Source organism: Meleagris gallopavo, chromosome 4, assembly GCF_000146605.3.
Source record: "Meleagris gallopavo isolate NT-WF06-2002-E0010 breed Aviagen turkey brand Nicholas breeding stock chromosome 4, Turkey_5.1, whole genome shotgun sequence".
NCBI classification, from domain to species: domain Eukaryota; kingdom Metazoa; phylum Chordata; class Aves; order Galliformes; family Phasianidae; genus Meleagris; species Meleagris gallopavo.
The window spans coordinates 18,486,456-18,558,386 of NC_015014.2; the positions used below are offsets into that span (position 1 = coordinate 18,486,456).

At 42.9% G+C, this 71,931-nt stretch overlaps 1 protein-coding gene across 1 annotated transcript; it reads left to right on the top strand.

Moving 5' to 3' along the window:
- The first annotated feature begins 433 nt into the window (after positions 1-433).
- LOC104910601 (adhesion G protein-coupled receptor L3-like) lies at positions 434-26,645 on the top strand. The gene is made up of 4 exons (XM_010709688.3): positions 434-555; positions 3,091-3,187; positions 18,568-18,696; positions 24,237-26,645. The coding sequence occupies exons 2-4, from the start codon at positions 3,106-3,108 to the stop codon at positions 25,034-25,036; spliced, it is 1,011 nt and encodes a 336-aa protein (XP_010707990.1). The 5' UTR covers positions 434-555; positions 3,091-3,105; the 3' UTR covers positions 25,037-26,645.
- The last annotated feature ends 45,286 nt before the right edge of the window (positions 26,646-71,931 follow it).

The window sequence follows — 71,931 nt, forward strand, 5'->3', positions numbered from 1 at the left end:
AAAAATCAATAGCTCTTATATGTTTCTTTTGGAATCTTTCTTTTTAGTCCCCTGCCAGAAGCAATAACTTTTAGTACCTTGATGAGCCAATATGCCAGTTTACATCAAATCTATGAGGATATTAATTTTCAGTCATAAATAGTGTATCTGTAGTTTCTGCAGTGTTCCTTTGATGTGCCTCAGAGGTAGCTACAACTGACTGGTGTCAATGAGCAGCTTTGCCAGATAAAAGCAGTCCCTTACGCCCTCATAAATGGTGAGCTAACACTGCAGGAGCAGTCAGCTGCAAGGTGTAATAGGCTCATTTCCCACAATAGCTATCGTTTTAATGAACCACCAAGGAAAAATCAGCAGCCATGTTGACAATTTTAAGGCTGTGGGTTGGAGGAGGAGCTACCCACTAACCACCATTACTGTTTTCTTGGCCAGGTACGTAAAGAGTATGGAAAATGCCTGCGCACACATTGCTGTAGTGGGAAAAGTACAGAGAGCTCTATTGGCTCAGGAAAAACCTCGGGGTCACGGACACCTGGAAGATATTCCACAGGCTCACAGGTAACCCATGCTTCTTGTCCTTGCCCCAAGGCTCGGCATTTCTGCATCAATTTCCATGTTGGGTGAGAAGCTCTCCTCCGTGCCTCACCCTCCAGCAAGTTTGGTAGGAGCCCAAGAACCTGCCATAGAGCTACCTCCTTTGCAGCTGCAGAGATTTCCCCTTTCCCAGACCTGAATTTGACATGGTTGCTTCTCTTGGGATGTGTTTGCAATTAGTGCCTCTCCAAGAACCTTCTGAATAATTGCAGTGAGCACAAAAAATCCACATTTGCCATTCAGAGGCAGGTGAGTGCTCATAGCCTGAGCTATTCTGCCTGCTGTCCGTGGAGATCAGGAGCATTTTGTTGGCTGTACTGCAACCCAGCATGTCCTTTAATTGCCATCTCAAGGTTGTTGTCACTGTGATCACCACATACAGAAATCATAAAATAACAACTGTTTTTCTTGCTTAAGAAAGAAAGAAAGAAAAAAAGAAAGAAAGAAAGAAAGAAAGGCTACAAGAGTGCTGCAATAGCCTTCGTACTAAAAAGGCTTACTTTTTGACATTCAGTGGTTTGATCAGTTCCATTACCTCACTTGATTTTCCTCAGCTTATCTCTTAAAGTAATCCTCTGGGACCAGATTATCTCATTTAATCACAGGATTTGTTATGTTTTGGTCACCTAAGTTTCATATTTTGTGTAGCTTGTACATTTAGTCATTTTCAAGCTGACTTGTATGTACAGATACAGATTTATGGAAGGACGGTTCATATAAAATGAAGAAGCTTACTTCTTAATCAATAGAAACTAAATACAAATTTATTCAGTATTACTAATGGAAGTAATTATATGTGACAGTTCAGCCATTAAACTATGAAACACATGCAGTGAATACCAGTTTATAACCTCCCAGGAAAACACATTTTGTGATTTATGTCTTGGAGCAAATTGTTATTTATTTTCAATGGCTTCCAAAATGTCATCCAAGAACTCCACTTTGGCATTTACTTAGGTGTGGATGTAATACAGGGCAAATAACAGCAATAGAATATGGAGCTTCTTCTCAGTAGGCCATCAAATCCCACAGTAATCAATAACATACAAAGATACTGTATCCAGTAACATTTATGTGGGCCTCCTCCTTGGCAACCTCAGCCTGTGCTGACTCCTGAGGGCAGTCCCCTCCTCACAGGGAGTGCTTGAAGTACTGTGGTTGGTTATTTTCTGTTACAAACTTGTTCTTGGAAAGAATTGAAGTGTTTGAGCCCTATCACAGGCAGGAGAAACGTCTTGTGGGAGAAAGAGAGTAGATGGAGATCTGCGCTGTAGAATATATCTGACTCCTGACTTATGAAAAGTCCAAGAGGAGCACAACTCATTAGATCTCTTTTGTTTTTCCTCTGAAAAGCACTTAGGGAAAAGAATAGTTAATCCATGTGGATCATGTCAGAGGAATGCATTAGATTAAATGTCCAGGTGAAAAAGAACTACTATAAAAGTCCATGGGCCGCATGTTACATTCTGGTTCAATTTGTAGAGGGCTAATGCATGCTTAGGAGATGCCATTAGTACATGGTTAATAGCTGGAGAAGAAGCTGTGACCAAGGGAGCCCTGGAAGATCTCACATGGCTAAGACCCCACTATGGGGAGCACTGGCTTTTCAGTGACTAGGAGAAACATAGTCTGTCACAGTGGCAAACAGCATTCTGAATCTCCAAGATGGCCTAGCACCCTCTTCATGTAGCTGTAGGACACATCCAACATACTCTATGAGTTGAGGCGTGGGTCTGCAGCAGGACGTTCGCAAGATGTGCACAGCTGACTTTTTGATTTTTTTGAAAGGCCTAGTGGAGGAAGAGCAAGGCGATGGTGTAAAAGCCACAGAAGTAAATGCTCTACTTTGTGTCTGAGAAACAAAACAGAAGGCCAACATGTTTGGGACATTGCTTCCCCAGGAGCAGAAGCCATAACACTGATAGCAAAATCATTACAGATTTTTCAGTAGGGGAATAGAAATTACTCATTTGTTGTGGGTTTTTTTTTTAACCTACATTCCCCGAGATGGATAGTAGCTACAAAAAATTCCATGCATTCAGGGACACCAAGAAACAAATCAACTGTTCTGTTATGCTTTGCAGAAAATTGATACAGACTATCCTAGGTAATATGGGAAATGTGCCTGCTTCTGTGTGTAAGTTATTTTTCAGTTATTTGGTGCAATACTGGTAAATCTTGAGCTTACATGGGTTTGGGTTCCTCTCACAAGTGATTTCTATTGTTTTTGTTTTTTTTTTAATTAAGATGTAAGCAAAGTGAGCAATCCTATTATGCACTTCTTATTTGAGAGAGGCGTTTGTGTTATGAAGTTAGGCAGGCAGTGTCTGATATGCACAAGATGGTTATAACCAAACGGCAACTGATTGCTTACAGCTGGATAGAAACAAGTCTCATCCTGAGCTAAGCACCCCAATAGCCCATCTTTAGTGAGGCAGAAAGAAACCTATCTGCAGCTGCTAAAAATTCATTACCTGCTGTGGTTCAATCCCTCTTCAGAGCCGGATTCGTAGGATGTGGAACGACACAGTTCGAAAGCAGTCCGAGTCTTCCTTTATTACTGGAGATATAAACAGTTCAGCTTCACTCAACAGAGGTAATTATAAACTTTTTTTTTTTTATCTCTAACTCTTGTGATAGCTGTAATGAGTCAAATATATTGCCCCTTTTTCTCTTCACTTCAGATGGTGCCAGACCCTAATCATTTACACAAGAAATGTTACAGTATTAACTGGGAGGAGGTTTTGTGCTGATTGTTTCCTGTTTTCTTTTCTTCATTTATTTTTACACATGCATTTTCAAGGAATGTCATTTCTGGAAGGGAATTCGGAAAAGGGGTAAAAAAACAACAACAACCCCGTAGTCAAAAAAAAAACCTCCATGTTTCCCCAGCAAACTGCCATAAGCTGCTGTGGTGTCAGGCCTCATTGCTGACGGTGAAAATGGGCTGTTATGAGAACATACTGCCTGCGTTAAGCATCACAGACATTGTGATTGCTCTGGGTACATAGCAATTCTGTGGTCTTTGTGGAAGCAAAAATGAACAGCGGAGCACATACGTAAGAAAAGCTGTGTGCTTGGAACAAAATCGTCTGCATTGATGTTCATACCTAGTTTGAGGAACTGACTAATGTGAACTTTATATAGACATCTGTGGAGGAAAGGCTATCAGAGATGTACAGAAATAGAGGCATGCCAAACACAATGTGGTGCCTGGCACTAGAGGAAATATGAACTTTTTTTAAAAAAAAAGTCCTTTCAGTCAGTTATGGGAAAATGACAGTAAGAGGAGGAAAAAAAACTTCAGAGACTGATTTGTTTCCAGTTTAGTACCATTACCTTATGGCTTAACCTTGAGAAATTAGATGCTAAATTCTGTTTTGCGTCTTTACTCAGTTTATGCTGGAATTAAGAGGAGGCAAAATTTGGATTACTGAGCCCAACTGTAATCATGATGATGAAAATGGAAAGTGTTTCCACTGCTGATGGTCACACTGAACAGATCAGCTGGGAGTTGAATTGGATTTTGGTTCTTCCCCAGTTTTTATTCACCCATTTTTCCCACTGATTTTAGGATGAGTTTTGCCTGTGTGATAGTGTAAGGATAGGCTTTGAGAATTTTGACTGTGCTGTAAGTAGCATTGACTGCAGAGTGCAGGGGAGCTAAGTGTATATGATTAATTTTTCTTAACACTATATATGTATTCCCAAATCAGTGCAAAGGGGAAGGCAACCTAGTTAACATGGAGGTGTACTTTCATACCTCAACCCACTCCGAAGGTGTTTGTGCTAGTGTAGTTTCATTCTTCACTGGAGATTTGTTGATAAAGATGGCCATAAGATGCCATTACTGCAAATGCCTCTGTTCATATTGATTTAACTGTGTGCATTGCCCTTGGATCTCTTTCCATCTTTGCTACAAATAGGCTTCTCTGGGGCTAATTTAGTGGGGGATCAGTTGTACAAAGGTTACAGAGGGAACCACCATTTCCCTCTGCCACCCGTCTCAGCAGCAAACCAGAATGTGTTATACATGAACTGTTCACTCCTTTAGTTAGCGCAGAATTTTCCTTGTTCTCCAGTGCAGCTGAGGCTACAGAGGGAAATGCATTAGCAAACAGCATCTTGGGCTTGTTGGCAGAAGGTGTCTCCTTTCTCAGTTTTGGCTCTTTTTGTGCAAAGATGGGAGTATGGCTGTAAAGCTGTGAAGAGGTTTTAAGTGCGTAGTCTCCATCCCAGTGTGGCAAGAGCCCACTGTTAGATGTACCTGTTATTTAAAGGTCAGTTGGGAAATGAACTGCTGGGAGAGGCATTTTCAAAGTGGATTTCATCCAGCTATTTCTGTTGTGTGCTGTCACATGAGATGAATCACCCAAAGGGCCTGCATATCTCCACAGTCTGCAGAAATAGCCTGGTAACTGTCTTCAAAGGGATGCTTTGTGGTGGGATGCTTAAGCATCCTGAATAAGTTGTGCAATTATACTGGGGCACCCTTCCTCTTTTTCACACAAGCAGGCATGCAATTTATTGTTTCTGTTTGTTGGGTTGGTTTGTTGTTTTTTTTTTTGGGGGGGGGGGTAGATAGTTCTGCAAAATGGAGGTTAAAACATTTATTTGGGAGTCAGTGTCTCTGAAGCAGCAGGTGGTCAGTTCTGCTAGGAAAATACACCTGACATCAACAGAAATCCTGCTGCAGAGTGCCCCAGATATTTCACACTTTATCCTTTTTATTCTGCCTGGAAAGAAATGTTCGTGGTGCTAGGGCTTTGCATAAAGTATAAGTTGTTTCTTCAGTCTCTCCCTCAGGAGAGCTGAAGCCTGAACAGACCAGTAGGGCAATGTGGTTTTCACAGTTCTTGTCTTCCTCTTAATATTTTAATATATATCAAGCTTTAAAGGAGACATTTCATTAATGTTTTATTTACAAGTGTGCAATTAAAGCTCAGAGGAATCAAGTACAAGTTTTGAATTATATGGTTGGTATCTTTCTTGGCCTGAAGTTGATACAGCAGGCTTGTATACCCTTTCAGAAGTCTTCTCCAGCCCCCCCAGCCTAAATACCTTCTACATGAAACTGTATTATCCCAAATTATACATTCTTTATGCACAGGTATTTTTTACAGAACTTTCAGTCAACAGTCCAGTTTCTAAAGCAGAGAGAAAATGATCCTTTCTCCCGAGAATCATCCTGTCCTCCAACTCCTGGCCTGACTCCACTCCTCCATTTCCTAGGCTGGTGACTTTTCATGCTCCTGTTGTGAAAGCAGACAGCAGTGACACATCCTCTAACTGGAGTACTTTCTCATCTAAGCCTTTTTTCCCTCGTCACACTCACAGTACTAACAACCCCCTACTGCTAGCTGATGTCCCAGGCAAGTCTGTCCTTGCTGTCCTTTTTCCTGTATTATGATTAGCATTTGCTGTCCCACTTCATATGCTTTTCTCCTTCTTCCATGAACATCATGGGTGTCAGTCTGGAATACTATCCTTCCTTTAGACACATAGCTGTATCTTTATCTGATTTAGCAGATGTCACATTCCTTGCAGCTTTTTTTCAGCTCCAGCGCCTCTTTCGTCTGCTACCTTCTTCCCCTGCAAATGCCATGTGCCATGATATTGTTTTGCATGATGTTATTCTCATTCATCCTACTGGGAATTTCCAGCATATTCCCAAACTCACCTGATGTAACACATTCTGTAATGAAACCAATACTTACTCTTGTCTGCCAAGACATACATGATCATTTCAGGTATCTACTGAACGCAACTTCCAGTTACGGACTAGTTCAAACTGTTTTAGGCTCCATTCCCCCTTGCTGCTCATCATAGCTTAGTGTGTTTGGGGTTATATCACTCTACCACTTCTACTGTCAGAGGAAGAACATGCTAGTCTATTTCAAGATTTAGGGGGCTTCCTGGTCCTCACACTCCAACTCTGCAACTTTGCCATTTTTCCCATCATGGGTCTGGCTGAGTACTCCTTCCATCTATTTTACATCCATCTTGTGCTTCTCTCAGCACTGAAAATTTGAGCTGGACCTACTGCTTCGATGTCTTCATCTCAGTGGTTCTCCAGCTTGTCTGTGACTCCAATCTCTGCAGGATAAAAAATGCAGACATTACTTTGGGAATTTCTTCATCTCCCTGTGCTTGTGATCCTTTCAGTGTTGTCTGTTTTTTTCTGCATTTCTCTTCTGCTATATCTCATGTGTGACACAGCATGGATTTTATTTACATTAGGCATGACTAGACTGTAATTCACTGTGGAACAGTGTGTTTGCAAAGTCCCCAAGTCTGTGTTTTGTTACTCTCTTTGCCTGACTAGGAATTGATGCAGCTGTGGTATGAATGCCATGGCTTCCAGCTGACTTTGGTCTCCCAAGTCTAAGTCTGATGCAGAGTTATTTAAACTTTGCAACACCTGAGCCAAGTCTGTAGAGCTGTACTCAGCTCAGACAAGTTCCACATGGCAAAGTAATGCTGGAGCTGTAGAGAAGTGTTGAATTAGCAGCCCAGATGTGGTTGTTGAGCATCTGGGGGACAGCCTGCCCAAGCCAGAGACAGTGCAAGGGTTGAGTAAACTAGTATTGTTGAACTTATAACTGCAAGCTGTTTCAGAATGAGCTACAAAAGGTGAGCGGGGTAAAACCTGAACCAAGCTGATGACTTTGTGAATGGAAAGAAAAGAAGTCTTCCTTTGCCTAAACGTTATTTGGGAGGTTTTGGAGGTCTTGATGTAGACACTCAGACAAAATGCTGAAAAACTGGACCAACAGGCTATGTTGAGATGCCTGTAGGGTGGAATGTTTGCTAGAACTTGTTTCCTTGAAGGCTGAAAAGTAGAAGGTAGAGAAAGCAACAAGTTCATCAGGAGAAGACAGTAGATAACTGCTTGGTTGTAACAGGAGATTCTTTGGTGGTTGGGATAAAGACAGTTGTTAAAAAGAGCAGAGATTAAAAGCAATTAATGTCATTACTGTTGTTTCAATTCTGTTACACTCGTACTTTTGAAATCTAGTCATATACCTGTGCAGTCCACACAGGTGTAAAGAGAATGTCACTCAGCACTGTGCTAATGGCAAGAGGAACAGATTGTGAGGGACCACTGCAAATGTGAACACTGTTGGAACACTGCTGGTATGGCATGGACCCAAGCTCTGAGGACATCTAAGTGGCCTCCTTCTAAGCATGAGGAACAGGTCTGTTTGCACCTGGGGAGCATTACTGTCAAAAAGCACTCAAGTAGCTCAGATAGCCTTGCAAACAAGCAGTTGTAGTGCAAAACAGCAATGCAACTCCAGCCTGTTTTTATCTATGTCTTAGGTGAGAGGTAAAACAATAATTACTGTCTCTCTCTGGGTATGAGGCAGCTGAGAGAGGAAAAAAAACATCATGAACCCTATGGTACTTTGTTACCCTTCAGGTTTTCAAGTTGGAGATTTGATATTTTCTTCTAGAGGAAAAATGAGTTATCTGTTAAAGGAAGGAGTGTTTCTTGTGTAGGTGATGCTTGAGAAAAGCAGAGAAAAAGGAAAGCTTTGTCAATGGTATGAGGTAGTGTTTTCATACAGGAAAACATACTGTTGGAGCTGCTTGTATCCATTGAAGTTAGCAGATAAGAGGAACTGTATCTTCACTGGTGGCAAGCACTTAGAATATCTAGATGGCTTTTCCCTCTGGAAAAATAAATGGACTAGGGACAGAGCCACCACATTTCTTTGTAAATAGAAACTATTGCCAGTCTGTTGTGCTGGGCCCCACTGTAATGCCCTGCATTCACTGTAATGCCCTGAATCTTGGCTTCCAAGCTAGACAGCAAGTTGCACCTAAGGAGCAGGTTTAATAGTTTAAAATAAAGCTTAATACTCCAATCCCAATTTTCCTGTAGAAACATGAGTATGTGCATCCCTTGTCTTTTGGCTCTATGCTCTCTCATCCCAAAGGCAGTGCTCGCAGCCCCTGCTAACCCTATCCACAGAGGTCTCCTGGAGAGTTTTATTGGTGGCCTACGTTGCTCCATTTTTCCTTGATTGCAGCAACATCAGGCAAATGCAGCTCTGCAAGCAGATGGAACAGAGCTGCTGCATGAGGGAGAAGAGCTGGGAGACAAGAGGAACCCAAATAAAAGGCATAGGGCATTGTCCACTAGAACCTGAACCCATCAGACAGAAATGGATGCTGATAACAGGGTTTGTCCACAGCCCTGGACAAGGTGGGAGGATGAACCAGGTCCAGGGGCTAGCACAGAACGGCAGGGGATGGGGGTAAAGACAATGCTGGAAATTGGGCTACAACTACAGTCCAAGGTTGTAGGAGATAGACAGAAGGAAAGGACTGGTAGTCCAGTGTTGAGCAGGGGATATGGGACACAGGTGAGACTTATGGGGCCCACTAAATCGAGTCAGTGCCATCGAGATCCTATAAGCTGGTGCAGATTGGAATCCAGGACCTCTGGCAACAGCAACACCTGCTGCAAGGTGGCAAGTCCTAAATATTTATTTGTTCCTTTTGGCCTTAGGAGTCTGTTTATTAGGGTGGATGCACACTTGCAGCCACTACCAAACCTTAGGTGCTGGATGGGTGTAGAAGGCCAGAAAAAAAAGAAAAACAAACATCAAAAAGTCATTGTGAAGCTCCAGGATCCCCAGTATTAGTGCACTTGTTATTTTTCCCGGCTAGGAAAGCCATATTCACTCCTCTTTTTCCCACGCAAATGCTCTGAAATGGGAAATGGAAATTAGGTTATTCTTTTGTCCTTGTCCCTTGCCTTTTCCTCCCAAATGCCTAAGTGTCATTGCGTGTTTCAGATTGTAAGTAGTGCTCCAGCATAAGTACTTGATTTCTCTTTGCTTTATTATTTCTCCCCTGCGTTTTTATATCAACCACAAAGACATAATCTGAAACATACACAGGAAAAAGGGAAATTATTGCTACTGTTTTCAGAGATAATCAGTTTAATGTCAAATTCATGTGGATTTCTTCATAATGAACAGAACAAATTGAGCTCAAATTCAAACAGTGGGAATCTGAGTCAGAGAGGAAAATTAAAATGAAGAACATTAATATCCTGATTTCTAACCCAAGACGTGATTGTTTCCTAAATGAAATCTCCCATCAAATTCCTACCACCCACTCAAAAATATAATTAAGCTGTGATTTCCATGCTGAAACCATATCTGCACTGTTAAACTCAGCAGGGATGACTGTGTGTTTTGGGGGGGAGGGGAGGAGAGGGGGAAGTTTTAAATTATCTTCAGGTGTCCATATCAGCCTGCATTTTTAGGAAGCTTTTCCTTATAAAACACATTAGAAGGTGATATTCTGCCTTGGCCAAAGTCTGTCACTCCAAAAGATGGTAGCTGCAGGTTTGCACTGTGGCACTGAAGTGAAACTAGTTTGGGTTCCTGTCCCCAGATTTTCCCCTTCTGTATAGTGAGATGAAGATGCTTCTGTTTAGCTGTCTGCATAGGATTGGCATGTAGTAGGTAGGACATAATTTGGAAATACAGCAGTGAAAACAGTCTGACTTTTGGTGTGGTTAAAAGGAGAGACAAGCAGAGGGGAAGAAAGAGCAAAATAAAATCAACACAAACTGCTCAGGAATGGCTTAACCCAGTTCAGCATTTTTCTAGTTCTGGCTTCAGAGCTGTGCTCTTTCTGAGCTGTCAGCCCCTGTTCAGGAGCTTAAATAAGGAGAAATTTCTCCATATACTTTAAAGAATGACTTGCTCATCTGAGCCCATTTGCAAAGCTGACCCTTTGCTGTCAGTGCCTAGGGAAAGCAGAGGGTGGGTAGAAATTTGGATTGCAGGATCGTTCTTGTTGTCATGTGTCAGTCTATCTTAAGGTGCTTGTTCTCTCCTTGATGGATTTATGTGACTGGCATGACAGACAGATTTCTGCTGAATTTATATGGCGTATAAAACAAATAGCAAGCACTTGAACTCTGGGAGAGATAGGAATGTCTCTACTCATCTCAATCAGATATTCAGAGGGCGCCATCCACTGATATGTCACAGTCTGGCTAAACAGCTCTTACTTGCTCTGAGCAACACCAATGACTCTTGTTCAGGCTTAAAGGTATTAGAGAATAAATATTGCTTTCTTTCCATTTGTTTTCTTTTTCTGCACTACATATTTATCGGTCAGGATCTTCTGGAGGGAAGCATGGAGGACTTTTCAAAGCTGAGCCTACGATGACTCTGGTAGAAGCTGCAGTCTCATTGACCATTTGGAGACCATCATCTGCCAATGTGCAAATCTCACTTTATCATCATCACTGCTTTAAACCAAAGGCATGGCACTTTTCCTCCAGCACCTAGCATTTCTGCAGTGTCTGTGCTTGATACTGGCCTTGCTCACCATTGCTGAGCCAGCAGGTGTGTTCTGCTGCACCAGCCCAAGGGACTCAGCAGACTCTGTTTTTGAGCATTTTCCTTCACAGCATCTAGCAAAGCTCCCAGCCTTGGGAAAGTTAGGCTTTGTTGCAGGGGGTTCAGCCAGCAATCCTGGAGGAAGCTGATTTATCCGCAAACAGCAACAACAATGTGAACCTGCTCTCCTCCGGCCTCGGGAGTATGATTAGCAGTTCCATTTCTGTTTCTTTTCAGTTGAGGCTGCCTCTTGAGAGCAGAGTAGTGTTTTTCTGAGGTGCTTATGCGTCCCTTGGATGTTTGGTGGAAGTCAAAGGGCAAGAAGCAGGTTGAGAGTCCCCTGAGGCATCTCTCCACTAATCCAGAGCAAGCCTGCAGGCTCTGTTCTAGCATTTCATCTAGCCACAGTTTCTCAAGTGTTGTGGCTTCTGCTCCCTCTCTGGGGAAGGTGATGCTCAAGAGCACTTACCGTTCCAGTACTGCAAAATACTGTGTGTGTGCCAGTGCTCACAACAAGGGGAATAGCACAGGAATTTCAGAAGGTTAATTTATGTCAGGACTCTAAAATTTCCATTTTGCCCAGCGTTCATGGCTGTTTCTTTACCTCCTCACTGCCACTGGCATTTTTCTGATGAAACTGCCTAAGTTTTAAGTCTTTGGTTTTGTCCTCTGCTTCTATGTTTCCTTTTTGTAACCATTACAGAGCATATATATCAACCCCTAATTCTCCCTGACCCCATGAGTACCACTGCCTGGGTCCCACACCCAGATAGATCACAAATTTGGATGGAGTTGTCCACATGAGTCAGCCCGGAGAGATTACTGTTTGCAAGACATAAACCTCTGCAGCCCTACTACGTGGCTGTTGGTTTAACTAAATGTCAGCATCTGGCCTCAAAATGAACCATTCTGATAATCATATATGAAATAGAGATGAATTCCAGGTAGCTGTAAGCAAATAAATATTTTCTATTTTAAGGAAAATGCAGTATCCTTTTGGACTAGCGAGTGCCTTGACTTCTTTTTTTCTATTCATGGTTTGTGGTTGCTTTTTTTTTTTTCAATCAGCCATACATATGCCAGGAAAAATATGATTTTCTGCATCAGGGATCAAAACTTAGAAAATTTAACTCATATTTCTGCCTACGTGTGAAATGAATCCCTCTGCTGATTGTCTTCTGGTTTATTTTGCCTCTCTGCTGGCTGGGACAGAGTTAGCTGAGATTTGTTGCAGTGATTTCAGTGAGTGACGTGGCATTCTTCCTTTGGGAGATATTATGAACTGGCTTTGATTTTAGGATTGACAGCCATATAATTGGAAGTTCAGTCAATAGGTGGATCAGATTTAAAGAGGAAGAGTAAGGGCAAAGCAATTTCTGAAATCAGAGCAGGCTTTGGGGACTATTAGATCCAGCAGAGTATTGCTGCAGAGCAGTCTTAGCACGATGACTGCGGAGGAAGGAAGAAAGCATGGCTGCTTATACAGACTCTTGCAAGTACAGACCAGTTTCCACCATAGGCATGGCTTTACACGTGTCTTGATTAAGAAGTTGCATCTGGCAAGCAGTAAGTATAAAGGGGAACAAAGAGCCATAATGCACCTTTGTGTACTCAAGGTGTAGAGAACCATAAACTCTTTGAAGGAGCAGCAGTGGTAAAAAGAAATGTCCCATCCAGGGAATGTGCTTCTGCTCCATGCAGCTGAGAAGAAATCAGTGAAACGATGGCCTCTGTCCCATGGCAAACATTTATAAGTTGATGTGGACTAGCGGTATGTTTTGAACATGGCCAGCAGATTATAATCTTATCATCTGAAACCATTCCATGAGAAAGGAAGGAAAAAGGGAAAAAGAGCTACTTTCCCTGCCCTGTCTCTGCATAAAAGCATGGAATGTTTCATTTCACAGAAGATGGCCCAGAGCTTAACAATCTCATTTGCTGAAATTCCATTTCACTGCAGTCAGTATTAATAGCTTCTCAATGAATAGATTAGATGCTGCAAGTGACAACAAACCTATTTGAGAGAAATTTAATAGGGAGGTTTATTGAAGTTTATTAACTAAATCCTGTTGGCTATTATAAGAACACAGGTCAATAAATCTGAACGTCAGTGCGTTTGTTGAAGGGAACGAGGAAGAATGCTGAAGATACCTGTTGTCCTTCAGCAAATGTGTGTGATTTCACTTTTCATAGTTGTATTAATTGTTTGAATAACTTACAAGAGAACATGCAAAAGACCAGAATTTTTTAAAATACTTCAAATATCTGTCCACAACACAATAAAGAGCAGTACTGAATGCTGATAAGAAAAGTCACGGAGATGACTGGAGCTTTGACTCATGCAAACCTGCTTTGAATATATTTTCTTTGCCTGGGAGTAAAATGGAATAAGTTAATGTTCAGTGATCTACAGAGCTAGCAGGAATTTACAAACAGTAATGCAGCAAGGTTATTTCAGTAATGTTCAAGTTAAGGAGATGAGTTACTATGGTTAGAGTAAGGGAGTATGGTTTTTTTTGTTTCTTTGTTTTTAAATGGACACTTAGGAAAAGATTCATCTCTAACCACATAGAGATAAACCAGTCTCGCTGGTAGCCAAGGCGCTGCAGTCACTCTGGGGACTGGGCCATGCACTCTCTGCAGGGTGGTCTGAAGTCCAATATATGAAGTGTGAGAAGCTAGCGGTCTTGATTTATGGGGTCTCTGGACAGAAGGATAAGTTGGCTGCTTTCAGGAGGCAGAGTGGGCAGGGGCACTGCTCCCTACCCTGTCTTATGGGATGGGAACAGTGAGAGTTGTGTGAACAGCAAATGGGGAAAAAAACATAAAGATCAAGGTTGACCGGAAGCACATCAGTACATTCTTTCAGGAAACAACCAAAAAAAATAACAGGAACAATTACATTTTTGGACTCCTGGGTCAGAGGCAATGAAATATTTTGTTACAACTCAGATGTGCCTTTTCTGAACTATTTATTTTAGTTTCTACTCTAATGAAAAGATGACATCATAAGAGAATCAAAGTCAGCTTTCATACAAACCAGTCTTGAGAAACAAAAAAGAAAAGCATTTCATTTGGAAAATACTGGGCTTCTCTGGGCGTTTTTGAAACGTTCAATTGATTGATTCACTAGTTCACCAGCTTACATTTATTAAATGCTTTAGTCTCCTTTCTCTGCAAAACTGCACTCTTGGCATGCCTTCTGGGCAGTGAGGAAATGTTCCCTTCCCCAGTGTGTTTCCGGCCTGCTAAAATGCAGGTAGCAAGGCGAGAGCTGGTTTTGGCAAGTCACTGAAAAGATACAAAGCCAAAAGAGATATGTGAGGGTGTTCTTACCTACGTGGGCAGATGACCCTGAATAAAGTGCTGCCCAAGCCATTGGCAGCCTGCTTAGGCCGCGCTGCATGACATTAATTTTCAGAAAGGCTGGATGAATACTTGGATATGTTTTCCCTTCTGTTGAGCAGACCACGCAGATGATTCAAGTTAGCTTAGATGCCTTTATATGGCTTTGTCAGCCAGCTGCCCACAAGAAATTAGTTGAATTTTGTTCCTGAACGATACAACCTAGAGTCTGGTGGCATTCGCTTCTCATATTTCTTTTTGCCCTTTGCTTTTAGTTGAGTGTTTAAATGGTAACTGTTTAACAAGGTACAGCTTTCTGTTATGCTCATGCACCAAATTCCTGCTTTTAAATGCGGGCTCTGTTTGTGAACTTCTCATCCCTGTGAAAAAGGAAATGCCCATGTGAGCCTTTGGCTTTAAAGCTTCATCTTTTTCCCACTCCCAAGAGCAGGTGTGCCCATATGCACACAATACAAGGTGGGTTTGGGAATGAGGTGAGTTTGCTTTCAGTAGAGTACCTTTGGCTAGCAGAACTGTAGTATTGCAGTGCAGCTGAACTGAAGCCAACCAGCATAACTAAGCAAATAAAGAAGTGAAAAGCATGCTTGGTGATTGTGTGCTGGGCTTAGGTACTTCAGGAGATGGCAGAGGAGGAATTTGTATAGGGGATGTTACCAATGAACTGCTGCAGAGCAAGGATGATGCTGGGCTGCGTGATTTACTGGGAGTAATTGGTGTCATGACATGGAAGGCTATGACATGTTGTGCCAAATAGGCCTATTTGCTTCTTCTCTTAGCATTTTCAGAAGGCATGCGTTTTGATCCCAGGCTTTCTTTGTTGGACTTCACTAGCTCTTTATTACCATGGCCATTTTCATGGGTAGCCCACCTGCTTCTTCTGCTCATACCTCATCTGCAGATTTAATCTGCTTCTCCCAGTAGCCGTGATGGTTGCTATAGCAATGATAAAGTATTATGAAAATGGCAGGATGATACTTAAATGTATGGCTTGCGATACCTTTTTCTTTCTCCCTCCTGGGAAGGAGAAACTCAATAATGGGGATTCAGCTATTGTATTATTGTTTTATCTTAAGCTTTAACTTCAATCCCTCCCTCCCTCAATCCTCTGAGGCAGGGAATGTTGCAGCTTTAAAGCAGCTAAGGAGAAACAAGACCCCAGATTAATGAATACAAGGCATATATAATTTTGTTTTTAAGATGCCAGAGATTGTATTTTCCATGACACACACAAAGAGTGAAGTTCACTATGGGCAGCCCACCCTGATGGGAACTTGCTGCTCAGTGCCCAAAATATTGAAAAGTATCGGAAAGAGATATCAGTGGATTTACTTTGGCTTTGCACCAGGAGAAACTGACTCAAAAGTGACATTTAGATCAGTAAATTAAAAAATCTTAACGCCCTCACAAATAAAGGGAGAGGAAAGCAGAAGATGTGGTATTTTTGTTTAGTGTCTGCATATAGGAATGGGTGGCTGTTTTGTTACACAAAGCCTCCTCTTGTACACGAATTCGAAATTGAAAATGACTGATTTATTCTGAGTTTTCCACTTTTTGTAGTGTTTGTAGTCAGAATCACTGATCTGCTTTAAAAGTTTCCAGGAACTATCTAGTTCATACAGACCAGAAGGACCAGGTTGATGTGAATTTAGCTTGTTTCAGAGCCCACCAGGCAGCAGAGTGCCCCTGCGGTGCATGTAGGCAAGCCAGGCACTGTGTACTGACACAGATCTGTCCCTTTTTGTCTCTTGCCGTGCACTGCTCCAAGCTCAAGCTGCAGTGGGATCAGCTCACGCGTAGCAACAGGTGGGGTACAAACATGGGAAAAGCATCACTGCCTTTGTTGTGGGAACCTGAAGTGTTAGACAAGATCAGACCAGCAACACATCGTGTGAGATGCTTCTTTCTGCAGTTGCCATCAAAAGATACCTTGAGCAAAAGTGTTCAAAGCCATGGGGCAGGTACAGCCTTCTTCTCCATATCAAATCTCATGGCAACCAACTTGGAGATTGGGTTAAATCTCAAATGGAAGGATTACATCACTTCAGAATTTGTGATTGCCATTAACTCTGGACTTTCCTGTTACTTGTATAAACATGAGTCCCTCTTTGAATCTTTTCCGGCCCAGCTTGTTTGGAAGTGGTATAAAAGCGGAGATTACTTTAATGACCTTAGTAATCACACTGGTATAAAACAAGTGCAAGAAGAGAAATTGTTCCTACAGTCTTTTTCCTCAGTCCAACATGTGATAGTAATGGATAAATGCATCACCAGAACAAAAGGATTGACTCATTTGACGAGTTATATTCAAGGTTGCTTAGTTAAGTGTTCATATAATGTTTTTTTACAGGAGACAGCATTGTTTCCTTATTTCCAAACACTACAGTTCATCTTGCTTTACATCAGTATAGCCAAAACATCAGGTGAGAGAAACCAGTGTTTTTTGCAGCTGCATGTATCCATGCAGGAACCTCCCTGGCATGCAGCCCTCATACAGCGCCACCTTCTACCTTGTTCTGCGCTCAAAAGGCCAAGTGACCCGCTAATGCCATTCGCCTCAGGACAGGAAGGGCTGGGGAAGCATAAAGGAGAGGCAGGACAGATTTTGCTTTCTTGAAATGCTCTGTTGGCGTGAGCTTTCACAGAGCTTGCGTCTGAGAAACTGACCTGGAGTTTGTATATTATCAGCAATGGCATCAAAAAAAAAAAAAAAAAAGGAGGAAAGAAACTAGAAGGTAATTAGTTGCAGAGAAGAGTTTGCACCCAGAACACCAGCGTCTTGCAAAGCCCGCCTCCACCACGCCACAGGGCCACCTTCACCCCCAAGAGAGGCAGATGATGGACTCTGCGCCCCATAGGTGACAAAGATGACCCTGCAAGAGTGGCTGGTGTTGAGCAATTTGCTTTCCAATCGTTTGTTTGGGTTTGGGCAGCAGATGTTGGTGAAGCCAGTTAACCTTCCCGCTCCAGCTAGGGGCCAAGCTGGGATGGGAGGGTCTGGGTTGGAAATTCTGGTGCCCTGGAAGAGGATTGGGCTGGGGAAAAGGTGGTGGTCTGTTTTCTGTGCTCCTTCCCTTTCTCTTTCCCTGCTCATAGCCTTGGAATTGCCCCATCTAAAACTTGTTTTCCTAGTAGGAAGGATTTGTTCTAATGTTTTAGCCCAGGAAGTAAGTGAAAATTACTTTATGCTCTTGAGTATTCCTGCAATGAGAGTGGAAATTGTCTTGGGTGAGTTTTTGAGTCAGCTGCCTCTCTGGATCCCAGGGGAGATTTAACAGGACAAGGGTTTAATGGCTTTTTGGTCCTGCAGGTCATCAGGAGGAGGGGGGAGGCTTTGCTTCAGGAATTGATGCCTGCGGTGGGAAACAAGGTGGATCTTGGCAGCCACCTACTAAGCTGTGATGATCCTGAAAAGCAGAAGTCCAGAACCTGCAGCTCCAAGGGGAGAATCTAAGGGGAAGGCTGACTGCTGGCTGCATACTCAGAAGTGTCAGGAAGGAAGGCTAAAAGATGTTTGCTTGGAAAACAGGGGCTCTCCAAACATATGTCCCCATGGTCTGCTTTCAGTCCCAAGTGCAACACCTGCCAGGCTGAGGTGCACCCATGACTGGCCTGCCAGGAGGCACTGGACAGCCTCTGAGAGCAGGAGCTGCAGTAAACTCATCCTCTTAGATACAAGAAACTGGTGGCCAGAGCAGAGCTCTCCAATAAGTGCTGAGAGCCTTTGAAGAGGTTGCATTTTCCATCGTTTCTTTTTAATTATACTATTTTGGTTTCAAATACATTTCAAATGACCAGTAAGACAGATCCTAGGCCATAGTGGGAACTGGATGTGCTGTTTTATGTTAGTCTTTTTGTTTCTTCTTCTTCATTTGGCACTTTTTGGAGAGTTCCCCCCACCTCCCTGCCACTGTGTAGGCTGCCATCTTTCTTTGTTTATTTGTAGCAAGCATGTGGGCATAGCCTTGCTTACACTCCGAGCAACTGGGGAACCACCATAAATGTAGCTTATCTGCTTTCTGATCCATTTTCTTTTGCATCAGTTTGGATTTGTGCATTGTCAGTAACATCTGTGCTGCTTTAGTGGCATACAGTTCTCAAGTCTAATTAGCTGGCTGCTTGTAATCAGGACTAATTCAACTGTTGTCATTCTGAATGTTCTTTTTCCCTTTTTTTTATGCCACATTTGCCTGATTGACCTTTTTTGTTTTTTCTCTGTCTTCCTATCGGGCTGCTCCAGGAGCCATGGCTAATCATCTTATAACCAATGCTCTGCTTCGTCCTCATGGCACTAACAACCCTTATAATACATTGCTCGGGGAATCGGCGGTCTATAACAACCCTTCTGTCAGCATGTACAACGCACAAGGTGTGCTGGAGTTTCTCTCTAATTTTTCTAGTGAGAATTCCATTTTCTGTGGCTTATTTTTTGCCCATTTCTTTCTTTTTTTCTTCTTTCCCCTTCCCCCTCACACACACTTTGTTTTTTGGAACTGGACACAGAAACGATCCTCCCTTTCCTTTCATTTCAGTGCATTTTTCCATTTTGTGTAGGCTTTTTTCCATGAGCAATCAAGTTCACTTTGAGAGACACTCATCAGTTCTACTCAAAGCATTCACAGTGGTTTTGATTTTGATTTTTTTTTAATCCCCTTGCTTTTGTATTGTTTTGGTCTTATGTATGTTTTGTCAGATGTCTCTGTTGTCAGCACATTTCCTTGTTAAACCATTCATTTCGAAGCAGGAACACCTCTGAAGGTAAGTGAAGCTAAAATGGCCTTTGACACCAAAGCTGCTCTTGTTTGAAATGGCAGAGAGAAATGTGGTCAGCAGCACATCAGCATGTCTGCTGGAGCTTACACAAGAAAAAAAATGCCAAACAAAGCAAAAATGCCCTTGATCTGTAAGAAAAAATGACAGCGGAAGGAAGGAGCATAGGTCAGCTCCAAAGAGCAGAGTTTAGATGTTGGAGGAAACGTTTTGCCGTTTGCATTAATACATTTTGTATATTCTATTACAAAGTAAAAAGAAAGAAAGAATGGAAAAAGGTGGAGGGAAGCTCAGAGCTCTTGGCACATTGTTCTGGCAATGAGAAGTGCGCAGGTAGAGTCAGTCGTATTCAGCTGAGGCTCCCACTCTGAGGTCATTCTCTTGTCGCCAGTGTATGTGTCTCTGCTCCAGCTGTGGGGGCAGGTGGTATTTGTAGGCTGCTGTCTTGGTTCTGCTGCCCAGGCCAGGCAGAGGTGTTTGACTGGAACAGAAGAGCAACTGAGGTGTGGAGCTTTCCAGCTCCATCCTGCTCTACCATTTCTTTTGGGGGTTAGCACTCTTTCACCTCTTCCCTCTAATGAAGGAGCCATTTCCCATAAAGGATTCCTAAGGAAGGGAGAATAATGATGGTTATAATGCAAGTAGTAAAACTCCCATTGTGCTAAATAGCAGTGTATTGTTTATAACAGACATAGATATTGAACTATATTACTAGGGTATTTTCGTTCAGTCCACAAGGAAGCACGTGTGTTTGACATTTTTGTTGTTCATAAATTTCTTAAGCTATGCTAACACTGTGCAATAAATTTGCTTCCACTAATGTCTTCTAAAAAGGGGCTACTGTTAAGCATGAAATGCTCTGAATTTTAAGATCTTTAGTGTATCACAAATGTCAAAACAAGCTTTGATATTCTGTATGTCTTCTTGCATGATAATATTGAGATTTGAGGGACTTTTAAATCAAGTGGCAGCAGGTAATGCTGGGTCAGTATCTAACTTAAGGCAAGTCCTGAGGTTCAGGTCTGGGTGCCTCAAATGGACAAAAGTGTGAGCAGAAATGTGACAAAAGGCTTTACATGCATTTTAATAATCTTATGTTCTTCTAGTTTCTGAGACTGGATTCTGATACAATTACCTGAGTTAACAGTACATTATTCCACAAATAGTGTTATTGATTTGAACATGCTATTTAGTGCAACACAGCCAGATGGATGACAGAGAAAGTTGCCCAGCCTACATCCCTAGGAGATTAAAGAAAGTGTGACCATTACTGATCCCACTTGAGCCACTGGAGCTTTGCCGTTGACTTCAGAGGCAGCAGAATGCAACCCATTATATTCAGGAGGCTGCAAGTTAATTAGTGACCAAAGAAAGTGGGATAGCTTTTGCTTTTCAAACTGGCTGTTATCTTAGGACAAAGCATTCCATTACAAAGTGTGCATATTAGGAGAACCAGCAGTGGAAAGAAAACTTAGCAAAACCCATTTGGATTCTTTGTGCTTTAAGGGCGCTGCACCAGCAACCTGGCTACAGCAGTGATAACACATTGTAAAAGTAGATGCTGTCACCATCTACGAGTGTGCTTTGGCCAGGATTGGAGTGCAGGGAAGGCATGCTAGCTAACATTGCCCTACTAACTCATTCCACATGATTTTCTTGCACCTTCATCTGCCACATCTGTTGTTGGCCATTGACAGAGACAGGACTCTATAAAGAGGATAAATGTGGAGTCTGGGGTGGTCTCCCCTTTCTCCTCTCCAGTTCCGTGCTTTAAAATACCTTCTCTATTCAAGCTGAAACTGCCCTGTCTCAGCAGGGGCTGGGAGCCCTAAAAAGCATTGCAAAGAAGCTGGGAATGAGAACCCAACAGGCCAGAGGACATGTACTAGTGACAAAACCAATTCCTTCACAGGACAGAGTGTAAAAGGAGGAGGAGATGGTAGGTGAGGAACCTGGCACCTCGCGGCACGTGTGAAGCACTCACTACCCTTTGCATCTGATGGATATGTACTCACTCGGTCTCTTGGATGCATAAGCGTCTCAAAATGGCCTAACTGCTTTTGTGATTGATAAGTTTAAGAGAAGAAGGAAATCACGTAACAAGCTCTGCTTAAATAACAGTGTCCCACAGACCAATGCAAAGTGAGAAGCTGACACTTAACAATGGCTCTTCATCTTCATCTCTGGCTCTGCTTTTTTTTTAACCCTTCCTTCTCAACAGCTTCATTTAGAGATGCCATTATTCAGACTACTATTTCTCTCACATTTGCTTGCAAAGTCCATGTAATTTTCCATGTGTTTGGTTATAAAAAGAACAGAAAGGAAACACTTCCTTGCAAAAGTTTTTTAAGTGCCAACAGCCCCATGATGAGCTAAGTCATACTCTTGCAAAGCGCTGTTGCAAAGGATGGACAGCAAAACAGTTTAGCAAGGAAATGGATTTCAGTTTCAACTGCCAGGGGTTATTAGAACTAACAGTAAGTAAAGCCATTCATTTTAAGACTCTGGAAATGACATTGACAGTGCCTGTCTTTTCAAGCATGACCATTGCCAGCTTTAGACTTCTCTTAACATTTCCAGGGATTATTTCTTGATGTATTGCACGCTGAACATTTATAATGGCATTGGATAAAGTTTTAAATGTGATTATATTTTCAATAAAACTGTAGTGCATTGATATTGCGGGTAAAATACTTTTCTGTCTAAAATGTCAATATTTTTAACCTGAAATAAACCATGTAACAAATTCATGTACTCTGGGCAGTGAAAATTATTTCCGTTAACTCTCTTTTCTGCACATCATCAATTTGCTTTTTACTCATGTTTCTCCTACTGTCGCTGTAAGCTTACTTGTTGTTTTTTCTTTCCTTTTCTTCATGCTGTCGTTTAGAGCCCTACAGAGAGACAAGTATGGGAGTAAAGCTAAACATTGCATATCAAATGTAATTTTTTTTAGTTCACTTTTATTGCATCACATATAGATGATGTAGTTAATAAAGGAAATTCATCTCACAGTTTTGAAATCAAAAGAATCTAAAGCATATGAATATACATATGTATATATCTGTGTATGCGTGTGTATGTGTGTGTGTATATATATATATGTGTGTGTACATATATATATAGTTAAGATTAGATGATGCTTTCCTTTTTTATTTCCCGTTTTTGTGATATCATTTACCCAAACTAGTTTCTCATTTAGCTGTGCGTGCAATTCTTTTAAACTTCATCTTTTGATTTGCAAGGTCATGGCATTTTTATATGGCTCGTTTCATTGCAGACCCCACTCTGTTTTCACATGTGATGCCTTCATTTAATTCCCTCTGAACCCTCACAGCCTCTGGCTCTATGCATTGGCAGCGGAAGCATTGCTTGGTGCCTCAATGCATACGGCACTCAGCTATCAGACAGATGCTGTCGTGTCCGTCACCCATTGCAAACGATCCTCCCCCTGAAATGCTCACTTCCCATTTATTCCCAAGCATCATGGCTCATTTGGAGAGCTTCCAACATGAAAATAAGCGGCTTTGCTCTATGTCTGTGATAGCTAGTTGACTTTTTGCATAGCACCCCTTGTTTGGAAACCCGGGATACGGCATCACCTTCCAAGCTTCAGAAAACTAAAAGACAACAGATATATTTGGGCATTTTACTCAAAAGAAAGAATAAAAGCCTGCACTAGCACTTTCCAGCCGTTGTCATGCACAACTACAACATCACAGATATAGACCGAATCCTGTATTTTCAGAAGGTACACATGCCATGTACCAAGCATGGTAAGAGCAACTGTTAAATTGTCAGCTAATGGCTCCTCTAATCCACTGCTGCTTGCTGGGAGTTGCTTATGATTTTTCGGCAACACCCATAGCCCTTAGCTGAAAGGTCGATATGGGATTTTGTGCTTTCCCATATCTGTCTTTGCTCTGGGGAGGCCATAATCCAAAAAAAAAAACAACACAAAAACCAACAGTGTGTGGCAGCTTAACCTGCCTGTGGCCTGGGTTACTTCTCCCTTGCCTACCTGCTCCACCATACCCCATAGAGTGAGTAAGGATGGCATCAAGCCCCAGCCTTGTGCTGGCTGTGTTGACAGGCCAGCAAAAATGAGACACCAGTCAGTGGTACAGTAGCAAGCAGGACAGTTCATTGCTGAAATTCAGAGGTCTCATTTATGCAGCTGTCTGTGCGTATATACATTCTTTGTGCAAGCCAGGCATATGCGTTTCCCTGGGCTGCCTGTTCAAATACAGCAGGCAGCGAAGAAGGTTGGCAGGAAAGGCTCAGGAGTGTCCCAACAACCCGAGTGTGTGTCCCACCATGTCTGCCATACTATGGCAGTGACAGTACTTGCTCTACAGTCCACTGAGATCTCTGCTTTCACTTGGAAAGGGAGATGGAAAGTATTTTTAAAGGCTGTGCAAGACCCTGTTACAGCTGTCCCTTGTACCAATGGCATTAGGAAACTCCCACCTGACCAAGACCAAGTAAATCATTTTGGCCATGCCCTTGGGCCAGGAGGGGTAGGATACTTAGTTTTCCAAAAATGCTTTGGACTGGAAGCACTTTGTGGCCCTGTGCTGGCTGCATGAGCTAATCACGAATCTTGCCTTTAGCAGAACACTCGTGCCTTTCCTCTGATAGGGAATGCAGATTTATTTCATTCCTCTGAAGCTAGTAAGGATACACTCCCAAGTGAAGTTTGGCTGATGATTAACCTACACAGCAAATACTTCTCCTCAGCTGGGGTGAATTGCCAAAGCCCTGCAGCAAGGGTACTTCGGCCCAGCTAAGGCTCATGTATCGCTCAGCTCCCGGGAACATGCAGAGCAAATCCCAGACCCTCTGGAAGCAGCAGTGCACAACAGCAAGAGGAAATATTGGCAAGGAGAGGTTATTCCCTCCTGCTAGCTATTGTCCTCCATTTTCCAGCAGCAAGACCTTAAACCAGCGGCGAGGCCTTAAGCCAGCGAAGCGGAGCCGCACCCTCACACCTGGGACGAAGCAGTCTCCCTAGTGCTGAGACGGCATGCCGCTCGCTTTTCCCCGGCCCTGTGGCAGCCTAGGAAGGGTGTGAGTGTGCACGTCCCGCGTGAGTGTCCTGTTTGTACAAGTCACCCTCTCTTGTGTAATGTTTTTCAGAGGGGCTTCTGAACAATGCCAGGGATACAAGTGTCACGGATACTCTACCACTGAATGGTAATCACGGCAACAGCTACAGCATCGCCAGCGGCGAGTACCTCAGCAACTGTGTGCAAATCCTCGACCGCGGGTACAACCACACTGAGAACGCCCTCGAGAAAAAGATCCTGAAGGAACTCACCTCCAACTACATCCCCTCCTACCTGAACAACCACGAGCGCTCCAGCGAGCAGAGCCGAAACCTGATGAACAAACTCGTCAACAGCGTGGGCGGCGGGAGCGAGGACGACGCCATCGTGCTGGACGACGCCACCTCCTTCACCCACGAGGAGAGCCTGGGCCTGGAGCTCATCCACGAGGAGTCAGACGCTCCGCTGCTGCCCCCCCGTGTGTACTCGGCTGATGGCCCCCAGCCCCACCTCTACAGCCGGCGGCGCATCCCACAGGACAACAGCGAGAGCTTTTTCCCCTTGCTGACCAACGAGCACACGGACGACCTCCAGTCGCCCAACAGGGATTCTCTGTACACCAGTATGCCCACGCTGGCCGGCATGCCCGTGGCGGAAAGCGTTGCCGCCAGCACCCAGACCGACCCCCCGCCAGCAAAAAGTGGCGATGCCGATGATGTTTATTACAAGAGCATGCCCAACCTCGGCTCCAGGAACCACGTCCATCAGCTACACACATACTACCAGCTAGGCCGAGGCAGCAGCGACGGCTTTATAGTCCCGCCGAACAAAGAGGGAACCTCCCCAGATGGCAGTGCGAAAGGACCCGCTCATTTGGTCACTAGTCTATAGAAGGTTAAGCAAAAATGAAGCAAACGGACACCCACAGCCCCTCCGTAACGCTCGGTTTACTGTTCTGAGTTAATACAAGCAGTGGTAATATTGTGTGTACTCCTAAATCTTCATGCTGTTCTAAGCGAAATGAAACTCTCAGACTTTTTTTACTGGAATTTTTAGGCCAGCCCGGAGAGAACAGGAACTGCTGCCCCCTCCCTCCCCCCATTTCCACCCTGTCCTCCCTCCCTTCAGACAGACTTCATTATGTTAATGAAAGAGATAGGACAGATAACGGCACACTTCGTGGCCTTCTCAAGTTATGCTGTATTTGTTTAAACGATCCTTGATGCTGTGTTACTCTTAATACTGAGGACCTGATTTAAGAAAGAAAAAAAAATGCAAAGAAAAAAAAAAAAGGCCAAAAATGTGTATTTGAAACTAGTAGCGATGACGCATCTAGGTGGGAGTGCTGCACAAAACAAACAAGCTAGCAAACTGTCTGTTACAAATCCGGATCATGCAGCGGGGTTTGGTCACTCACAACTCGGTTTGATCGCAGCGCCCTTCGCTGTGGAAGCAACCGAAACAAAAATTAATGATACAGAAGGGAATCCTAGAATTATATGCTAAAGGCATATTTTATGTTTTGCTGTATTAACTGACGATCAAAACTAATGGCAGAAAAAGAGAATCAAACAATTTCTATGTAATGTACAGATACTAGCATTGCACATATAGTCTGCTTTCTGTTCCTCCAGAACTTGCGTCCCTGTTAATGTAGTGGAAAAAAAATAAGAATTTTTCTGTTGTGCTGGTCTTGTAAGTTTGTCTACCAGTAGGAGCAAGGTTTTTCATAACTCCTGTTTTTCTTTTCTTTCCTTTTGCCTCTCCCCTCCGTCCCTCCCGTCCTGGTAAAAAGTCTCACTGGGCAGAAAAGCGAACACCACTTTCTAAGGACCATTTTTAGGAATGCGATGGCAGTTTCTTTCCAACCAAGCGAGTCTTTTCTTTCCTCATCGTGTATCTTTCTCAAGCCGCCACATGGCCGGCAGACTTTTTGCAGAATAGAGCAGGGCAAACTTTATGTTTACAGTGCACAACCGATCGTAACAAGAATCCTGTGAAGCATCTTTGGCAAGCAGCCCCTCACCCAGGCCGTAGGTTCGCATCTAGAAGCCAAGCGGTTTTTGTAGTCGTAGCGGGGCTTCTGCATGAGACGGTGATTTCCCCATAGGAGCTAAGGGCCTTCACGGCCCTGTCCGGTCCCCATTTAGGCACTTGTAATGCAGTGGTTAAGAAGAAAATTGATTGATGCGTAGTGATCTAAAAAGTACTTTTGCAGTGATTTTTAAAGAAAAAAAAAAAAAGTCTTCTGTTCATTCTTTTGCCTAACAGGAAATTTATTTATTTGACATGATTTCAAGTAACATAGGCTTTCCTGAGGTAAATTAGCAGCACGGAGTATAATTTCTTCTTTTTTTTCTTTTTTCTTTATTTTTCTTTTTATTTTTAATTTATGATCATTTTGTATGGTCTCAGCAGTTGAATGACCTCATTACTAATATTTGTTGTAAAAGTGAAGCTTGTTTGCCAACCAATAAACAACTGATCACAATTTAGAAGACACTGTATGTATGTACTGTACAATTAATCGCTCTTCTCTGTTGTTCCTTTCTCCATTGCTGTCTTCAGTACAAGTTTCCAACTCCTTTAGGGCATGGGTGAGCAATGCCAAAGAGAGGAAGCCTGGCTGAGCAATTTAAGCACAAACATTACCCAGCTACAGCTAAGTAGAAGTATCAGGCTAGCAGCACTTGTATCTGGGTGAGAACAAAGCTGGCCCACATTTCTTGCAGATTATCCTAGGTCTGTTTTGTGCCTACTGTATAAACCAGACAATGACATGCAGATGATTTGAGCATAGTATTTCATGTGTCTTTTTAATCATTGTAATGATTTTTTAATTATTTTTTATTTTTTAAGTTTGATTCTTTTGAGATAAATACCGCTGGTAGCATGTCAAAGAGTAAAACAAGTTCCCGTTAGGCCTCAGTTGTTTGCTGTCTTTTTATATTCTTGCTCCAGATGTATGCAGAGGTATCCTTCACCAAAAGTTCTATTGCCAGCCCGGGCAACATTGTGCTAGAAACCCCACTGTACTTCCCAGTGGCCCAGGCCCCTCTTCAGGTCCCTCCAGAGCAACTGAGTCTCTGCAATGGCTATCCTGAGCCACCTGAGGTGTTCATACAGCCAACGGCTCAGGTCAAAATGCATTGAGAAGGAAATCTCATTTCTGACCATCCTGTGCCTCCTGCCAGATCTAGATCTTGGTCTTTCCCACCAGGAGTTTGGGAATCACAGCGAAACAGCCATAGGCTGTGTCCTTGCTCTTGATACTGCTGCCACACTGGCTTCTAACTCGCTGCCTTCTTGTGTGGTTTTATTTTCTGTGCCAGCAGGGACTGAGCTGGGAGGCAAGTGGTAAATTCATACACACAACTGTTCAGATCCCATTGCCAAACCAATCTTTGCTCAGTCCAATTGAGGCTGTGAGGCCTTGAAGTATCTCTGTTTTGGAGAAAGTTAAAGCTGTTCTACCATACTAGTCTCCAAAAAGTGATTTTCCAAGGATTTGGTGGGATTAACTCCTGCAGAGTGGATCCTGAGATCCACTGTAGCAAATATTGCTATGAGAAAAAGAGAGGCACGTGATTTGGTGCAATGTGCCTGAAACTGCAAGAACAAACCAGTAGTGGATTTGCTATGAGATGACTGTGTCATATTAAATATTTTTGGCTTTCTTCAATCCAAATGGTCATTCTCACCTAGCCCCTTCCCGTGTATTTCTGATTCAGCAAGAAACAGGCTTTTTTCCCTTCTCCATCCCTTCCCGCAAGAGCTACTGTCCTCCAGTTACCATACCTATTAGCACTTTGATTGCAAAAAAACCACTGTTTATTTTCAAGCTGATTATTTCCGTCCCCAGACTGAGCTGGCACCACAGGGTTCACTGTTGGTGCTTCTTACAGATTTGGAAACAGCTGAATCACAAAACAGAGAGGAAATAGAAATCATTAATTACATCAAGCCAAATATGTTTTAAGACTGTCATTTGGTTTGGGGAAGAAGGGAACAAGATGGAGGTGATTTTTTTTTCATTTTTTCCTCTTTGAAACAGTTTATCATGTCAGATAATTGATTATTGGCATGGTGAAGATTTCTGCTTGTTGATAAGTAACTCAGTAGATGTGTTATGTGACTGACAACACAGCGGTGTCTTTTGTGCAGACTGCAGCACATGAAACTCGGCTAAAGCCCTTGAAGCCTAAAATGCTGTCAGAGTGAGAGGTAGAACTGCAGAGCCACTGAGGCATTTCTTAATGCTGAGCAAAGGCAAGGAGATGCAAGAGAACAGCGTGTGGTTCAAATGATGGCTTGATGAAGAGACAGTAACAATTATGGTATTAAACCCATACGTATGATTGGGGCACACAATTTTGCCAGATGGTTTGAAGTGGATAAACATCCCTGTATCAGAGGGATCTTTTTTTTTTAGAGATTTGTTAAAAGAAAGAAAGGGAGAAGAAAAAATAATAATAATTTATCTTTAGAGATAGAATATTAAAGCTTCATCATTTGACCGCAGTAAGCATCCAACTTTCCATGGAAAACAGAGTAGAGAAAAAAAGCAATGCTTGGTCCTGCAGAACGATTGATCTTATTTACAGACCTTCCCTGTTGGAAACATGGGACTACTTTAAGGAGATGTTGGTTGCTGGGCATGTACAGAGTGAAAATTTCCAATGACAGTGCATAGCTTGAGTCATCCTTTCTTCTGAAAGTCTTGCTTGCAAGTTGGTAGGGGGAATGGAGTAGTACAAGACTGAGCACTGCATGCAATGTCCCATCATCCTGAGACATTTTGCAAGTAGCAAATCTCTTTTTCCCATGCTCCTTCTAAGCTACACATAGGCAAGGTTACTTTCTTTGTGTAATCTCATACCAGATGCCAGATTGCCTCATAGCTACTGGGATGATACACCAGTTTGCTGGGCTACCACTAAATTTCCTACTGCTTAAGGACACTTAGGCTCTGAAGGGCAGTGCTGCTCATTTTCTGCAAGAGCCGTAAGGGAGAAGGTGCACGAGACTGTAAAGATCTCCCCAAAGCTTCTGAAAGAGAGACAAGACATGACAAGAAAGACTACAAGACTATGTAGGCTGAAAGTTTAGGGTGTTTGTTACAGCTTCGTAAACACCACATAGGCAATATTGCTTACTATGGTGCTACTCTTTTCCTTGTAGTGATTGCATTTAATTCCCTGAAATCTGAGTGATGAGGGTCCTTATGTCCCTGCCTGTGTCCCTGTTGCCCTCACACACTCTTGATCTGACAGTTCATAAAGAATATAATACCCCGCAGACTTGCCTGCACAATAGGATTGAAAGGATAGCTCGTCTTATTAAAAGCTGTCTCAGGAGAGCCTAAGAGCAGTGTCTTGGTCATCTGTCTCACTCTGATTTCCTCCTTCCATTTGAAAAGATCTTTATTTTTAGCTACCTGCTAGCATTCAGCTAGACTCTATGCAAATTTTGTTCAATGAGTATTTTAGGGTTTAAATAGTCTGAGCTCATGAACATTCTCTAAGCATCGTGTCGGCACAGGTTCTCTGGTAACAAAGCTAAGAACATCCTGCAGCACAAAGCTGAAAGCAGATAAAATCAGTGATTAATACTGCCAGAGAAGGCACCAGCCACATTGTCAGTGGGCATCCTGGGCAGGGATAAAAGCAAAAGCAAGTGGAGCTGTGGGCCCAGGATGGGGTTTTTGCAGTTGGTTTTTGCTGCTGGGCATTGAGCTGGGGCTGTATGAGCACTCAGTGGGTCAGCATGTCTTGGGGATGTTTGGGGTCATACAGCTGGTGGCATGTTTTCCTAGTTCAGGGGAGATGGTCTGATTAACGCTGAAATATTGAGACTATTCAGCATAGCCAGAACTTGGAAATCTTCCCCTTCCACACTAGAATAGCTCTTAACAGGTGGTTACTGTTTGTTGTATTTGGTACTCCAGATGGTGATAGTCTCCTCCAGCACAATGCCAACAAAACAACTCAGCTTCCTAACTATTTGCTGTCTTTTTGATTTCCCCTCTCCCTCACTTTTTTTCTTATGTTTCTACTCCTTAAATATTCTGTACACATGTAAAAACCCAAACTAAAACCTCAATAATAAAATATATATATATTGGTAAACCCAGAGCAGTTATTATGTGCTGGAAGCAAACGCTTGCTTTTTGACAGTGCTGCTTAAACCCAAAGCAGCAACTGAAATGCAGGAGCAGAGCTGCATGGCCTCTCAGCTGGTGTGCATGGCCATTTTATGGATGAGGCCTGAATCCCATGTCCCATAAAAGTAATCTTATGCCCAAAGAGAAGAAGCATCCACTTTTGTTTAATGGGCAAATTGTTGTGTCCTGGTGACAAGAATGAATATATTGAGAGCCTACAGCTGTCTTTTCCTTTTTTCTTCTTTCTTTTTGGTCTTAAAGCATTGAATATTTATGGCTTCCCTCGATGCCATACGTACCTCACTCACACTGGCAGGATAGGACACTAAATATAGAGTTCTGGTGCAGAAAAGCAATGCTGCGTTGCTCTGAACACATACAGATGACCCGGTATCTTCCATTGCTGCTTACAGTCAAGTTTATATACTGTTACGAGTTCAGAAAGCTTATTTCCAGCAGCTTGATGCTCCATGGGTACATTATGGTTATAATAAAGCTGTTTTCATACTGACTTGTCCCACCTCCCCCCAAGGCACCTCATGCAGAATTTAGGTCCCTATGGCAGGAAAGCTCAATGCAAAAAGCCTGTGCTTTGGAGGTTTTGTGCCCTAGTTGCAGCAAAGGCTTTGCCTTTCAGCAGACACAAGTCTCTGTTAACCTCCACTGATAAATGGGTTTTGGGGGATGAGGGGTCAACAACTTCATTAGCTGGGCCAAGTTTATGGAGGTTAAAAGGAGCTTTCCCCTTAGTTTTCTCTCTGGAAAGCAAGGGCTGTATATTTTTCAAGCTTGGCAGCCCTGTTAGCAAGGCTCTCCCTGATAGATAAATGACGTAGTACATTGATGCTGTGCCTTCCCAGCCCTGCACACACCTGGGCTCAGCCTTCCCACAGCCTCTATCTCAGCAGGTTCCTGATTGCTGCCATTCATACATGCAGGTGAAAGGATAGTGTGGTTTTAAAGAGTGCTTCATGTCCAATAGGTGGGATTTTGGATTCTTTCCCCCAGTGTACAGTATACACCCAAGCATTTTTAGCTGTTACGATACAAAGCAACGTAGAAATGAAAGGAGAAAGTGCATCCCTCGGCCTGGAACAAAGTGACGAGCTACAAGGAAAGGAAGAAATTTCATCCTTTTCAAAGAGCAGCAAAAATAGACAAGCTGAAGGATTAATGTGAATAGCTTCTGGTTCTACCCCCAGCACTTTCCTGGTAGCACTTTCTGTATGAGATTTGCTGCAGCGGGGATTTGCTGGCCATTGGATGGACAGGATATGGAGTGAAGTGATTTATCCTAAAATAAAGGCTGTAATTCTCTTCCAGAGTATGTCTGGCCTACCTTAGCCTCTCCCTGGGCATTAAGGGAGTCTGTTACCTGAATCATTCCAAGTGTTCTTGCATGTGTCCGCTTCATCTCAAGCAGCATGTGGCTGCCTCTCCTGACCCGTGCCCCTGCAAGCGGGAGTTTTCCTCCTGGAGCTGCAATTATTGCAGAGACAGCTGTACAGTAGAGCTCTCAGAGACAGCCTGTGAAGTACCCTTCAGATAATGTCTGATATCAAAACAAATCTGTTTACTCTGCAGTGATTCCTACTGATTGAAAAGTGGGGAACCCACAGAAATTGTCATTTGATCCAGCAAGCCCCACAGCTTAGTACAAGCTCAGGGCTGTGTCTCTGGAGCTGTGCTCACCATGGGAACAGTGAGCACCTGGGCACAGCTGATCCTCCAGACCCTTTAGTTGGTTTCAGATGCTCCTAAAAGGAGCGTGCATTTTTCACTGAGAGGGCAGTGAGGCACTGGCACAGCTGCTCAGAGAGGCTATGGATGCCCCATCCTTGGAGGCACTCAAGGCCACGTTGGATGGGGTCCTGGGCAGCCTGATCTGGTGGTGATGCAACCAGCCGACGGCAGGGAGCCTGGAACCAGATGATCTTTGTAGTCCCTTCCAACCCAAACTATTCTATGATTCTGTGATCACAGAGGTTATCACTTGGCTTGCCCCCTGGCTGGCTGTGAGGTGTTGCTCTGGGGTTTACCTCTCTCCCCTTGTTCTCCACAGAGAGTGGCCGGATGCCCAAGCAGGAGCCAGTCTTCAGGAGGGTCACCATGGAAGACAGCGTCATCTAGCATCTGCACCACACCACCCTGGCTCCTCACTGCCTCGGTTTGCCCATCCTGCCACGGGATGGCCCAACAGGAGAGGCCCAGCCACCAGCCTCGAGAGAATCCTCAGCAAACCCTCTCATCCTCACGGAGAAACCAGCCTGGCCAGGCTTTCTGCTGCACTGAGGACCATACCTTCTTCCTTGGCTGGTTTGTTGCTTTTTTAAGATGAGCAGAACTGGCAAAAAAAATATATATTTTGCAGTTCTGTCTGCTCCTAATGTTAGCTTCTTGACTGGAAAACACAGACATGAGCGTGCTTGCCTCACTTCCTGGACCTTGCTCTGCTGCAATCAGATCCCTGCTGTAAATACAGGGAGTCAAGGAGGGAAGGAAAAAATATACAAAAAAATGACCTTGGTGCCAGAAGAAGGTGAATTGCCATCACTTGTAAATAGGGATTGACCAGCACACGTACCTAGCAAAGGCTTCTGGGGAATGTCGCTTGGATTTTATTGTCATGTGTAAATAGAGATATTTTTTTGTAAAAATAAGCCTTAGTTTCTCGCAGATCACGATTCTCCCTCAGCTCAGCTGGGGATAGATGGACACGGAGCCTGGCAAGGGTCCTGCAGCCCAGCCATACTGCAGCAGCATGGGAAGCAGCCAGAGGATGAGGGCAGATGACTCAGTAGGAGTTTCTCCTTCACTCCTACCAACAGGGAGGACTTTCTGGCCTTTGTTCTCCCCATGGAGCTACACCCACTGAAGGCTTGGGTACCTTGGTGCAGGTGTGGGTGGGATGGGCAGCATCATCATGAGGGATACAAGCCGTGTTGGTGTGTTTCCCATGAGTCTTTTAACATTAATTAAGGAGAAAAAAAAAAAAGAAAAAATACACCAGGTCCTAAATGGCAATGGGCCAATTCTTCAGCTCAGTGCTGCAATGCCACGCAGCAAGCGGGGCTGTGCTTCAGCACAGGTTTCTGAAGAGTATGGCAAAAGTGGAGAAGCCATGAGGTTTCAACTTCACCCTGCACAACTCAAAGGCTTCTTCTTCCTTATTTACTCTGAGTCCGACTGCATGGATTCATGCAGCAGATGGAAGATGAATACCAGACTGAAAAAAAAAAAAATTCTGAAAAAATGAGCCAGAATAACTTCCTCTAGACATAAAAGGCTGTCATCTGTTTTTGTTTTTTTTTCTTCTTCTTCTTTTTTTTTCCTCCAGGGAGAAAAATAGGAAAGATTTCTTCTCAGAAAGAGTGATGAGATGTTGACACAGGTTGCTCAGGCTGGTGGTGGAATCACCATCCCTGGAGGTGTTCAGGAGATGTGGTGGAGATGAGCACTGAGGGACATGGTCAGTGGGCATGATGGGGATGGACTTGTGGTTGTACTTGATGATCCTAGAGGTCTTTTCCAACCTTAATGATTCTACGATTCTATGAAAATCGGGAAAAACACCCCCCTGCTTTGTGCCAGAAAGGTTCTGGAAACTAGCCATAAATTAAGAAGAAAAGAAAAAGCCTCCCAAGAGTTATGAAAGATTTCAGTCCAAGAAGATGACCCTATGCATTCTACAGCCCAGAAGTTTAGAATTGAATCCTGGCCTGGGGAAATGTGGGGTGCTGCATAGGGTGAAAGCTGGCTGTGATTGAAAGCAGAAATCCCGTGGGGTTTTTTCCAGGTTTTTTTTTGTTTGTTTATTTGTTTGTTTTTTCCAGTAGATCACTGGAAAGCAGCTGGGTTGCTTTTTTTCTCATTGGAGTCCTCCCTATGAGTTTTTCTCCCCAGATAACTTTGTTCTCCTGCACCCAAAGCTTTCAGCGCGGTGTCTAGAGGAGTTATAGCCAGCAGTGCCAATGGGCGCACTTTGATACTTTGTCACTGATGGTGACAGCTCAGAGCCCAGCCCAAGTTCTAACAAAAATGACAAATCCCATCCAGCCCCTCCACCCTGATGGCACGCAGATTGGCGGCTACAGACTTGAACCACCATGACATGGGATAATGCAACCAGCCACAGCTGGAGGGATCCAAGATTTAATTGACAAAGCCAGTACATCCCACTAGCACCCCCAAGTCATGCTGCTCCCCAGGCAGAGGTTTCGTTCAAGCCAGCCCCAAGTCAATGGTGATTTACGTTTCACTCGCTTTGCGTATCTTCAGTGGACTTCCTTACTCCTCAGGCATGGAATGAATCTTAATACATTGTAATTACTGTACTCCTGTTGATGAAACGGTATGAAAAACTATCACGGAGAACATTAATAAAATGTACATTATGAAAAAGAATTGGGTACCGTCTAAAATGAGTAGTGCACCCGGTTTTACCATCTACACTGGCTCATTACAGGCCTGCCCTTGTGTTTACTATTAAAATGCCTCATCCAAGCTGCTTGTGCCACAGCTTTGCATCCCTGTTGGATGGAGAGCACCAAGAGGGGTCAATCCGGGAACACTATCAGGCGCTGATTTTACATTTCTGTATTGCCACTGTGACCAAAATGCATTGATGGGTTCATGGATGAGTGGCAAAGACTTGGAGGCAAGGTAGGATTGACATGCACTGCAAGAACAGAATTCATTGCTGATTTATTATCAAGAGACTGAGCCGGCGCATCTCAGTAACTGAAGAGATCTTCACTGTTTTATTTATGTATAAATGTTTACTTAGCCACTGATTTTGTTTAGCAGAATTTGTTAGCAAATGGAAATTGTAAACGATAACATGGTGTCTATTTTTAAATGTATAGATTTCCATCTATAGTGAAAATCCAAGATTTCCAAAGTGCCTTTGTTTAACGGCAATCAACACGCTCTCTTGTATTTGCTTTCTGGTAATTGCAATTAGCAACTGCAATACTTTGCATAAAACCCATTTGACCCTCATACAGGAGATCTGAGTGGCAGTGTACCTAAGTCATCATCATGCACCACAGCTTAGAGACATTGATTGGACAAGAGGGAATGGCCTTAAGTTGTGCCAGAGGAGATTCAGGTTGGATATTAGGAAGAAATTCTCAAAGCAATAAGGCACTGGCACAGGCTGCCCAGGGAGGTGCTCAAGAACCGTGGAGATGTGGCACTGAAGGATGTGGTCAGTGGGAGTGGTGGAGATGGGCTAGGGTTGGACTGGATGGTCTTAATGGTCTTTTCCAACCTTCATGATTCTATGATTGCTGTGGTGCCCCACTGCCAGCTTGGCTGCCCTTAGGGCATGAGGCATTCACTGAACACTTCTCCTGGGAGAAGACCCTAATTCCAGAACTGAGAATCCAAGTCAACTTCAGGTAATGCAGCAGGTGGCAATGTGTAGGAAAATGAAGAGGGGGAGGCTCAGGTGTGTTTAAAGGCTCTGCTTCATTACCCAGCACGTTAGCCCATGGACTCCCTAACCCGTTATACCGGAAAGGTGATGGACAAGGAGCTTCAATATGTTTTATTTGTCAGCATTCAACTCGGCAAATGCTGCCCATAAACAACACAGTTTATACTCCCGCAATGATGGGATCCCTGTGCCTCCCCATGCTCTGCAGTCTGCAAACCAGAGGGGCTCTAAGTGCCTGGAAAATACAGCAATGGGCAAATGCAGCAGGAACTCCAGGAAACTCATTTCACCAAGGACTAGTGGACAACTTTTAGGAGCATAAAACTAAGTTTTGAATTGCTATTCTTGGACAACCTGTAAGCATGAGTGATGCAAAACTGATCAAAACCCACCAGTACAAACTGAAACATTAGGGCTACTTCATGAGTTTTTTGTATGGAAGGCAGTTCTTGGCCTTTTAGCATTAGGAGTGGGAAATTAACTGATTTTGTGACTTTTGTGGTCTAGAATGAATATGAAACCCACTGGTATCTTCATTTGCACGGGGCTTGATTTGTCCCTGGGGCTGTGGGATGTACTAATAGCACTGCAGCTGTGAGAGGCTTTGCAGCTGGTTTGTTAGTCATCAATTGAAGGCAATTAGGAGATGCATCTGGCAGTGGCTTTAAAAAAAAAAGAAAAAAAGAAAAAAATCCCAGCATACCCTAGGATTCGTCTGTATAAAGATGGCTTTTGCCACCTGGTAGAAGTGTTTTTGCTGAAGGCTGTTTTCATCAGCTCTTTCTTGTTGGTAGCTCTGTCCTTACCCTGTAGCAGCAGCAGGATGGGGACAAGCTCAGGGTGTGTTGATGCTCTGTGCAGATCCAAGGAATTAAGCTGATGGTGCTGGTACCATGTGCTAATCTTAGCTGAGCCACAGACTATCCTGTAAGATGATGCTTCGGGTGACTGCAACTTTTAAGGGAGGAGGAGCCTGCTGGACCCATTGGTAAGTCATCCCTCTGCTGACGTGTAAGTTCTGCAGTTTGCCTCTTGTTTGAGCAACTCAGTTTTACTTCTTGCCTTATGCTCTGTTTATCTATACTAATATATCTTCCAGTTCTTTCTGGATAATGCCTGCTGTGCTGAGGGATATATAATTGTAGGAAAGGCTGCAAATTTGTCAATGTAATGTTTCTAAAATGGTCTTATCTAAAAAGTGGTGCTGCAGGAGCCTGTATTTTTTGCAAGCTTCTCTCCATGCATCTGAGCTTTTAGTTAGTCATGTTTCAAAATCAAAAGGAGGCATGTCTCTTTCTTTAGCTGAAAAGCTAAAAATGAATCTGTGATGTGCTCCCTTCAGACTGGGTGCATTTGCTGATGTCTGCTGCTGTGGAGTGCTGAAGTCACCAATGATGAGGCTCAATGCAACATCCTCAGCATGTGAGGGGTGTAAATCCTCACTTGCATTGTGAAGTGTGGGGTAGGGGTAGGTGAACTACCCGCTGATGTGCCCTGATTAGAGCTTTGTGTCCAGGGGCTGCAGCAGCTGTGTTGAATGGACCTGGAAAAATTCCTTTTCCTTCTGAGTCTTTTATCCTCTAGAGTATGTCACTGTGGCTGCACGGGGTTAAGGGCTGTGCTGTGCTCCTGTTGGTTTGCACCAGTGCTGCTCATGGTTCTGCCTGCACTGAATACCAAATGGCTTTTTCTATGAGGTGAGGCCAAGCCACTGCCCCATGTGCTTGCTGCATGCACCCAGCGCAGGAATCAAAAGTGTGATGTCACTGGTACATCTCATCTAAAATTAAATACTTGTCTGAGGTCCCCAGACACGTGGAAGCTTTGTATTAGGAACATGGAGTGGGAGTTCAAACTCTGAGTCATCTCATATATATTTCACTGAAGCCAAGGGAATAACAACAAGATCAGACCTGTGAAAGAGCAATTCTCCATCCTAGCAAGATTGAAGGACGGGGAGTGGGGGGAGGAGCTGTTCAGGGAAAATACTAATGGGTTCACAAGCAAAAATCTTGCTCATGAAATTGTGGCTCTCATATTCTGTACCTTTGCAGCAAGGCTATGTTTGCTGCAGAAAGTCCAGTAGCAAATAAATGGGCCAGCTCGTGCTCATTAACAGTGGTGACAGGGCAAGTGGACTTTGAAAGAAGCCCTGTTGGAGGGGCACTGAAATGATTTATCCTGGAATCATGATGCGTTTGTAGTCACCATTTGCTCTCTGTTGGTGCTGTGCACCATCATCCCTTGGAGTCTGGTGAGGGCTGTGGCAGTGCTGTGGGGCAGGAGATGTAGTCAGGCACCACTGGAGCTGCAGAGGGTGAAATCCCTCCTCCAGGCTGTCCTCATCACAGCCTAGGCCTGTGGCTGACAGATGGGCAGATTCTACACACCTGATAGCACATAGTTTGTTCTGGCTCCATAATGGGAACCAATTTCCTTCCCTAATGTGCAGTTGTTGTGCTGCATGAAAGTAATTATTACACATTGTGAAATCTAATTACATTATTGCATACTGTGCACACACCCTAATAAAGGCGGTGGATGCAATAACACTGCTGGTAATACACAATTCCACTAAAATTACTATTGCTGTCAATTTTACTGTGCGTTTTCTTGCTTTACCATGAAGACTGAAGCTTTCAGCTTGGCTGCTTCTGCAGGTGAGTGAGAGTAAGATCTTACAGCACCCCGCAGTCCCATCACAGCTGTGAGCTACTTGTCCCCAGTCAAGTGCCTTCTGAAGGTGCCCCTGACAGAAGCACTGACTGCCCATCCCTGTCCTCTTAAACAGCTCAACTCCACATGAGGAGATGTGGTGTGAATGGAATGGATGGTCCTTAGGTTTTTATGGACTTAAAAAATATATCTGACAGTGTGAGTGGGATTGCAGCATGGTGGCCCCCCATGCTGGAGTCCATGCAGTAGGACCTGAGCTCAGCTGAGGACATCAGATAACCTCCCAGGCAGACTGATGATGAGAGAAGAGCAGGAAAACCGGTATCTCAATGGTTGAGCTGAGAGTGGGATTTAGCTTTAGTTTCAGTTTTTGCTTTCCCTCCATGAATTTCTCATACTGAAGCTCACCTGATGAGCAGTAGCTACTGGAGTAATCTACTGGACCCCTGCCCACTGCTCTCCTGTCCCACAAGTTCAATTCTCTCTATTTTCAGTAAAAGAAGATATGAGGGCTCCTTAAACATCTCAGTGTCTCCAAGGGAGCAGGTGTGCATTTAGTAGGACTGAAATTCTGTTCACCCTGATTCTACCAGCTGAAGAGATTATGTTGGGAGCTGAAGAGAAATGGTTGTAAGAACTGTGATCTTTTAAGATGTAGCAAATGAGTCTGGTGCTGTTTCACTTAAAGGAAAAAGAAATCAGAAGAGAATGTATAGAGCCAGGAACCAAGAAAGGAAGTATTGCTTTGTGTCTCCTTTGCTAGGCAATTTGGGTTCTGGAAGATGCTCCTCTGCTGTCCCCCTCTTCAGAAGGAAAAGAGGTGAGCCTGCAGCATTTAAGAATCTTTTAAGTGAAATGAGGTGCTGAAAGCCAACCCCCAAACCGCACCTAAGCTTTTCCAGGAGACAGCTGGGTACTGCTTGAATCTGCCACAGTGCGCATTTGCTGAGGAAAAAGTTGCCTTTGGGTGCTGGTTGTTCTCCATGTGTGGTGTGGCCCTGGCTTTTTCACAGTGTAGATTCCAACTGAAGCAGGTAGTACGGTGTACTTCAGGAACCTACCTCCATAGGATCATCTGTTTTTTTCCTCTTTGGAAATAGAGCCCAGCATGCAAAGCAGCAAATGTACCATGCCAAACCCCAGCAGCTATGTTGTCTCTCCTTTACTAGCGAAGACTGTGTCTACGACGACTTTGAACAAATAGTATTTGTGGTCTCCTGTGGCCTATGAAATACTGGAAACTGCATAGGTAAGATCCAAGAGAAATTAGGGCATGTAGGTGCAATTCATAGAAATGCGATGCTTTGCCAGTCCTAAAATTCATTGGTCTCCTTTGCTTATGTGCTGATACTGAGGACTGGGGGCACACCAGTTTTCATATTGTCCTGTTTGCCAGGAAATGCTGCATGTGGCACAGGCAGTGATTCTGCTCCACTGAGATCTGCTGCACACTTAGGGGGAAAAATGAGAAAAATCCAGGCCTCAGTGGAAATATTGAGGAGTTAATGAAATCTCTTAGTTTGGAGACTCGCAGATGCTCTTCTGTTGGGATTGCACCGAAGCTGCCATAAAATTCCTTTGGATAAGATGCAGTCAACATCTGGTACCTCTTTTGTTTTAAAACTATAATTGTTTTCAGCCTGTGTGTGCTGGTAATGTGCCTGCAAGGTCTAATTAGTTGACAAGTGACAAAAGAGGACACTGTAGTGAAGGGGAAGCTGGTGCCAGGATCATGAGATGGGCTGGGCAGGAGCTGTCAGAGCAGGCAGGTGATGGATGCAGGGAGGTGCGTTGTTGCCTTATGGGTTATGGGATGCAGGGATTGGAGGAAACAACGCAGACTGATAAGCCAAGGGCTCCATGTTTTCTTATTCATCTTTTGCCAAACTGCATCTTCAGTCTTATGTGAACGTGGTGGTGAGGCTCTTAAATTGCTATTATGTGTAAAAATAAATAAATAAATAGATAAAGTGCTCAAACGAGCACTTCTCGGTGCTTGTACAAGTAAGACAGAAAGAATTTGTGCCTGAGATCAGTGCGAGTGAGGTCTGCACCTTTGAGTGTGCCGGTCTCAGAACTTGATTTTCCAGTAGCAGGTTGTGGCCTGGCTGCTCTCTGCTGGTCCTTAACCTTGCCCCCCTCCACTGTTGTAACTGTTCAAGTAGGACCTAAAAGAGCCTCTCTAAGAAGTACTTAGCACTGCTAGAAGGTGTTTGCACATCTGTTTCGAGGAGTTAGATCCTGTTCATCTGTCTTGGCTCCTTTTGAATAGTTAACATTGCGAGGGTGGAGGGGGTAAAAGATGAGCCTTAGGGACAGAGCAATGTTGAATAATGTCTCTTTTGGTCTGAGTTTCCTAGTGCTCATGCCAAGAATGCAATATGTAAGCTTTTCTGTTGTTCCTGTCTGATTAGACAGGTAGACTGAGAGATTTCACAGCCATTAGTCTCATACCTATAGAAACATCTGGTTCCTCATTTCTGGGCTCCCCAGCCATGCTGCAGGTGTGTTGAAGTCACTGTGTCACAATAACTGGTGAGAAGGGGGGTGCCTGAAGGGATCATCAGAAGTAGAGATGAGATCACAATACGTACCATCGCACTGGAAGTCCATAGCTACATTTGTTTCCCCAAATGTTCAGTAGTTCACTCTCTTCTTCCCATTGCTCTGCAAGATCATGCTAGGGACAGTAAGGAAAATAACAGCCGAGGTGACAAATCAGCATTTTGCTTCCCTCCCGAAAACCAGAAATTGCTCTGTGGTAACTATGAGAGGCACAACAGTGTAAAACTGTGAGGGGAAAAAAGTGGCCAAGTCTCATTCTCTTGTGTCCAAAGCACCATGAAATGGACACCTTGAATTTAAAATGCTGCTAACCTTAAAGCTGTGTCTAGTATTTAGTGTATGTTTACATAGAGATATACACACACACAAAGTCTCCCAAATTCATGTTTTAGAAGCCAGTTCAATGTCATGATTTACAAATGACTGAGCCAGCTGGGGTCTCCAGAGGCCTCTATCAAGTTGCAGTAGGAGCTACCAAGTGCTGAAAATTTTGTTTAAAAAAACTCAACTTTCCTCAGATTGCTAATCCAAACCCTACTGAAATTGGTGAAAGTGGTCCCTTTCGTGCCTGGGGGCTCTGGAGCCAGGCATTAAGGTAGGGTTATGTTTCCAAATGGCCTTCTGAAGCACGGAGAGCAACCTGGAGTCATTTGTCAAGAGAATCTCAGTTTGAACCAAACTGGTCCTGAGTTTGGTTTTAGTCTGATAAATGGCCACAGAAGATGCGGTTCAATTTCCACACGTAACAACTCCAAATGTTGATCCAGAAGTAGTTTTAGTTTATCCACTCTGAACTAAATAAGCACCATTTAGTGACACTTTCTGCCTAAAATACCACTGAAATGTTGGGACTGCCAGAGGAGTAGGAGAATGAAAGGCTGAATGAAGTGATTAGTCTTCACTGAAGTCTTTTGTAAGTAAGGCTTTGTTATTTACAAAAAACAGCTGCCCCTTCTGTGATACTCAGCCCCTCAATGTGTTGGTTTCTTTATTACTTTAAGCGGGAGGAATTCAGAACCCAAAAAATGCCATTGGAGAGCAGAGCACTTAGATCTTGGTTTTTAAGATCACAGGAAATGAGGTACTGTCAGAGCACAAACTGATTCTCAAATGAAACTCTCGGACAATTTTTATTACTTAAAAACAACAGTGACAGCAAAGGTGAATTATTCTGGCAGTATCTGTATGTTTGTTTATCTTTAATGCATTTATTTTAAAAAATATATTGAGTAGAAATGAGTGGCAAGAAGTGTTTTTCTCTGAGCTGCTGCATATTCTGCAGTCTTGTCACAAAAATGTCTTTCCTCCCACTTCTGGCTTCCTACTGTTGCTTTTCAACCAAAACAAAGTGAAAAGAGATTGAGGGGGGAAAAAAAGGGGGAAATGGTAAGTTAATTTAAAAGTCATTTCTGTGGGTATTTTTAATAATGCACTGGCATGGCAACAGAAGCAGGTACTTAAAATGATATCTTATTATTCTGAGCAGGTCTGGGAACAACAAAAAAAAAGCCTATTTTCTAATTCTGAAGGTCACAGACTGGAAAAATTAAGTGTTTTGGATGCCTAGCTTCCTTGAGCAGCAGAAGTGGTGTCACAATATTGGTGCAGGTATGAGACCTGCAGCCCCAAAACTGAGAGCTGTACTTGCAGTGAAGATGTGAGTATAGGATATCCATCTAAAACCTTGATCCACTCAGGATGAATCCCTGTCACAGCACGTCTTGGTTTCTTGTTCAGTGATCTCTGCATGTAGCATCTGAAGAGCTGCTGGAATGTGTTGCTTCTGTGAGTGCCTGCTTTTAATTCCCTTTGTTCAGTGTAAAATTTATGAGATTTATAAGAGCATATCTTATTTTGGAAATGCTTGCCCTGAATGGTACTTCTTGCTTTCACATGTCAGTTGCAGCTGTGAATGCAGGCAGAACTGTGCTGTGGAAGAGATGTTTCTGCACTATTTTTTTTTTATGTAAGGAAATATTCTCTCAGCTTTTTCATTTTTTTTTTTTTAATTTCAACCATCCTTTCAAGCAAATGGTTGTTTACCAAGATCTTGCACAACCTGATATTCATACAAAAAACTGCCACAGGAAAAGCCAGTCGTACTGTCTCCTGCTTTGACGCAGGTTTTGTCAAAGCAGATGCATGTTCCTCTGTGGGCTTGAGATTTTTATGTGCAAATAGAGGTCTTGGTTGACCGTCCCACAGAAATCAAAAGAATGGAAGAGCATTCTTAAAGTGAGACATGCCAGAGTGATTTCCTTAACAACAGCTGTGGTTTCCAAACTTCCTCAGCCATAGAAGTGTAGAAGTTCACCCTTGGGGTCCTCAGGTCTGGACATCTGTGGTGTGAAATCTCTGAATCCAGTTCTTTGCTCTCTGCTTCAGGTTGTGCTGAGGCAGGAGGTGTTCTTGTGGGATGCAGAGCCTATCAGCAAGGACATGGATATGGATGGGATTGCCCCAAAATTACCTGTATTGATGAAAATGCCTCCCTGTAGGCTTAGAGCTGAGCCACTAAGAAGAGGTAATAGCCTTAAGCTGCACTGGGGAGGGTCAAGTTGGGTATTAAGAAGAATTGCTTGAGAAAGAGTGGTGATGCAGTGGGACAGGCTGCCCAGGAAGGCAGTGGAGTCACCATCCCTGGAGGTGTTCAGGAAGCATGAAGATGTAGCACTGAAGGGAATGGTTAGTGGGCATGGTGGGGATGAACTGGTGAACTTGGTTGGACTCGGTGATCTTGGTTATCTTTTCCAGCCTTAATGATTCTAGATCTAAGTCATGAGGGATGGTGAATCACCTGAATGAGAGATAGAGTTGGGAAGGAGTCCAGTCGGTCATCTCATTTTCTGCTGGCAGTGATCATGGGACTTGTACATTCCCACAGATTTTCTCTAAGAAATGAAATACATTCACTTAACGTCTTCAGTCCATCTGAGTACTATGCACGTTCATGACTTAAATGATGTGTGACCACATTTTATAACAATATCTAATAAACATTAGACCTAGAAAAGACTCTGCATAATCCTGTTAAATAACAGCAAGGATATCTTTCAGGCTATATATCAAATGCTTCCCAGAATAGAAACCTTCTTCACTACCCTGTAAACCAGATAAACAATCAGCCACACTCCAAAAAAAACTTAACTGTAAGATGTATGTTGTGATACACAAACCAAAATGTAATTGCTATCAGCCTGCCAGTTTGTTTGTGGCCACACAACATCCCTTTTAGAAGCTCCATGCATTAAAAATGCAATTATGGAAACAATTTATAATCAATATGTGGTTATTAAGGCAACCTACACGTATGGGATATTTTATAGCAATTATAATCCCAACAGTCCTTTCTGAGAATGAAATTTGCATCTAGTTTCTCTCTTTCAGGTTTCAGTCCTAGCACTGCCACCTACTGCTCAGATAACTTTGAAAACTGAATTTATTATTTCTTAGGGTGAGCAGGGGAATTTTTAGAGCCCATCATCTGTGGATGGGCTTGAACACAGGCTTATATAGGGTGAGGGTTGGGGGGAGGGGAGGAACTGTTGCAAAAGCTCAGTGATCTCTAATAAATCTCCCTGCATTTACATGGCTGAGGCCAGAAGAAAAAAATACAAGTATAGATTCCTCATTTGTAATCCCACATTACTGAAAATAAGTGTTATCCTGATTACTCCTCATTTATAGCAATTCATTTAATAGCTGATGGGATGTCCTAGCTACAGTGAATACTGAAAAGTTATGTTGGCTTCTGTGAGCTGAACTTCTGGCCGGAACTGTCCAGACAGAAAGTTTGGAAAATTACTTTTTCATTTTAGAGACAAAGGAAAAAAAAGTTTTACCAGTCACACCCACAATCTTGCTTATTTCTTGGTGATGGGGAGCTTACCTCGATCTTCCAAGAATAAGTGATTTCCTTAATTAGGAATGTTAAGGACAGCTGAGGCTGGATCTCAGCACCTCTGGATTGGATTCTGACACAGCTTTGCCAGGCCACTGCTGTCAAGGCAAGGTACCAGGAATAGGCTTTAAGAGCCTCAAAACAAGGAAAAAGGTATAAAATAGTGGCTGTTAGGATTGATCTGCAGTTCTGAAGAGGATTATAATGCATCTTCCTCTGGTGGTACCACCCTAGGGATTTTGTGCCTTGTTCTTTCCCAGCACCACATCTCCTTCCCATTAAAGTAGCCTGTGGGAGGTGTGGGCAACCTCTGCAGTGTGCCTTTTTCTGAGCCAAAAGGAAAGTTCAGTCTGGCCAACAAGCTTCAGCTGCAGGGAAGAAGGGTATGAAATGCTGTAGTAGACTGGATGAGGTTTGGGGTTGCTTCCAGATGGGGATTTATTACAGCATAAGGGGTGGAAGGAAGCAAATATTTTTTTGGCTGAAAATGACAATTTTGCCAACTGTTTTGTTAGTAAAATAAACTCAGAGATAGAAGCTCACTGGAATGTGTATTCATGTATTCATTTAAGTAAAGAGCTGTTTTTCCAGTATTACATTCACAGCGTACAGTGATGTCCCACCAAACTTGGTAGGTGCTTCTTTTCCGTGCAGGAGGTAAGCTGCATCTTGCTGGAAGGTGACTATAGGTAGAAGACTACAACAGGGTTGCTGGAAAAGCTGGAGAGGTGGAAAATGATTTGAGTGAGGAGAGCTAACTGGGAGGTGATGGCAAATGCTGGGAGTGATTAGCAGGAGCTTTGTTATTTGCCAACAGGTATGGGCTGAGAAGTACTTCAACTACTGAAGGGCTTAGACAGCCTCAACCTGAGACAGAGTCTGGAGAGGGGGGTGCTCTGGGTATGGGATGTGGTGAAAAGAATCTTGATCAAGCAATTTTGACTATTTCTTTATCTAAATACTCAGTGTTCCTCTACAGCCTGCTCCCTCCAATTGGACATTTTGGACTTTTTTTTTAACCTCTTTTCTATGCAGGCTTTGTGATCTTTAACTTGATCTTTCCTCTAGAGTTACAGGGCAAAATAATAAAATAGGAACAGGGAGAATATATGTTTCACAGGATAAACATCTGGCATTACTGAGATTGGGCTTTGTGCAAACCTCTACAAATGCTTCATTCACTGTGACAACTTGCTTCTGCGAACCTTGCCAGGCACCCTTCACCACTAGCCAAAAAACACTTTCTGAAGAGTAGAGTCAAGATTGCCATCTTGGTAGAAAGATGACCTTTTTGTAGATGAACAGAGAAGGATGAGGTAGAAGAGCAGAGAAATGAAGGGTTATTGCTATCTAAGTTGCAGTGACTGGAAGCATCCAACTTAAAAGTAGGGGACAACACTAGGTGCACTGACCTTCAGAGGGTCGTTGCCTCTGTGTAAGGACCACAAAGCCTGGAGTGGTGAGGCTGCTCTCTTTCGCAGCCCAGAGTCTGTCTACTGGGAAGTCCATTGACACTCCAGACCCATGTTCCACTGCCCAACATTATAGGATCTCATAGTATGTACCACAAAGATGCTTTTACTTAACTTCCTGGGTATCAGGTAGGCTGCTTGTAATTCCAGCCTAATTAATCCTTTTCATTGCATTTCTCAAAAGAGTATTTTCCAAATTAAAAAAAAAAAAAGAATGAAAGGGTGCATAGAGAACTCTTACCAGGTTCCTTGGGAGAGTGATTCCAGCAATAAATGAAAAATGAACTCTAAAGTATAATTTGCCAGAGCCCTGTCTAGTCTGTTCATTTGGCCCTTGCTAAATGCTTCAAGGCAGAATATCTCCAGCTGCTCCCTTGCCACTGAAAAAACTTGAACTTCATACCCAGCCTCTGTACACCCTGTCTCTGCTGGGAGCCCAGCTTCGTTCTGTGGGATTAAATCTAGACATTATTAAATTCTTCTGATCAGTGACAGAAGTGCCTTCAGAAAGATTGCTGAGCAGCTGCTTAATATTGTTTTTGTGGTGATAGGGAGGCAAATGTCTTTTGCATTGGCTGGGAAAAACAGTTTGTGCCATTCCTAGAGGCGCTTTATTGTAGAAACACAGCTCAGAGTCATTCTTTATGGGCCAGTTGCCAAAACTTCAGCAGAAGCAGAGAAGCTTGCAAATAATTAACTGGACTGTCTCTAGCAGGTGTCACTTTGGAATTCATAGTTGATGATAATCCCTGAAGATTGCAGAGAGGAGATCTGACCATACAAAGGAAGTCCAATATTCATATATTTCTTTGTGAGCGGCAATTCTCCTCACTAATGCACTGGCCCTGATGGGAAACAGCTTGACCAAGAATCTGTGATTTGAACTACTGGATAAAGAATGGATAAATTGCTCTTTTTAGGAGGGCTGAAGAATTCCACCCTATCCCCCCCAAAGAAATCAATACAATGTCTTGAATTGGGAAAGGATGCTGCTTAATTAGAATACAGATCCTGCATGAAACCCTGATTCTAGTGTGAGGTATTTAATATTTCCCAGCACAATAAAAGAAGAGAATTAATGGACTCAGCGGGAAATCTAGATGGTATTTAGCTCTGAATCAGACTATTATTTTACACTTGGCATTGATAGAAGTCAAAATGAGGCCACAAGCCCAAGACTTTCTCATCTCCTTGCAAGTGCCAATTCCCTTTATATTCCCATGATCCCTGCTAGGAGGCTTCCCGTTCTCCAGCACTCAGTCACAGCAGCAACAAACTGAGGTCATAAATTATGAAGCCTCTTCAGGCTAAATGTGGGTAAAAAATGAATGCATTTTCTCTCTTTTTAAATATGTAGCTGTTGCACATGCATGAAAGCTATAAGTGACAGTTTTTATAATATATGGTCAAAAAGGCAGACGCTTATTACAGAAATTTTATTCTATGAATGCATGCTTAATCAAAATATGCTGCTTGCCCTATAAAGGAGGAAATTCTTTTGTCACCACTCTGATTATTAAGACAAGTGTAGGTGTTCAGGGTAAATGAAACTGGGACAAGATCTAAATGTATTTTTGCACTTTCTGGGGATTAATAAGTTATAAGCATTTGCAACCTTTTTCTCCTTCCTTTCCCTAGTATTTGAAGGGGAGTCCAGCCAGAAAAAAATGGGGGATACGAAGGAATTTCATGGGTAAAGCAATACGGAGAACTCTCCGGGTCCATCCTTAGAGTTTATTTCTAAGTGGAAGATTAATTTGGAAGGTATGGTAGTTGTCAGTCGTCTCAGAAGCCCGTGCTGTAACAGTCCTCAGGACACCTGTTTTGCCTTTGCTCTCCAGGCCCAGCATTGTGCTGACTGTAAGCCTCATAATACTGCATGCAGAAGCCATTATTTATAAATCTGGGCCTGATTAGTCCTCATGATACCTTCCAAAGTGGATATGTAAGGTTATGAATATCTTGCTCCGAGCCAAATGGCAAGCGAGGAGCAGAAATGAGGCTGGGATTCCAGAGCTCTCGGTTCTCATGCCTTTCACACGGAGTCCTGTCATACAAAGATGAGGTGTGAGAGCAGCAGCGCAACACTAAAAAACCCTGATGATGATCACCAGGTGCTGTTTGCTCATTCTGGTGTTATTCCGGATGCTTCCTTCTCAGCAATCTGGTTTCCCATTATCTGAAATGCCTAAGGGCTGACCCCACACAGAATCCACTGCCGTTAGGAGAGCTGTGAAATGCCCTCACCATTTCCCAGCTGAGTTGTAAGCAAAAATTAGGCTCGAGAAAGACATCCAAGAGGTTTCTCTCTCCTTTCCTGTAGTGAATGCTCATAATGGGGGATTGCTTTGTGCTATTCCTGGAGATATTTCCAGGCTATGGAAACCCCATCTGAACACCAAGAAGAATGCCTCAGCTGTGGGGCTCTGTGACTTGGGACAGGCTGACTCCTCTCAGGTCAGTAGTTATCTATTTCAGATGTCAATTGTGCTTTGCAAAGGCTTCAGAAGAAGAGCACTTTCGTCCTCTCCATCTTTTTCCCAGCATGACCTTTGACTTCACAGTCTGATCACCCCAAGCATTTGATAATCTTAGACTTGTCAGTAATGGATATCAGGTGCTGCAACCCACAAATTGTGCAGCCCCACTTTAAAAATAATTGTGATGAGGAAAAGACAAGATATTGTTTCCAGCTATAGGGTTTTAATAAAGCTGGTGTATGAGAGGGCAGTGATCCAAGTCAACTGTAACCTAGTTGACCCTTTTAAGCATTCCTACTTATCTGAAAGCTCATTCTTTGCCTGTAGGTCTGATGATATCTGTGGTATGGAAAGTGTAGTTTTCAATGACGCGTTATCTACACTATTCCTGATCCAGACAAATAAATGCAGGCAACTGCCTCTAGAAGGATGGTTGATTTAGTTACAGTGGTCATAATTGGTCAATTAGGGGACTTGAGCTGCTAAAGCCAGCAAAGTGAGCGAGAGAGAGGGAGGCCAAGCACAGGATTTACCTTGACAGTGGAAGCTATTTAAACGAAGGGAATCCAGCATTGCCTATTTAATACTCCATGGAGTATGAAAAGGCTTTCCAGAAATAATTACTCTCCATCTACACTGTTGTAACAAGGAAAAACGAAGTTGCTGGTGAACTGAAATAGTAATTTTCTCATAAGCTCCCGTGGCTCATCTGGCATTGCTGGCTTGAGGCTGGAGAAGGAATGAGCAGACTGTGCTGGTTGTCCTAGGGCGTGTGGGGAGCACGTCTGGGTGGCAAAAAGGGGAGAGCTGCCATACAGCCCCTCGCACTTGTGTCTCGTGTCCAGCAGCGCTAGGAAAGAGTTTGGACAAGAGCTCCTTTGGCATTATGACAAATACTGTGTAGCAGCTGAGGCAGAGGGAATTGGAGAGCGAAGCTGCAAGCAGGTAGATTAATCCATCCAAAGGGCATGCGGCGGCTTGGCTAGAGACATGATGTGAATGCAGAAGAACAGATTTGCTTCTTGCTTCTGAGCAGGAATACAAATGAGGAAATCAAATCCTACCATTTCTCCCTCTCTGGGCCTGCTGCAGGATCCAGCATACTGCTCCCCAGGTGCAGGGCAGGCCCAGCAGCAGCTAGGACTGCTGCCCAGAGGTTGGCTCTGTCCTACACCCTCTGAGGCAGTAAGGTAAGTATAGCAATTACCTACAGACCCCTGCACCTCCCCAGCCCTGGCTATCTCCTTAGCGCTGATTCTATTCTCTGTGGCACGCACCTATGCAGTGTAGCACCCAGCAGTCCTCAGGAGAAGCACTGCTGCACAGCACTGCTCTGGTTGTGTGAGGTAAGCCTCGGAGGAGAAGTAGTGTTTGTGCCTAAAAATGATGGCCACGTCCTCTAAATGACCTTCTGTGACGATGTATGAGAGCTTCTCTAAAAGTGATGTGTTATGTTGTTGGCCCACAACATCAAAGGCAGGTGTTGGTACAGCAGTAGACGTTGAACCTTCCCGCCATTTTGTTGCCATGCAACAGACGGCAGCTGACAGAGGAGCAGTCTGACAAAATGGCATCTGATGCAGAAATGTGTGTGGAGCAAAGGTGTGTCACTGAATTGTTCTACGTGGGAATAATTGCACCCACTGACATTTGTTGACTGTGATGAAGGCTAATGGAGACCAAACAGTCGATGTGAGCACAGTGAGGCTCTGGGTGGCACTTTTCAACAGAGGCGACACTGACAGTGGGTTGCCTTCGCTGGTAGAGATTTTTGTGAGCACTGCATGCAGGGTCTTGTTCATCACTGGCAAAAATGCAGAGATAATAATGGTGACTGTGTCGGAAAAAAAAGTATTTTGCTCTATAAAATAGTATTATTGTGCTCTTTGTATCTGCTGTGGCTTCCATGGAAAAAAGTAGGAAGCGTTACTTTTGGAGTAATCTATGTATGTATGCCTACAGAAGACTTGCAGGCTTTCTTCTGCTAGTGCCAAGTGTCTGGTCCCTGTTCATTAGCAGTTCCCAGTGGCTTTTTGCTGATTAGTAAGAAATTTCACATGGTCTATTGCCAGGGGAGTGAGAGAGGATAAGGAATGCATTCACCATGCAATGGGGCGTGCAGGTGGTAGCATCCTGAGGAGCTCTGTCAGGGGCACTTTCTCTTCTCTTTATTGGCTCAGGTACCACTGCCTTTTGCATTCCTGCCTGGTTTCAACACCTGCATTTCCAAATGAGACCCGTGCCACTTCATGCTCAGTATTACATGGACCGGAAGAGCTAGCACTTTAGGGTCACAGGCAGGGAGATGATTTGGTGCCATTGCTTGCATTATTTAACAGAACCCAGCTGCAGCTTGCAATAAAGCCATCCCATCTTTCTCCTAGTCCTAGCCATAAAAATTTCTGCAAAGTGCACAGGAGAGCTCCCCTAATAGGCCTCTGCCCACAGCAGCCATTTAGCCCCAGCCCTAAGTAAAGTTTCGTCTTTCTTTGGCGAGTGCTGGGGAGCAGCTTATGCTGTTAAGAGCACTAATAGCAAAGAGAACTGTGTGATGGTTCTCATTTCCCCTGAATATTATACAGGCAAGTAAGCCTAAATGTTGCTAAATGGGCTTAAAAAGCTGCAGTATTTGCTCCTGCCTGTGGTGAAGCTAGAGCATGTACGTCAGTGCTAGCTGACTGGTGCCTGAGATCTCTGATTGCAAAATGAGCAGAGATTTAAGATACTTCTTCTTCATTCTGTGTTTGTGGTGAGCAGTTCTTTTGTTTTTGAACACAATGTGACATATCACGGTGTTTATGTGACCCGTGAATTGTTTGCAGGTGTTTGTCCAGTGCTTGGGTGTGCTTGTCAGAGGAAACTTGAGCCCCACAGGGCTCAGGTTTGCTCTCCCATGCAACAGAGCACTTCTGTTTCAAAAGCCATGTGGAGAGAAACATCTCCGGTGGTTCCCACAGTAATGGAGAAGAGGGGCTCATGATTTGCTTATGCCTGAGGGTGAGGGCTGACATGACTACTGCGAAGAGAAATTAAAGCCCCTGGTAGTGAAGCTTGGTTATGTGAGCCCCCTTGTAACTCCTAATGTTGCTCTACCGGGACTGGATCATATCCCCACCTCACCCACTGCAACCAGCCTGAGGTGCTGCAGAGGAGCACACAGCCAACAGTTAGCCAAGAGTAATCCTGCCCTAAGGGAAAGGGAGGAAATATGCTTATGTGGATGTCAGAAAGGGCTTGGTGTTTTGAAAATGAGCAGCTAACTAATGCAGATTTTCCCCATAAATATGTGTATTTATTTAGCTAATAAGCTAGAAGAGGTGACATATTTTCTTCTTCTGTTGTGTGGGCCACCTATATATTCAATAATGTAATAACAGTGAAAAGCATTTAGTATGATCTTTAATAAAATACCTTGACCTGACAGGTAAGTTATTGACTATTATAAAGCTGTTAGATTTAATATGGATCTCCTGGGCAATCCCTGGTATTCATCACATTTTCATGTGTAGAGAACGGTTGTAGATATTGCCAGATGTGGTCTCGGAGTGGAGAGCAACTGAGATAAAAATTGCAAAAGCAGCTAAATGATGCATGGGCTGAAATCTCATTTCCAATCAGACCCAGAGCGTGCTGGGGAAAGATTTAGTGGGCTTCCTCCCAGCAATTTGAAGTCTCCTGAACAGTTTACCCAGCTGTCTTGGGAGAAAGAAGAGTGGGAAGAAAGTGAATAATCTGATCTTCATATTAATTTTATTTCATAGTTAGAGATTATTTTAAATCCTGTAGCAAGGGATTATATAACCCTGCAGTATTTACTGTTGCATCTCTGGAGTGTCTGATCCTAGGACTCACTGATTTTGATTTGACTTTGTTAACATCCTACCATCACCAGTATCTTTGCATTTTGCTTTGTACAATGTGGTGTTTTCTTGCACTGTTTTTAATTGTAGCATTTTTTTTATCTAATTCTGTGCAATTTTGGAAAAAATCTTGCTCGATACTTCCCTTGTGCAAAGTTTCATTAGTCTTAATTGTTTGCCAATGTGTGGAAGGGACGGGCTGTTGTGAACGCCCATTTTTAATTCTTTTTTGTAATTCCAGAACTTTCAGCTTTAGTGCTTATGTTCATTTTGCAGTTGTAGCCAGATACATCCCCTATCAAAGTCTTGGCGTCATTGCTGCAGGAACTGCATAGGCACAAAGTAGCAAAGGCACAAAGTAGCAAAACCAGTGTCTGTGAGGATAAGATTTGTGGGGTTCCTAAAGAGGAGAGTCAGATCTTCAGAAAGGCTGTGCTGATGGTGTTGGTGTCTGATGTGTACTCTTCCAAAGCACAAAGACACATCCTCTGATTCTCCCATGCTGGGATCCTTTTCGTTGTCTTTGTTTTCTCTGCTTTTTTCTTATTAAAAGATACCAGTACTCAGCCTCCCAGATAAGAACTCCTGTTGTCCAGACTTGTGCTATTAAGTTTTCCCTTTTCTACTTCTGCATCCCCTATTTCCACACATCTCTTGCAGGCTCTGAACAACATGGTAGCCTCTGTCCAGGCTTATGAATCAAACAAGTGTTGTTTGAGCACTTGCAGAGCCACTACTCGAGGCAATACCCACATACAGATTGAGGAGTGATAAATAGATGGTGACTAAAACAGATTATATTTTTTTTTGGCAAATCAGTAGCATTGATCCAACAACTTGGATAATCAGAGTAAGCTGTGCTCCTCCAAATAATGCTGTCCTGAAGTATGTACCTGAGGATGCCCTACAGACAATGTTAGGTCAATGAGCCCCTTGAAAGAGTTAACATCTAATCACAGATTTGGTTTCCTTGATTGACAGGCAATTTTCAAAAGGAGTGTGGTTTGTCAAGAAGTTGTTCCCTTCTTTTTCCAGAAATCTCTTTGAAACCAGTGCAGGCAATTTCCTGCTTGTGATGGCATTCAAGACATGAGATACCCTTGTCTTTGACAGCAAAGGACATTGGTTTCATTTGAGCTTTTTCTCTTATCACTGACAACAATAAAATTGTCAAGTGTGTGATTTGAAACATCAAATTCAGCATGAACTTCTTGTGTAAGCAAGGGACATTGGACATAATAACTTTTTTCTCCCATCTATACTGATATATGGGACGTACCAATTGACAAATGGTAACAATTGGCTGATGTATGTGTATGGTAACTTTCATATAAACTACCAACAGCCCAAGAAGGTTATAGTGAAATCATCTTGAATTAAATCAAAAATTTCTCTTTGTCAGCAGTGGCCCAAGATAATGATGTAAAGCATCTTAACAGTGAAGGCAGAGGAAGACTTCACAGCTGAAAAAAGGCCTGTTTTAATTGCAGGCTTGAACTACTGTCTGTCAAATTTCAGTAGCAATGTTGTATTAAGAAATTGAATGCATTTGAACCTGTCCTCCCAAAATCAAAGCCAACAGTCTTCATTCATAACATATCAATCACAGTGAATAACAGATGATTTCTGAGAATTTTGGTTTGAGTGTGCAGTGAGACCTGAAAATGGCCAATTTCAGTTTGGGTTTGTGGGAGTGTAAATATTGTGAGGAGTAAATGAGCTGATTTGCCAAGAGAAGAGTGGAGTTGCCATGCAAACCAGGACTTCAGTGCATCTTATGTCTGACTGCCAGCCTTTGTGTAATGCATTTTGCTATCCTACACTGTGACTATGCTGGGTGAGGGCACCTATTGGTGACACTAACTGCAGCCATGAGTGTGCCTTTCATCTTGCATTAAGTCTTGTGTGATCAATTACACAGAGGATATTTTTTCCCTTGGGAAAGATGCCATCCTGTGGTGTTACTGCAGCAGGTGAGTTAGTTGCTGTGGCACCAAGCACGGTCAACCCCTGCCTGCAAGGAGCAGCACAGCCAGGGGCACTGTCTACCAAACTTCACAAGCACAGAGTACTGCTGAGCTTCTGACTGTACAGATCTGCTACTTGTCTCAATCCCTATCGAGAAGAAAAGTTTATTCAAATTAACACAAATTCAGATCTTTCCAATTGCTCTTGGTGCTGAATAAGCTCAGACTTTCAAATTCTAGCAAGAAAGTTGTGATGTTTTTAGTTTGTTTTTCCTTTTGAAAGTAAGTAGGTGTTGTCATAGAATCACATCTCAATACCACTTACAGCAAGTCTTTATCAGGGGGATTATCTCAAACTCCAAGTATTAGTCTGTCTTCTAAAGGAGCATCTAAATCCCTAAACCAAACTTTTTGTCAGAAACAGGGACATGAAGGAAAAGAAAACAAGCAGCACTTATTGCAGCTGGGTGAGATCCTAAGGTGCTTAGAGGAAAACAAAAAGGAATGGACAAACGTTTGAACACAATAAATGAACAGCAGTGTATGGTGTGCCACGGCCATCAACCTGATTGAACCTTGTACTTTTAGAGCTTGTATGCAACGTGATGCATTTTGCCTTTACTCTTTAGTAAGAGCCATGGGCGCAGAATGGCAATGTCCTCAGGCTAAAGCCTGACACTCAGAGGGTGTTCATTTTACTTAGTGATAATTATTCAACAGTAAAAGTCTAGTTGCTGCTGCTGGAAATATGACTTAGAATAAAACTTAAGGCAACAGTAAGATTCAGCCATGGTATGTTAATTTGAATTCGCAGTAAATCTGTCAGGATTTCAAGTCGGTTTAAAAGCTAAAATATAATTGTTGTAAAACACTGAACTGCAATTTATATGTATTTTTCCCAACTTCTTGTGGGCTAGCAATATTTCAGCTCTATAATCACAATTTGAATCTTTCCAGAGTTTTTTTTTAATACGTGTCAGCAAAAGTAGTATTTTACTTCTCTTTTGTGTGGGACTTTTTGGATGCAATGCACTTTTGGGGAGGAAAATAGCTTGGGGAGAAAAATCGGCAGAGACCTCTTTGCACTCGCTTCTCTTTTCTGAAAGAAAGGCACATCCAAGTGTGCAACGAACAATGTAACTGCTAGCTTGCAGCCCAGTGAGAAGGTGCAAGTTTGTTAGTTAGATTTCAAATGCCCTTTGACCTTAAGACTTGTAATCGTGTTTTGTGATAATGGGTACGTTGTTAAAAAAATAAATTCATTCATCATCTAAATATCCTTTTTTTTAAAAAAAAAAAAAGCCTTATTTTTCAGTAGATAAATCCTATAAACTGCCTTAATGTAATTAGTACTTAAATTAATAAGTGCTTTAGGAAGCCAGCAACTCTCATTAGGCAGTCTGTGGACAGCAAGAACTTGGGGTGAGCCCTTGTGGGTTAGAGATGAGATATGGACACTGCGGTGCTCGGTATACTCTGCAGTCACACTTTGGGTGCTCTCAGGAGCTGCCTTGGGAGGCTCTAGAGGAAAATGCAAAGGCAGCCTGTTCATTTGTCCTTATTTGGAATTATTTTTGTAAAGCTTCGCTGCTCCAGAGGAAAGTTACGTCTGCTGATTGAAGGGAGGAGGGGAAGAGATAATAAAAGTTACTCAGTTGAGGCTAATGTAGCCTTTAGAATTTTGCAGTCAGATGAGTTTGAGAGATTAAAAGGGGAGAGAAAAAGATGGTTCACGTGCTTAAAAAAGATAAATAACCCTTTGCACTCATTATTTTTGGTATGTGTTTGCATTTTGCTTTTCTTTTCTTTTTTTTTTTTCGTGACAATTCTTTGGCAAGCATTAGACAAAGCTGAATTAGTGTGGGGAGACCGCTGGCCATCTGCGTTGTTTGGGCTGCTGTGACTTCTGAAGATAATGCGCTTTACATTAATAGGTTTTGATGGCCAGAGCTTGCATGAAAAATAATGAGAGTCAGGGAGATTGTTTTATTTTATTGCTACTTTTGTTGAGACATGGCCTCTCTTGCTCCCAGGGTGTGGTGGACTGGATACTGCTTGCCCAGTGTGACGGTCTTCTGTCAGTATCCTTGAGCAAGGAAAGGTTATTAGCCTGTCCCATAGCTGTTACAGACCAAATAGATAAACTACCGCAGGAAGAACAGGGAGATAGAGGCATAGTATGGGGAACAGTTTGTGGTAATTCTAGGTCCAAATGGGGAAGTTGAATTGCAAGCAGTGCTGCTCCTTGTCTCGCCTTTAATACTGAGGAGTCATGGAGTCACAGAACAGCTTGGGTTGGAAGGGACTTTAAAGCCAACTCAGTTCCACCTCCCTGCTGAGGGCTGATCACCACCCACCAGACTAGGCTGCCAAGGGCCCCGTCCAACCTGGCCAAAACTTCTGGGGATTGGGCATCCACTTTCCTCTTGTTTCAGCTCTAGTGCCTGCAAACCTAGCAATTTACTCTGCGAAGACACAAGTGAGACCTTGGCTTTGGGCTCTATGAGGTAGTGAGGGTGAGCCATGGTCATGTTGCTTGTGTTCCCTCCATTCGTGGACACAGCTGGTACGGGGCACTGACCCTAATTCAGCATTTGAACTGGTGCCTGCTGACAACTCCTTTCTGATTGCATATCTTTTTGAAAGAGATTGCTGCATATAGAGGGAGAAAAAGACTTTCGTGTTTGTTTGTTTGTTTGTTTTTAATGTAGGCTATGGGTTTCAAAATCAGCGTAATATCTAGCTGTCAGGGAAGACAGCACAAAACTTGCAGGAGAATCCTCTCCAGTTGCTATTTCCCTGTAACGAGAAGACAACACGGAAGAAGAAAAGGCATTTCACTGTCAAGTCTCTGAGGCTTGCGGATGCACTCTGCCATATACATGCCTCCTTTTGTTCGCATCGTGTTTGGCTTGGCAGGAGCCTGCTTCATTATCCTTCCCCAAACCTGCTCCTGAAGTAATGCTGCAACCCCATTACCCATTAGTATGTAGAAGATGCAGGAGAACAGAGCATACAACAGCAGATGCCCTATTTTGCCACTTTCTTTTTTTTCCCCCATGCTTCACAGTGTGGTTTGCTTTTGCATCAGGTGACACATTGCTTTCCCTTCCATGATGGCACAGGTGCAGCGCTGGCATGGCTGCAGGTCACAGATGCAGGGTATCTGCTCTGCTTTTCCTCCTCCATCCCCTGATGTGGCAGGGATGCCTCCAGAAGCCCTTCCACCACCTGTTTGGCTGGTCGTGGCTGAAGTCCCTACCCTCTAAATATAGCTTTCCTGGCATTGCAAAGCATGAGCAAAGGGAAAGCCAGATGGCTTGTTCCTGCTGAAAAGCAGCATGAGGGAGTACAGAAGACCGGCAAATCACTTGGCACAATGACCAGTTTCTTGGATGCCTCAGAGGGCATTTTACCTTTCTGTTCCACCTTCTCCACCTACCTGTATCTTTTTTCAGACAGTGAGAGCTACTTGTCAGGAACAGCATTTCCCAAAAGGGGACAAATCACAGCATGCAGGCTTTTGATATGTAGTGTTTGGTATGATGTTGCCACCAAGCAAGGACATAGATTCATCCTCCTGGTGATCCAAGACATCCACCACTTTTTGACTACTATGAGCCTTCATAAGTATGGTGGTGATTCTATCATTCCCTCTAACTAAATTCTGTGTACTACTTGGCACACACATTTTCTTTAAATCAGCTGGGGAACATGATGCCATGTTAATGCTATTTTTATGAGGACAGCTGGCAAGGTATTGGCACATGCTGTTTGAGGAGGTAGTGCAGTTGCTGTCCCTGAAGATGTTCAAGAAATAGGGAGATGTGGTGCTGAAGGACATGGTCAGTGGGCATGGTGGCGATGGGTTGATAGTTAAACTTGATGATCTTAGAGTACTCTTCCAAACTTAATGATTCTATGATTCTCATGCAGAAAATAGTTGTTTAGTTCAGATCTATCCATGTATGAGTTTGTGGGTTGTTTTCCTGCTTTTTCTGGGGGAGAAAAGGAGGCTTCTATGTAAGATACAAAAAATTGCATGTTTTATACTTTCCTCTGACCTAAGACTGGGGCAGACTGTCATGCTGCTTGGGCAAAGTCTTCTTGTTTGCCCTTGGTGTGTGTTAGATTGGAAGATGCTGCAAGATTTAGACTGAGCGAAGCACTGATACCATTTTCTGCTAAAACTCATAAACATTCTTTCCAGTGAAAGTGTTGCTTAGATTTGCCAAGAGCGAGCTGTTAGGAAAGGTGTGCATGTAACAAAGGAGCCTTTGTCAACTGTAGGGGAAGAAACAGGAACCACACTGACACAGGCTCCCGGTGACATAAACACTGTTACAGGCGCCGAATTAGGTGCAAACATCTCAAATTATCACCTTCCTTATTTGCTGTCAAAAAGACACAAGTAGTTGGCAGAAGAACTAAGTGACATTGTGGTGCTAAACACTCAGAACCAAGGTAAGACAAGAGGTATGCCTAAAACCTCTGCTAATAATACATAGGGAGCTGGAACGGAGAGCTATCCCAGTCTGGCTAGAAGGGAGATGGCTTCCTCTTGTTGAATCATCATAGGTAGGATACTCAAAGAAATTCAAGCCTTGGGGCTCTAAACTTTGCTGCCAGCTTGCTCTTAAACTGCAGCAAGTAAGATGAACTGTGGATAAATGGTGGCCATCTAAATAGAAGCTGCCACAATGACCTGGAAACTTTGAGGAAACCTGATTTAGTTACATAGGTCAAGTGACACAAAGCCATCCCAAAACTTTATTTATATAGCTACAGGATGTTTGTGTCAGTGTGCTCAGACCACATATGCGTGCTAGATCCTTGTGGTCCCTCAGTTACATTGTCGTGCTATGAGTAGCAGCCATGTGGCATTTGCTTTGCCAGCTTGCAACAGTCTGAATCTGGCTCATGAAAGCACTGTGTGGTGGAAGACAGCCCTTGTGGCATCTGCATTTGCTTTTTCTCATCTGTGTTAAGGAGGATGTGAGGGCTGAAACAGGATGATCCTATCATGAAGACTCAAAAATAAACTCAAACTCAAACTGGGAGAGGGCTGGTGCAGAGGTGGTTGTGTGGGTATTTGATGTGTGCTGCGGGTACAAACAAACATTTCCTTCAAGTGCTGTGGAGCATGGGATCCATGCTGATGGCTTGCTAGCTGTTTAAACAAATCATTTCCTTTCTGCAGGAAAATGAGCCTTTGAGAGGCTCCTGCGCTTTCTGCTGTAGCTTGTTGGACTATGTTTAAGCAGAATCCAGAAGGGCTGCTTGCTGACTTCTCTGGCTTGCTGAAGCTTGTCCTTCTGATGACTTCTAGGTGTCGTGGATCAGCATGTCCGGTCCTAGCGGCAGGGAGTGGTGACGCTATAGGTCTTCTCTACATTCCTCCTGTGAGTCCAAGGGACATGTAAAGGTTACCCCTGTGGACTCTATTCCCCTGCCTCTGGGATACATGCGCGTTAATGGGATTTTGGCCTCCTAAGTCCCAGGGAGTTTGGTGAAATCTTGCTTTCCTCTGCAAAATATTGACCTGGTTGTTTGAACAGAACTGAACTGCCTCCTGCAATCCTAGCTGAGGGGAGCACTTTAAGCTTTCTTAATCTGCTGCACTGTGTTGGGAAGGGCTTGGGACGGGGTTTGCAGGCTGTGCTTGTGCATCTTGCTCCAGCTGCATCATGGAGGAAGCCACTCTCCCCCATGCCTCTGTCTACCTCTTGCTCCTGGCCATCATTATTTTCATACAGCCAACATAACCAAAATGTAATTGTACCCTGTCCAGTTTAACAAAACAAAAACAGGTGAACTGGGATCAGAGGGAAGACACATGAGGGACATAAACCGTGAGATTACCTTTGCATGCTGGGAGTTGAAATGCCATAATCTCTCTGAGCATGTGTGTTATGCACATCTGAAAAGGGGGGAGCAGCTTGGGCTGTAATTACAGGAATGGGGCACACTGGGTTACTGCTGAGCAGCCCCAGCTGTTTGAGCCTGAACTAACTTTGGTATGATTCATGATGTTAATGATGCACTTTTGCAGCAGAAACGGAAGAATCCTATTGTCCTTTTTTTTTTGTTTTGTTTTTTGTTTCAGTATGGTTTTGCTTTACATCTGTTGAATATTTTGTCTCCAGTTTGTATTAATTTTTGCAAATTGGTCCCTGTGGTAAGAGCATGTATGAAGGTATTATGCCGCCTCTTCTAAGCCACCCTTTATTTCTCCGCATATATCTTTTGAAGCTAATAATTAAAAGGAGAAAAATGCTGTCTGTGGACTTCTATCATGACGCCAGTTTAGCCCATTTTCTCTCTCGTCGGTAGCTATCTGATCTGACTCGCACCCTCAACAGACTGTGTTGGGAGAAAAATAGTCACTGCTTTCATTTCATGTCTGGCCTGATGGGAATAGTAATGAGAACAGCAAAGAGTTGTGTCCCCAGCTAGTTGGCTACAGAGCAGACAGGCTGAGTCCTCGATGTACTGTCAATTCCATGCGTTGTGTAGGCAATTAACACTGATGCTAAAATAATTAATGATGAGAAAATGTCAAAGGGTTTGGGTGCTTCAGTTCAAATGAGCAGCAGAAGCTCAGTCTGTTCCCCAAGCTCATCTAGCTGTCTGGCTGTACCGTACAGCTAGCCTTTGGGTGCTGCAAATCATGAGAAGGCTTCTGCTCTGAGTTAGATGTGCTCAGGCCCCTAGGAAGTGCTGGGAGAGGCTTTCACGGAAAAAATGAGCATTTGTCTTCAGCCTAATATGAGCTGTTTTGTAAATATTTGATGAAAAGATTTAGAATTGTTCAATTTTGGAAATGCACTGCACAAGTTTATTTACAATTGGTTATCAAAGTTGAAAGCTTGCTCTGAATTTTCTAGGTAGTGATTGAATTTTTTTTCAAAGTGATCTCTGGAACAGGCAAAAGAAAGGGGAGGAGGTTGGCAGTAATACAAAAGAAGGGGTGAGTTGAATTTACCATCTAAGCCAGTGCTTCTATTTTGTACTCTGAGGACAGAATTAGCACATATATTTCTTGTAACTATTGTTCGGTATATAATTTCATTTCTTCCGATGGTTCAGATAAACATTCTTAACTAAAACATCCAGGAAAAACAAGCACATATCATTTATTTTTGTGTTTTTTTCTTGTCTATTTAAAAATACAATAATAATTAAAATGATGCTTTGATTGAGAGTCTGGCCTGGCTTCACCCCATCTTCTGTTAAGGAGTAACAGAGTAAAATGTTCTCAGAGTAAAACGTTGGAGACACTGCTGGAACAAGATGCACTGATTGCCAGTTTGCTATCTCCAGCTGCAGAGCTTAGGGAACTGCTGGAACCTGTAATATGTGATCTGCCACAGGCTAACATCATATTTCTAAAACTAGAGGATTAAATTGTGTGCATCTGCCTTTATTTAGCCTGACAGGTGTGTTTGGTTTTTCCAAGCATCTCCAAATTGGAGCAGCTATAGTAGGATGTCTAATATACTTCTGCACTGCTCCTTTACATCTCATTCACTGTCTAGATCTGATGATATGTGCAGCAGTGTGTCAGATTCTGTCCTACTGTCATAAACATTCTATTTTTCCTATAGCAAGTGACTGTGCTACTGATTGAGTAGTTTGTCAAGTGTAAAAAGCAGCAAAAGAGAACTGAGTAGTGCAGGAGTTATTTAAAAGAGAGTCCATCATACTGCATAGAGTGCAGCACAGAAATGCTGCTGATGGGCTAGAATACAGATTTTTTTTTTTAATTCTGTCCTCAGAGTGTAGGTGTTTGCTGCCACAACCGTGCTTAGAAATTCCTATTGTCGGTGGTGTTATAGCAGTTAAGTTTAAAAATAAGAACCAAAGAAAACGAAACTGGCTAATGTATTATTATCTAAAGAACTTTGATGTAAAAAAGTCACATTCAACCCAAATAATCTGTTAAATGGGCCTTATCTGTGGCCAACCTGTCTGAATTCAAAGGTCTTTGAGTAGACTTCTACAAAGAAAGTTTTAGAAGTTCATGCATACAAGTAGTGTTTTAAAAAATAGTGCCTTATTTATTTTTAATGAACATGTATACCCTTTGCCTTTACAAGGTAGCAAACCAAATGTCAGGCTTTTAGGCTTAGAGTTGCTTGGACCACGATCAAAGGGAAAGGTTGCCAATTAACCCCCCATGATCTCTCCAACTTGTCTGTTTGATGCCGTCTTTTTTTGATTTCATTTATTCCATCTGAGTTTTATATTAAATCCCCTACCAAATTCAGATTATCCATGGTTTTCTTGTTACTCTGATGGCACATCAAAGCTCCAGAAGGCCCAAAAGGCTGAATTAGCCACTATCTGAGTCTTCACCAAGCTGCTCTGCAAGAGATGCATCTGTGTAAGAAATAAAGAGAATAGATGATATCTCTGCTCTGAAACTTTCAGAAAAGTTAAGTGGTAAGACTGAGCTAAATTTGAACAAGAAATACTGCGCAGAAAGTGAGTTAGATGCAATAGTGAGAAGTTCTATAGTTTATAGAAAAAAATGCTGGAAAATAAGTAGCAATAAAGATCTAGAATAACTTGAAATATATAGTGAAATTATTCTAACAAATGGAAATATGTTACTAAATGCAATATGCTTTCTATTTGTAAACAACAATGCTAAAGAAGGAAGGAGCCATGAGGTAAAGACTACGCTCTACTGTCATTGTTATTATCATCTTTGGTTACCTTTAAAGCAAAGGGGCAAACATTTTCTTAAGTCTGTCTTGGGGAGCTGAGCTACTGCCAAGAGCATGCAGCAGTGTAGAAACTATGCAGCCAATGCAGCCAATACTTTTGAGGAAAAAGGGAATGAAGAAGTGTGTGTGGGGAGGGGGGCGGGGGGAAGAACTGTTCCATTCATGAGATCTCAGGAAGTCATTCCAGAAAAAATGGATACAGTCTCAAAATTAAAAAAAAGGGAGAGCAGTGGTGTGCTGAAAGGATAAGCTGAACTGTAGGGGCAAGCGTCTCCTTTGGGGTTCAGTGGAAGATCTATTGATGGAGGAAAGAATTACCTGTAAGAAGGGTGTTGATTTATTGACAGTTCCTTAAGAAAGCAATTGTACACAACAGTAAAGCATAATAGAATAGCATTGGAAAGATACTCTTAAAATGTTTTTTTAAGAGGGCAAATAAAAATCACAGTATAGAAAAATACAGAACCAGAAGTGGTCTCTGAGAGCAGTGGGTTGGTGGGAAAAGACTCTGCTATTGGCAGCACCATACATGTGAATTCAGAGCACAGACCAGCTGTTACTACTCACAATTAACCTGTAGTTCTTTGAAGGTATGAGCTACCTTGCCTAAGGAACTGAGGGAGATTAGAGCCTGGAGATCTGCTGTATGGTAGACATAGAATGATAGTTTTATACTGCCACAAGCAAAATTCAGGTTAGTCACAAAGAGAATGTTTCTAACTGCTGGCCTGAAGTGCACTGGACTGAGCTGCCTGTGGAAGTAACAAATCTACAACCTTTGAAGTCTGTCTCTTTACTTCAAAACTGGGCTTATGTGCATGGGAGGAAAGACAAATTAGCCTTAGATTAGATAGAATAGTACTGTTTTTCAGCAGTCGATGTTGGTATTATGGGACAGTAATAGTCAATATCAGTACTTAGAATGCAAAACACAACAAAAATTCGAACAGTTAGGATACTGATCGAAATCCAAAGCATAAAACTGCTGGTGTGGGAGCGTGCAGAGAAGATGCTCGGGGATTTTTGAACTCTTACGTCTAGCATTCAGTCTTTTAGTTTTCCCCTAGAATGTGATTATTCTATGCCAGCAGAGCTGTTCTGGTTCATTTTACAGGAAATAGAAGAATATATATTTATGAAAATCTTTATGTTGCCCAAGAAAACATTCAGCGGTATAGTTTATGTAGCATGCTATCTACACATCTACATCACCATCTTCTTCTCTAAAACTTCTTTGCCTTCTCCTGCTTCATATATATTCGATATGGGGTTTCGTGAATTGAATGAAGGTGCCTCTCAAAGCTTCCTATTAACAGTATGTCTTCAGTTTATTTCTGGGCAAACTTATATTCATAGATGCATCATCAAATTTTGTTCCAGAGCATTGTCAGAAGTTTTGTGCTATTTGCTAGTGAAATAGGCTTTGCTCCTTGTTAACCGTGTCTGGGCAATGCTCCTTTGTCCTTCATAAGGGACTGCTGAACTGTTGAATCTGAAAGCCAGAATGGAGTTAGTATTCTCCACTGACCCTCTTTCAAAACAGGAAGAAGAGCAGAATATTTTATCTAGTTACTCTTATAGGGAACCTTCTTTACCTATAGCCTGATCTTCACAAAAAGCTGGAGATTTGATTATAAGAATTTCAAAGAAGTTGCAGTATTTTCTGACGTGTTGGATCTTACTGGTTCTTGCTGTTAGTGATCTTGCGCCTTGTTTTCTTCTAGCTTTTATTTCAACCATGAGCATTTCCAATATCCTGTCTTTGAATTATTAAAAAATAAAATAAAATTGTTCAGTATCTCAACAAAAATGAGCTGCTCAGAGCCACGTTGAAATAATAAGCCACAGTAAGCCTTCTCACATCTCCCCCAACTTTCACGAAGGCTGGGAAGCCCAGGAACCTGTGGGGAGATATTCAGGAACTGAAGCTACGACAGGCTTAATTTGCTCTTTGCTGTGTTCTTTGCCTGGGGAAAATGGGGTGGGAAGCTGATGAGAGGCAGAGGCACAGCAAAGGAAATGGTGTGTAAAAAAAAAAAAAAAAGTGTGGGAGCTGTCCTATGTAAGCAGATGCACTTCTTTTCCTCTAGAATAACTGCAAAGGTGGTATTAAAACTGGTACAGAAATGCAGACACTTAGAGTTCAGTTTTCAAAATCAAGTTCTTAATTCAGTAATTAAACACCTGCGCATTGATTAGCGATTCAGAAAGCCTGTCGGTGCTCTACCTTTATCAGTGGGTGTCAAGTGCCAATTTTAGGTCTAAGTGCAGCTGTAGGTGCTTGCACAGAGGGTTTTGAGATTGGAAACCAGGCTCTTAACAACAACAGGTTCATTTGCTTGTGGCTCCTCTGCACTGCACAGTGAAGTCAGCCGAGCACAAATGAGGAGCACGCACCAGCTAATCGCTGCTACATAAGTCTGTCAGATGATGACTTGCTGCCTGACAAGGAAAATGCTGTTCTGCTGAATTGGGCAGGAGGCTTCTCAACTCCCAGTTTATAGCATTGCACTACTTTGGCTTCTTTTGATTTCTGAGCTGTTTTCCAGCATCTTCACCTGCAGACCAAGCATGTCATTTAGTGCCGTGGCACTTTTTGGACCTAAAGAGTCTGCCACTGCCTGACATCCTCTTCTTCTGTGGGGTGTGTGAGGAGATCCCAATGGTCTCTACCTACTAAAAAACAAAGGCCCAATGCCACAACCTGAAAGATAATAGGAAGACTGAGCACTGAAGGAAGCAGGGCAAACTCTGCTCCTGTTGTTAACCTTTTCCCTTATCTGGGGACAGATGGCCCATGATTTCTAGTTTGTGCCCCCAGATCCCCTCAGAGATCATGTGATTTAATTTTCTTTAAATCCAGGCTGACGGGCTGATAGTGCAAGCCACGTGTATCACAGAGCTGAGGTATGGGTTATTGCCTTACTCAGCAAACCCCAAAAGAAAGGTTTCCTTGTCAGCCTCATGCTGGTATCTTCTAGAGCGTTCCTCAGGTGGAATAAAGAAATCAGACTGGGTTTGTGAAAGGAGTCTTTATTTCTGCATGCACTCAGCTAGACGCTGACATAAAAAGAAGCAATACCTGTTTTTCAGGTCTGTATATTAGGGACAAAGAAACATCTAGTGCATCAGACCTTCAAGTTGTTTAGCAATTCTTCTTCCATACACTTTTTCCCTACTCCTTTGTCCATTCCTGACTTCTGCTTCCAATTTGGGCCTTAGCTACTTGGAAAAAAACAGTCTGACATGGGCAGTAGGCACCTAGAACTGATGGAGACCAACATTTTTTACCAAAAAAATAGACTTAAAATTGATGAGAAGAGTTCTTTGATTATTATCAGTATCTTAGCAATGTCAAAAAATGCCCTTCCCAGCAAGAGAGCTCCAATATGCTCAGTGTTTTTAGTTATGAGTTGTGGGAACTCTCCCTCTATTCAGTTTTTGCTCAAAGGAGGCAAGAGACTACATACAAAGAGTTGCTGCAGTGCTGGAGTGTTTCTTTCTATTTGGACTCAGGTCTCTTTTCCAAATTATGTAACTTTTTCTAGAAAAAAATATCACACCCTTGTCCTGCCTTGTGCTGGTGCTGCTAAGCCTTGAGTAGATGCCCTTTTATTAGGGGCTGCTGGTGCAACAAAACTTTAATGGTTCACTTGCTGAAAATTAAAAACAAAATATAAATAGTAAGACCAAAAAGAGAGAAGAAAAAAAGGGGAAAGAAGTCCTCAGTTCTTAGGCTGCTTGTTAAATCCCACTATAGCTAAATAACATCTGGCTTTCTATAAATACAGCAAACCAGTCATTAACAGTGGGACTATTCACTGTTTACAGAGCTCCATTTGAAAAGAACTGAAATGCAAAGTATTTGTTGAAGTCTGCTGAGCATCTGCCCATGATAGGCTTCTAATAAACCCAGCCTTGCACTCCAGCCATTGTCATGTCCCAGTGTTTGGATATCCTGTGTATGACGAGCAGTCTAATCTTCTGGAGTCATAGGCATGGTACCAATGCAGGCAGCATGGGGGTTTCAGTGTGCTCAGACATTTCCTGTGTACAGAACAACCACCATGGATTCATATTTGTATTTAGATAGACTACACAGATGGTCTATCTGTCCCAATCAGTCTTATCTAGGTAAAGCCCTTTGCTGGCTCAGGACAAACAAACACAAGTTGTGTGTTGCATTAGGGATTTCTTCATTGTCATTAGACTGTAAATCCCAGACACTTGGTTTTGAATGAAGAAAATGAAGGCATAAAAAAATCAGGGATCTCCAGTGCATCGAGGGAGAGCATTCTCATGATTCCTCGTGGGCCCCTAGTGCACAGTTGATGCTGGCTCAGCTAGATATTGCAGTGTTTTAAACCAGGCTTCTTTGAGACAGTGAAGGGGTGATGCCTGGTTTCCACTGCCTCTTTCCTTTGCAGATATGTTAATGCTTAATATACCTGATTAGATATTTCCCTAGAGGCTAAGGAGAGAGAGGAATTTTTCCCAGCATACAGCCCAACTTCATCAAACATGCATAGGATCTAAATGCCTGCAAGAGATCTGTCTGTTGTCTTTAAGTAAAGATGTTTGGGTGGGAAAACAGGGCAGGGTGGGGGTGGTTGCAGGCAGTGACAAAAGTGTCCGACCCTGGGGTTCCAGGGAGGCAAACGGGCTGGCTTCCCTCTCAGCAGAGCTGCTCCATTAATGATATTTCCCTGCAGAATGCTCTGCAGGAGGTCACAAAGGAGGGATAGAGCAACTGCTCTTTGCTGTCAGAAACACTGAGAGATGGCATGCTCCTAGCTGCTATTGCAGCTACCATCTCTCATACCAGGGTGGGCAGACTCTGGGAAGTGTTGCAATTACACCAAGAAAAATGGATTTAAGGCACTTCAGAAGCTGATTCTAGCTACTCTCTCTTCACTATAAATAGAGGCACCTTTCCACCACTTTATGTCGCTCCCACTAACCTGATAGCCTCTGTTGTAGCAGTAGTGCATGGCTTTAGAGAATTGATGCATATGAGCCTTGCTCCACCAAACTACTGAAGCACAGGGGGAATACAAAGATCCTTCTTGTTTAAATAAACAAAAATCACAACAAGAAAAAACATCACTGGTTATTCCTATCCACAGAATCCACATGGCAGATCTCCTGGGTGTGGGATCATAGAATCATAAGGGTATGGAAGCTGTAGGGATTATGTAGCTTGAATTGGTCTTTTTGTTGTTGTTTTACTTAGTAAGTTCCTCTCCTGCATGGTAGTTTGTAAGAGCCGTTGCTGAGAATGCCATGAAACTTCCCAGTGATCTTCAGATCAACAGCCAACAGGATGGACATCCCAGTCCCATTTTATGTAAAACTTGAGAGTTTTAGAGTCTCTGTAGATGGGTAGCAGGAATATCCCATACAATGCTTTGAAATGCAGACTTCTTAAATACTGTCAGTAAATCAAGGAAAGCTGTCAGAAATAGGTGTAACTTTTGATGTCTAAAACTGTAAGTTTTAAGAGTATGTTTTGGTGGAAGTTATTGCAGTTTTATGCACTTGAGGGGATGTTTTTCCTTTATTTTAATTATTGATTTAATTCACTGTCAGCACACGCTATAATGGGAAGACTGTCATCTTCAAAGTTAAACATGGTAAGGAAGATACATTTTATATTAAACAGAAAATCGGCATATAGTGATAAAAAGCAGTAACAGCAGGTGTTTGAGATGCCTTCAGCCCATGGCTTTATATACGTACATCACACAAGCAAAACATCTTGTGGAAACCTTCCTGCGGTACATCTGGTCTAAAGGGCAGGAGATAAGAAGCCTCCAAATGAGGAAAGTGGAGATTTGTTTTCTCAAATTAAGAGCATGTAGCACAGTGGGGCACTCCAAACCGTGGTTGGTAGAAATCTTTGGCTGACGCATCACAACACAGCGAGAAAGCAAGCACAGCCACTTCACTGACATGTGCTTCTGCAAACAACTTTGCATCATTAGCTGTGTATAACCACCCTGCCAAAGCTGACTTGGTGCTGGACATCTTCCTGAACTTCATAAATTTCTTTAAAACAAGAAAGCCTGAAAATACATGCAGTGTAGTAAAACATAGAGCAGGAAATGATCTTCACTCTGAATTTAAATTATGTCCTGGAAGAAAGGTATTTATTTTATTGCTGATACGAGCTCTAGAATAGCCTTAAAGTGCTTTTTATCTGGTCTTCCTATAACATAAGTTTTTAATTAGCCATAATCCACTTAAGTAGGAGAAATGTATCAGAGTATCAGTATGTAAAGTGAGAGTTGCATCCTTGGCCTGTGCCAATCTTAGGGAGGAGCTGACAGAAGCTGGCGAATACAGGTCTTGTACTTTGAAACAGCAAATGAGGTGATTAGTAATTACTGTCACTAGTAAAATATACCCTGTAATTGTGCTCTATTGTGTTATAAAATTTGTGACTAGCTTTTCTACATAGGTATTATAGCCTTACCATGTTTGGAGGCTTTTCCAGACATAAAAAAGCACATTGTGTGAGACATTAGGTCCCATCATACAAGGAGGAGAGTATTTATGCCTAGGCTGTCAAATTCCCCTGTTAAAGCCTGATTTCTTGTTTCATTCCTCCCATAAACACTTGCCACAATGCAAAACAGGTGCTGAACTAACATTATTGCACTCATGTTTGAGCCCAAACTGCCAGCAGAGCATTTGGCTTGAGGAGCACTTGGACCTGGCCAAAACAGCTGGAACCATCTGTCCTAATGTGACTGGCCCACTCAGGTCACTAACTCATGTTGCCCTTCCAGCAGAAATTGGAGATTATCTATCCATAGCAGTTAACATTGCAATGGACACACTTCCTTTGGGCCAAGTACTGAGAGAAAATGTTTGAAGCAGCATGATTTTTTTTATTTCTAGAGAATTTTGGCTCATCAAAACATGCTCCAGATGACCAGGATCTTTGTGTGATATACACTAGTGTAGAGCCACATGCCTCTATACACATGTGAGATTGTAGTTTAAACAGGCTATGGAGGAAAATAAGTAGTAATTTCAGTTGCAGTTCTTGTTGACTTTGCAAAGAGAAAATGTAGGGCCTGCACAATGCATTGAACAAACAGGTTTGGTACCCTCTGTGCAGAGCCACAGGGAAAATCCAGCACTGTTAAAGCTGGGGAGAAAGGAACTTGTTTTCTTCAACTCTGAAACTCTGCACTACTTCCACCGTTTTTATTATTATATATTTATTTTACTTTTTTCAAACCTATAGCTACCTAGAATAGTATTAGGAGCTTTTTCTAAATTAGTGTTGTTGTAAATAGCGCTCTGTGTTACAGCTTTTACATATGACTGACTGTGTATATCAGCAGACAGAGAAGTGTGTCTCTATTTTATCATCTCCCTCGCTTACCTTGGCTCATCACCTTAATTTGCTACTGCTATCCAAGAGCTGACAGCTTCCAATTACAGTCACATTTGCAATGCCAGTAGAAAATATCAGGGCCCGGTTTTCGAAGGTTTAGTCTATTCTTTCCTGAGCAAGTGTTCTCCTGCAATCCACTTAACAGCTTCTTTTTTCTGATTGTGATCTTTTTCACAAATGTGATTTGAACTATTGAGTACTATAGTGTAATGTAACCTCCATGGAACTAATGCAAATCCCACTAAAAGGGTTACATGCAGTTATGGAGACCTCAAGTGCTACTTGGAATATTCTCTGCATTTATACAAATAAAACAAAATTTTGGAGCCTGAGTTTTTCCACTCCAGAAAAGGGCATCAGCAAATGGGAATTAACTCATGGGCATGAACGGGAGTCATTGAGTAAACAAGTAAATTAAATTATTGGAAAATATTTTCAACAGCGGTCTACGTCTTGCACCTGCTTTTCCCTATTAGCAGGTTTAAGGGACCTTAGTTTACATCTTTGAGTCAGAGGTCATGAGCTGTGACTTAGTATTACTTCATAAGATTAAATGGAATTTCTTTCAGGATTTAAGAAACACCAAGTTTGCATGACATTCCACTCTGTTGGGATTAGAATGTAAATAGATTCTGCTTTTTAATTTCGGGATCACTTTTACAATGTAGTATAAAGGGCAATTCTGTCTCTGTTCTCAAGGGAAGCCCTGTTTTTTCGTAGCACAAGAGGCTGAGAAGAAAGCAGAAGGAAACTGGTGGGGCCAAGTTGTCCGGGATGCAACCTTCTGGAAGTTGCGGGAAGGCACAGCAGTGGCATTTCTGCAACCTCATGAGCACAAGTGCAGCCAGTTATTCCCAAATGAGGTGGACCAGGAGGTAATCACAGCAAGGGATTGATTGACTCCCCTGAAGATTTACAGGGAAAAGACCCAAGAAACAAATTTCTAACATACAGAAATAAATAGTTGCATCTGGTTTTGTCCATGTACTGAGAGAGATCGAAGGGTCTTCCTTGAGGTATTGAGTCCCTGTGGCAGCAGCAGATGCTGCAGAGGGTGACACAGCTCTTGCGCATTGTTTTTGAGCCAAATGTTTTCCTCCATCGTGAGGCTGGATCTGTTGC

What these genes read in the sequence shown, in the direction of transcription:
- LOC104910601 (XM_010709688.3), top strand. Translation starts at nt 3,106, where the DNA reads ATGTGGAACGACACAGTTCGAAAGCAGTCCGAGTCTTCCTTTATTACT. An exon ending in TTCAGCTTCACTCAACAGAG is followed by an intron (nt 3,188 to 18,567) that starts GTAATTATAAAC and finishes GGGCTGCTCCAG; the next exon opens with GAGCCATGGCTAATCATCTT. An exon ending in CAGCATGTACAACGCACAAG is followed by an intron (nt 18,697 to 24,236) that starts GTGTGCTGGAGT and finishes AATGTTTTTCAG; the next exon opens with AGGGGCTTCTGAACAATGCC.